Raw genomic sequence first — 62,750 nt, 5'->3', positions numbered from 1 at the left:
ATGGTTGATCCTTCCAAACTGAAACTTTGGACAGAACTGATTTTGGATACAGACGACAATTAAAAAAAAAAAAAAAAAAAAAAAAAAAATCAATAGCCAGACAGGCTATTTTTAGATTGACACTGATTGACAGATGCCAACACCTGGCAACTCGCATGAACATGATGAAGGTCACATTGCACAGCTCTGATACTGGATTTTTTGACATGCTGTTTTGAATTTGACAATACTCGCATAATTTGTGTCCGAACTTTTAGATATTTTGCAGACTTGTTGATGACACCCTAAGGTTACTATGTGAACATTGTCAATGAAATCGGTTTCTCTATCACTGAGAAAATACTTGTCAAAAAGCGGTTCACTTTTTGGGGGACACCCGATATATTCGTACAACATAATAGTGTGCAAAAACAAGTGCAGGTTACAACTGAACAACTCTTCCGTTATTTCAAAACTGATAACTTCGCAAAGACTAAAAAGGGAAATGTGAAATAGAAATCCTTTATTAAAAGACTGCAATTTCGGGCCACATAAATTTTCCCTGAAGAAGAGAGAGCCCATTGCATGCCTGATATGACTGCAGTATCGTCCCCTGTGCTCTTAAAAAATGTACTTCGTATAGAGCAATAGTGAATAAAATCCAAACGCAAACAATGTTATTCATTAGACATTAAGCTTTCTTGAATGCAGGCATAAATGATAAGTTCAGTGAGTTCCACTGTCTCCATAGACGCGGCGAAAGAGTCAGTGTTCTTCAACTGAACCAGCAATGTCTTTGTTCATTCTTTGATATCCATAGAGTGGCATCGCCTGTGGATGAAGAGTTGTCGATAAAATGGACAGACAACAGAGAAACAGGCTGGAGAAGAACCCGAAAAGAAATTGTGACGGAATGACTACATGGGAGCACGCTTCAACATGGACTGAGCCACAGTGTGCTTAATTAATGTTGGAAGCAGGGTTTCGGCACGGTCATGTTTCTTTTGTTTGATAATATATGCATCGCAGGCGTAAATTTGAGTTTGCCGAAATATTGGCTTTCACCTTTAAGGTCATGTCTTTCAGAACTGGTCAGACTGAGGCCCTGCTGGCGTTTTCTGCACATTTTATAACTTTCCCAAGCACCTCATAACACTTCAGCAAGAACACAGCCACGGCTAAGTCTACTGAGGCTGGACACAGGAATAATTCTTTATTTGTTTGCGTGTTTGTTATTGTTATTGCTTTTTGTTACTGTTGTTGTTATTGTTGTTGTGTTGTTGTTATTGTGTTGTTATTGTTGCTGTTGTTGTTCTGCAGATTAACTGCGAAACTGTTGCGACGAATTAGGCTTATCAGCTGATGAAGAGCGACAACAGCAGATCGGCAGGTGTGATCGCCGGAGTTTCGTGATTGTCAAGAAACATGTCATCAGAGATAATGAACCCAATATTGTGTGGAGAACTGAGGAGAGACAGAAATGTCAGAGGTTCCTACACGGGCAACAGATGGCATAGGGTCAGACAGAGGAGTGTCTGTTTGTGCTGATGAGCCCCAATTTTTAATAACCATTCAGTTTTAACTCGCGCCCAGATCAAGTGGAACAGACTTAGGCGGATGCGTGATCACTGGCACAGATGCAGTATCTCATTCCATAAAAATGGCGCTCACTCCTGATCATTGGAACAAGCACGCCCACAGTGGATCGAGTTGGTCCACTCCCGAAGAACGACCCTGAGACCCAATTTTATGGAAACGTTTTACATTGGACCTGAAACATTCTTCCTGCAGGCAAAAGTAGGTGCATGTAATATGCAAACCACACTATAGCAGGCTGTACAGAATGAATCATCGGAAAACAAAATTAATCAAATGACTAAAAAGGATTGCTGAACGGCTTACAGAAGCTGACAGACCGGCGACGAAACCTGCATTTTCATCCCCTTTGTACAAATGATTTAGGCTGTCTAAAGCTGTTACTTGCATGCAGGCTAGAAAATAAGTACTTAGTATTTTAACTATGCTACTGCTGCCATCATTGTGACCACTTCTCCATCAGTCTTTTATGTTATCTCAGGCTCTTAGTGGTTGATATGACCACAAAGTGAACACCGGCACGGCAATAAAACGTGTGTCAGTGTCTATATTCATTCAATACAGTATAGGCCTACAGGTTCTAACATCGATCCTTGCTGTTGCAGTGATTTACCGATCTCAACTCGACTGTGTCACATGTGTACCTACATGGATTTCTCAAGGAGTGTCCCCTTCTCTCTCCACTGAGCTCCCACTGCTAAAGTTATCCATATTTCAGCCGTTCACACACACACACACACACACACACACACACACACACACACACACACACACACACACACACACACACACACACACACACACACACACTTTGTTTCGATATTCATTACTTTTTTTTCTTGCGGCTGAAATATTTGGGATCTTTTCGGTTTATTCGTTTGAATTCATTTTATGGACAATGACAGAATTTTTTCAGGCGGGGAAAATGCTACTCTGCCTGCACTTTTTGAGTCTGTCCCGGCTGAGGCTGTTTACAAAACATTTTATTTTGATGTAAACGTAAAAGCAAAACTAATTTTAGGCGTCGCTGTTCCCAACAAACAGGCTTATAAGACGTCAATCAGTTGAACCGACACGCGATTCTCTTCCTCTTTCGTAAGATAAAGGTATGCAGACTGCTTCAGTGTGAATCATGTTGATGGAGGGGAGGGGTTGGGAGAGGGGAGAGATCCCAGGGCGGGGAGCAATTAACGTCTGATAAAACTCCTCGGCGACTTTCACTTACTGTGTGAAAAATGAAGACGGATTACCTCGCTTCGAAAAGAGCGACACTGATTATTTCCCTTCGGCGTAAGTCCTCACCGCGCATGCCCAACTCCCATGACAACCGTTGTCACTTGCAACATTCAGATGATCTGCAACACTCGCTGAGTTTGGTAAGTTTCTGTTTGCTTTCAATAAAAAGCAAGAAGATGTAAGCACATTGTGAATGATTATATGATCGGGTTATTTATGTTTGGCATTTTTACTTTTTACAAGTGCAGTGTGACGGAGGTATTGTTGCAAACTCGTGCAGTGTTGTACAGTTTGTCCTTTCTCTGCATTTGCTCTTCTCTGCACATCAATAGCCAGTTCTCTCAAAACCGACAGTTACTAACCAAATTGTTTTTGTTTATAAACGTGTGTGTCATTACACAGGTAATTTAATAGTTCTGATTGATTTTTTAAAATCACTTCTGCTGTGTTATAGGTTTAAAATCAAAGTCAGAATATTGTTGTAGGTATCTAGGACACAGTGATTTCTGGAATCTGGAATCTGGAACGATACGTTGCAGGAACCTTTGCAGATTATCGTTGCAACAGGTGATGGGAATGCATGGCTTGAATAGTCAATGAATCTATCTATTTTTGTTTTAAGCTCAAATTGCCCTCATCTATATTTACTTAACTATATATAAATTCACTTAACTATGAAAACTATACTGAAGAAAACTTTATATTCTACTCCAACTGACACAGTTGATCTCAAGTTGTTCTCAAAGATGTCCTGGTTCAGCACTGTGTCTCCCTGACAGGGTGGGCTGGGGGTGGGGTAGGGAGTCTACTGCTCCAACGGACACCCCAGGTGGGGGGAGGGGAGGCAGGATAGGAGGGGGGAGCCAGGAGGTTTGTGGGGGGTGGGGTGGGGGATTTACTCCTGGGAGGCAGCCAAGGGTGCTCTGCCCAATGCTGCAGAAAATGTGGCTACAGAGCGTGCCTGTACATCCTCATCCTCCAGTTTGTTCCAGTCTGCTACACTCCAGAGTCACATACTGACATAGCAAATTTAAACTGATGTAAATTGGCAAGTTATAAAAATTAAAAATAATTGTCCTACATACAGGGAATTATGTTTAATTTCCTTTCTTGTTTTATATTTTCAGTTAGAGTTTTTAGTCAGTGCCTGTTTAATAAATGTAGTTGTGTTCACTTCCTGCCTGTGTAAGTTTTTTTGCAGTTTCTCACTTTGTGGCTTATCAGTGTGGTGTGGTTGTGGTACAGTGGCCAAATGTTTAGAGTGCTGGATTTTTGCTTGAATATTCTGAGTTTGGTCCCCAGTTTTGATGCACCTGGTGGATGAAGAGTGGAGATTTTTCCAATCTCTCAGGTCAACATATATACAGATCAGCTAGTGCCTGAACCCTTTTCATGTGTTTATGCATGCAAAAGATCAAATATGTACATTAAAGATCCTGTAATCAATGTCAGTATTCAGGGGTTATGGAAATATGAAAATGCCCAGAATGAATCTACCATGACAGATTCATCAGCAAATTGATGTTGGTCATGTACTGGAAAGAAGATGACGAAGAAGAAAGGAGTATGCTCCAGAACAGATTGGTATGCTACTGAAAACCTTCATTTTTGACCTTGCCTCAAGTATATATGTCTGGTCATTTTTAATGCCTATAAGTATAACTATAATAGCTTTTGCCAGTGACAGATAATCCCATGCTACAAAACAACCATACTGACATGTGCATCAACTGCACACACACACACTCACACACACACACACACACACACACACACACACACACACACACACACATAGAAAAATGCAAACACACTTACACACATATGATATATGCTTGCTGAAATGTGGGCATATATGTTTTCAATGAATTCAGTCTTCATAATCACTTCTAACTATTCATATACAATATGTATGCTGTTAACAGTGATTTTTATTTTTTTAAACAGACGGTGACATTAGTGCAAAATGGGTCAAGCACTGATAAGTGCTGCTCAGTGGACCTCTGCCAAGGATGGGACAGGAGGCAAATTGGAACTGAGTCCCTTGAATGAAGAGCTGTTGAATGCCATCCTGAAGTTTGTGGAAGGATTTTCACAAAAGCACCCAGAAGAGGGAAAACTGGCATTTAAAAAACCACTGGAATGGCAGACAACATTAAGTGCAAATGCTTTTTCTGGCTTCAAAGAAGAGTAAGTGTGATTTTATACTTTTTTCTTATCAAAATAGCATTGTGAAGCCTTCAACAGTTTAAGATCAAGTTCACCCTTTTGTGGCTTAAAAAAAAGGAGAACCATTCTCCATTTATTGCTGTGGTTTGAATGCGAAAGAGAGAGAGAGAGAGAGAGAGAGAGAGAGAGAGAGAGAGAGAGAGAAGAAAATACAATACAGAGATGTTCATCACTATTAAAAGACCACAACAAAGAACCAGTTCACTACTCTTCTGATTCTTCCTGCTGTTAGTCACACTGCCAGACCCCACTGGGAATATTGTTTTTTCTGTCATTACAATATGTCTGTCACATAGCTTACAATATTTTTTTTTCTGTTTAAGGTTGTACCTTTTTGATAGCCAATAAAAAATACATTTTTTTAAACTGTGCTTTATATAAACAGTTGGCACATTTTCATGAGTACTTCCCAAAATTACATATTTTATGATGATGACATGTATAATGACAGTGATACTGATGATAACAGTATGGTGATGAAAAACAGAAAATTAATTATGATGATTATGATTGTGGTAAATCATAATGTAATGTAAGTAGAGCCTAGAGGCAGTGGTTGTAAAATAGTAGTAGATGTAATAGTGGTAGTCAGTTGTAGGTGAAGTGATTTTCAGTCCAACTTGTAGGAGTTATATTGATAGCAGCAGTATCAACAGCAGCAAGAGAAGGAATGCAAAATGAAGTTGAACATAATAGTGCAAATCATGATGCTGTTATGGTATGGCAGTTTTGTAAATGGATTTTTTTTTTTTTACATTGAGAAAAACTGCTGAGGACATTTTCTTTGAAATATGCTGTAATGACTACTTGTTATAGTAAGCTAATTGAAATGTGAATTGGTTTATTTGGAATTACATCAAATGGAATATAATGTTCTCCTGTCACAAATTTGTGTGTTTGTAAATGATATATTTGAACGTGTTTAACTCTCTCCATACGAACGGCGAAAGAGACGACGTTAACAGCGTTTCATCCCAATTATCATCATCAAAATATTGCAAGCAGAAGGCTCTTATACTGAAGAGGTGAATGTTGACAAAGAATACCACAGTTCTGACGACGGAAGCTAAAGGTTGGGTCATTCAGACACCCACTGGACATCCGAGGGGTCTGTGTAGAGGAGAAGAGAGGACTGGCCGTACTGAGTGAGTTAATTCTGTGCTTATATGTGTCTGTGAAGATTTGCGATTCAGCAAAGTACATGTGGCAGTATCGCAACTTGTGATATTTGATTGCTTAATGTTTTTATACATGCATCATGTGTTTCAGAAATGGATGTCTTGTGTCAGAAGAGAAGAAGGATGACATTCCCTTGTTCAAGTTAAGCAAACAGACAATCAGTATAATGACTGTCGACATGGGTGAGATGGTCCTCAGGACAGCTGGAGAAAAGAAGATGACAGAACTTCGTCTTTGTCTGGAAGGTAACTGTAGTTTATTCTTTTGTTGTATGGACATTATCTGCAGGATGACTTACATCTGAGGCAAGACAAATTTGAGCAACTCCAAAGGGTATCTGGCTTCTCTTTATGTCATAGGGAAGTACAGTGTCTGACTGCAAGAACCTTGTTGTCCTTGCAGGGGATTTATCAAGCATACAATGCATACAGTGACTGCCAGCTGGAACAACAGAAATAGATAAATAAATTGATAAATAAATGAATGAATGAATGAATCAATCAGTCAATCAATTAATTGATTGTTGGCTTTCAAAAACTGGGGAACAATCACCCGAAGTTTATTTTGTCATTTCCAGTTCCTTGGTTTGAGCTGTCTGAAGAGAGTCAAGTGTGGTGCTGATGGCTGATGGGCTTGATAGCTGGTGAGGGTTACTGCAGCAGGCTTTGTGTGGGAAATCACTTCATTCCTTCTCTTGTATTTTGCACATCAGCAAATGACAAAATCCTGTATTTTCAGCCAATCATGATCCTGTAGTCAACATGCTTGGCGAACGTTTTGGCACGGTCCAAGGCGACGACAACTCCATCATGCGCTACATTGAAGAGATCCACAAAGAAATGGAGCACCTTTCAAAAGCAGAGCAAGGAGAGTCAAACGAGAAGCAAAAGGAAGAACTGAAGGAAAAGAACTTGGTGTTGTCTCTGAGTCTGAAGCTGGTTACTCTAGATAAACAGCTTCTGAACCAGAGCATCACGAAAATTTCAACGTGAGTGAAGACACATTGTGTTTGTTTCTGTGTGCGTCAATAGTTTTCAATGGTGTTGCAATAATGCAGATGCCTTTAATTGACATAATGCATAAATTACCTCTGGTGCTTCCTCGTGTCTCAGTGAAAATCTGCTCATTTAAGAAATTGGCATATATGTCATTTTCCATTTTTACCTTGAAAAATTAATAGTCCAGAATATCCTTTTGGAACACTCATTTTGAAATTGGACCATAGTAATTTAATGGTTCATCAGGTTGTTTGGAACAGTTTTGTTTGTGTTATGTTTTGCTTTGAATTTAGTTCATGTTAAAACTTTGTCCCTCTGAACTTGATATTCAAAACAGTATACTTGTCATTCTGAACAGTTTCTTAAAGAAAGTTTAATTGTTCCGAAATTCCACTGACATATGTCTTTCTAATCACATTGTTTTTTTCCCCCCAATTGATACTAGGAATGATTTTTATCACTCTCATGCAAAATTTAAGAAGTCATAAGAATGATTACTTGTTTCAGACAAGTGAGGCTGACTCCTGAAATGGTAGAGAAAGAGATGGGTCTGCTGAAAGATATGTCTGGTGAAGATGATGAGAGATGTGGATTACAATATATCAAATATTATGGTGAGCAAAAGCAGACTTTGAAAAGTGTGTGTGTGTGTGTGCACGCGCGCGCGAGTATGCATTATTATTATCATTTAGTATGAATATTACTTTGTTTGATGTCTTTTATTGGTTTAACATAATATGTGATATTGCTGTGTGAAACTGTGCATGTGTCACTACCTGGATCACATGTAAAATGAGGTTCTTACATCTGAGAAGTCATCTGAAGGTAATTCCATTGTACAAGTTTGGGGAAAATTTACCGATTTTGCTTATGTTTAATTTGTTGAAGCAATTAATTGTTAGTACCAGTTCACAAAAGGTTTTGATTTCCAGTCATGCACACATCTGTGTGGTGTTGTAATCATCACTGATCCACTCCTCTCTGACAAGGCTGAGAACAAAGTATATATTTTAGATTTTACACTGATTATTATTGATCCTCACCCATCAAATCAGATTATGCACAATAACAATATTAATCCTAACCCCAGGATATTTTACACTCTTACTGGGCCAGGTTTTTGTTCACACACTCGCATCATAGGTCTTCTGCCCCAGGCCAGTCTTTCTTCTGCCCCAGTGAGTCTGTCAGCTGTAGCAAAATGATGTTGTCTTGGAATGTTGTCACACAGGTGTACAGTCTCTTGCCAAGTCAGTGACTTTCTGCAGCTCATTTCAGCACAGATCATACAAATCAGAAGACACTGCAATCTTCAGGATCTTTGGACTTACCAAGAATGGAGAGCGTTTTTCAGGGAAATGTTCTTGTTCCACAGTCTTGTTGATACTTTTATCCCTTAGCAACACAAGTATCACTGTATATCACATGATCACTCACAAAAAAACTGGAACTTTTTTCATTTTATCCAGTATAACAGTTACAGTCCTCTCACATATAATTTTTTCATAAACTTTACATGCATTTACATTTGCTTCAACCTGACAACACATCAAATCTCAATGATCTGTGGCACAAAGCAATGATCAACTACCAGCCCAATCAGCGCAACTATGAAAAAAAAAACTATGAAAACATGTGACATAGTTTTGCATTCTACTCTGATTACATTTTGCATGATAACAATGGTGATGATGATGTCATAAGATATGCAGTTTCATTCTGGGAGCACCAACTGTTTATGCAGGTGAAAGCTACGTGTACAAAAATGGCTGCCGATCACCACCGTGGCGACAACTGCATGGTGACATCTGCTACATTGAAACCAAAGCCCATGACAGTGGAAAGCTCTTCATCACTGCAAACACCAGTGGATACTACTTCAACAAGGTAAAATTTTCATATGTAGCTTACAGTCTTCTTTAAACTTTTGCATCTTCACCTGTGACTGACATAGTTTTCTTTAACATTTTGCCTTTATTTCTTTACTGTTATTTTTTCCAAAGCAAGTGTGAAAACATCACACTGGCAAAAAGTCAAGAACTTGACACAGATAGTAGATAATGCAAGAAACAAATGATAAAATTATATACATTATCACAAGCCCAGTTGCAATTCCATAAAGTAGATAACAATACATGAAGTAGATCCTAGAAAACAAGCACAATCAAAAAGAAAACTTTTAGACTGATCTGTTGAATAGTTTGTTTTCTTGTGTCTGATTCCTGACTAAATTATCATTTCATAACTAGAACGAAGAAAACATTAAAAAAAAAAAGATGTTTTTGCATCAAATCGGTATTTTCTGGTATTCAGTCCTTGGCTTTGCAGTGGGTACAGTCAGTCACCAATCTGTTATTGTTATGCATATGTCAGGGCCCAGATGCAGACAAGCCAGGACAGCTGGACTATGAGCGACTTGACCAGGATACATACCGCGATCTTGTAACCCTGCTCAAGGCCAAGTCAGCCAAATTCACTGAAGTCATCGGAAAAAAGGTATGCAGCAAGCTGGTTCTTCTTGCACAAGAGACTAAAATATATCTAGTAGTGCTAATTAATGATCATAGTGTGAAGTATAATTATGAATATACCTTAAGATATTACATAATTGTAACCGAGAAAATGCATAGGAACATAATAGACACATCTGTGTGTCTGTCAGTCTACCAACCTGCCTGTTTCCAACAGCTGAGATATTTCTTATACACACCACTGAGCCATTTTGTGTTGTGTAACTTTTTGTCAAAACAAATTTTTCTGTGTGAAATTCAGGCTGTTCTCTCAGGGGAGAGTGTGTCGCCACAGTGCAGCACCACCCCTTTTTGTTTCTATTTGTTCTCTGTGCAGGCGCATATGTTTTCTGTCACTGGTACATCAAAAGTGTTTTATGTTGTCAGGAGTTTGCTCTGCATGAAAAACAAAAGGACGAGCGTCACGTGGAGTTGGTTGGGACAGACGAAGAAGACGGAGACGTGACAGCTCGCTCTGAACACCAGACCATGGGTCAGAAGGACAGGGGCCAGGACGGCAAGGACAAGCAGAAGAAACACGAGAAACAGAAGAAGCTGGAGCCATCACTGAAGTGGAAGGCGCTGGGCATGGAGGAATACAAAGAGTAAGAGAAAGACCAACTGTCAGCCAGTTAGTAGATACAGGATTTCTAGAATGATTTTTTTTTAAAACTGGTTGGTTGTAGTAGATACAGGATTTCTAGAATGATTTTTTTTAAAAACTGGTTGGTTGTCTGGTTAATTATGAGAGTTACAGATATGCAAGTGAATGGTTGTTATCACTATTGTCTATGCTCAACAGTAAGCATGCTATTTTACATTTATCCAGATCTTTTTTTGTTTGTTTTTTGGTCAACTTCTCCCTCCCTGTCTGTCTGACCTGTAAATGCTCCATGTAAAGAATTGGTTTGGAATTTGAAATGTTTGTTTTAAATTTCAAAATATGTGACAGAATTCAAATTTCATCCCCGTATTTGTTGAGTAGAGTAACTCAAAATCTGTCAAGTGAGTACCAAAACCATTGTCATTCTGTTGAAAGCTGATGCATTCATTACAAGTATGCACACAAGAATATATCAGGGACTGTACAAATTAACATCAATATCTCTGATTAAACAAATGGTTGTGGTAGATTCAGCCTGCTACTTTGTGGAAAATCACTGCCTTCAAGCACGCAGAAAAATGTCATGGAGAATGTTTGAACGAATAACTATATTACAGTCTCTCATTCCATACACCTTATACATTCTTTCAAGTCACTCTGTAATGTATAAATTACATTTTCTTTAAAACAATTCTGCAATGTGATTTGCAGTGATGAAGTTCAAGAAAAACAGAAGGCGAAGCAGAAGCCAAAGCGAAAAGGATCAGTACAGTAAGTACATTTTAAAATAACTCCCTTTTAATCCTTTTAATTCTGTATACAGTGTGAGATGCAGTGTTCTTCACTTTTGGCTATAATCATGTAGCTGTATACAAGCAAAACAAGGTGAAAAAAATCAAGCCACAGAATTCTGTTCAAGTCTGTGTGTGTGTGTGTGTATATATATATAAATAACTTTTACTGCAACTGTTCTACAGACAGCATTTGTTGAACATCAAGATGTGTGAATATTGAGTTGTTGAAATATAAAACTGGGAATATAGAAACTAGGCCTATGTAAATTATAATGATAACAAGACTGAATTAGAGCTGTGGGAAATCAAAATGGTGAGAATGTAGATCTGATCAAATGTGAGTTGTGCCAGTACAGGGAAACTAGACCTGTGGGACTATGGAGATGTGGAAACAGCTGTAGGGATTTAGACGATTGGAATTCAGACCAGTTGGAGTGGAATTCAAACATAGCTGTAGAAACATATTGCTGAGGGATTTCTAGCCATAGGAACATGAGGCTGCAGGAATGCCAGTGATTGCCTATCATCAGTGCCCCAGGTTGATTTGTTCCAGTAAAGATATCAACAGACCATTGAGACTGGAGTCACATAAGGGCCATGCCTATAATCTTTATGAAATTTTACAGGGAGCAATTCTTCTCCATATTTTTATAACAAGAGAACTGACATTTGCTGAAAGAAATTCCACATTACTAAAGAGGACATTAAAACCACTATCCTTGACTGACAGTTTAAAGGACCAGAAAATGTTTTGTGCAGACGCAAACAGAAGACACCTGTGGAGCCCATGGACTCTTTCAGTGAAAGTTCAACAGAGAGTGAGGAAGAGGAGGAGACTGTAGAACGACGGGCTGAAACCAACGCTGACCTTCCTTCTGAGTACTGGCAGATTCAAAAGCTGGTCAAATATTTGAAGGTACACTGTGTTGATTTTTTTTCCCAGGTGTTGGCCACATAAGATCTAAATAATTCTACCTACATTTTTCACAAACTAATCATATAAATTAAGACTGGATTTTGTTGCCCTTCAGTTCCTGAACATGCCACACAGACCACATAGACAGAGTTAAACAAATACAGTGTTGTGCTGACATGAAACAAATCCAAGTGAGATCAGCATCATCAGATATCAAACAGCAAACATGAAGATATACAGGGTTTGATTCGGTAAAGGGACATAACTATGTCAGATCTGCTCATTGCTTCTCATCAGTTTGCACACGGTCGAAGAAAGGTACAGAGGAACAAACCCAGATTTTCCCCAAAAAAACACAAACAACAAATTTTACTCTCAGATCTGTTCATATACCTGATATGTATACACAATAACAACAAACAACAGCAGGAGGAATATGCCACGCAAATCTCTTCAATGTCTTTTGGTCCCCAACATGACACACACAACACACAAGTGAATAAACAAATACAATGTTTACCTCTGTATGTTTGGTGTGAATCAGAATCTGTAAATGAGGCCAGGATCATTACAGTCATATTAGACAGTTACTTAGGGCTACAGTCATTCAGAAATGTTTAGTTAGGTCACGCCACTTATGTTTTTAGTAATGGATAAATTATGGTGGGGTGATTTTCTATAACATAGGCTTTGCCTATAACCAAGGACAGATTTTTAGAAATACAGAAAACATGTAGAGTGCGGATTTAAAAACAAATTTATTAAGCTTTGTTTGGTTTAGCTAATAGGGCTTACTTTTTGACTCACTTGTGTAAATAAAGTGAGTCTGTGTTTTAACCTGGTGTTGGTTGTCTGTGTGTGTGTCTGTGTGTCCTTGGTAAACTTTAACATTGCCATTTTCTTTGGAAATACTTTGTTTACTGATACCAAAATTGGCTTAAACATAGTATGAAAAAAAATCTTCACAGTTATACCAATAACAGGTTGTAAGCCTCCTGAATTAAACTGTATTTCTGAATCATTAACGGTTTATTTCGTTGAGATGTGTTCCGAAATACGAAAATTCTAAAAACCGCTTTCCACTGAGTTTGGCCAACTAGAAGGTAGGTTTCTTGTTCACAATTAAAAGGAAAGAAACACAAATTCTGGACAGAACACTTACAGTGATACTGACTACTTCATTGACGTGTTTACTGCATATGAATATTTGTAAGTGGACACTGAATTTACTGGAATGAACATAAAAGAAAAATTGAATCGATCGTTTCTTTCAGCCTGTTGTAGACTGGTTTGTGCAGATCTAGAGATCTATGCCTACCATGTGTTGTGATGTGTTTGAAGGAGATGGCAATGTGTCCTTTACCGCCGAAATAAAAGAATAATCAAGATATAATAAAACACACAAAAAACAATGATTTAAATGGCGTTATTACGTTCACTACAATCACATATATTTATTGCACGAAGAAGAAGACGTCAACATTGCTTTAAGTTTTAAATTTAGTCATTTTTATGTCAGATGTGATGCAGCCTTGGGGATTAGTCTGCTTATATCGGAACTGAACATGTGTGGTTTGATCCCACTTGCATACCTTTATTTATTTATTTTCTCCCAAGCTTATCTTATATATCATATTTAATACAGAGCACTTTTCAACGATTTTTTAAGTCTCTTCTTTTTTTTTCTCCTCATGATTCCTTTACTGGATAAAGCGCGAAGCACAAGTTAGTCTTAAAGGCTTTGCCTCTTGTTCAATCTTGTGTCTGAGCTTCTTTTGCAGCTGTCAGTGTTTCTACTTTCTTGTTTAATGAATGCATGTGAATTTCAGATTTCACATACAAGTTTAGGTAGAGGATTTTTTTCCTGAAGATCATGAAGTAGTGTAGATGTTTGTCATTACTATTTATTGCTCCTTTTTTTTCTATTGTTCTTTCTTTGGGCAACACCAGAAAAAAAGGTCTTTGAAAATCAGCATTCAATTGATTGTGACATATTAGATCAATGTGGTGATCAGTGCAACCAAATGAAAAGCATACTTAATAAAGAAATGAATGAACACCTCGAAACAAAAAAAAACTACAACAAAAACAGGGGGCGACAAATTTTCAACAATAAATGTACACTCACATTTACTAGAATTTTCTCCCTTGGTTTCAAAACGTAAAAAAATTAATTTGAGCTGCAAATAACCATGTGTCTTCACTCCTGTGTATTGTCATTAAAACTTATGTGTGCATGTGTGTGTGTGTGTGTGTGTGTGTGTGTGTGTGTGTGTACATATATATTTGTGTGTGTGTGTGTACATGTGCATGCATGGATGCCTGAACGTACATACATACATGCAGTGTCCCAGCTAACAACCTCTCCCATCCTTCAGTCCTAAAGATCAAACAAAGAGAAACATACACCACCCACTGTGTGACAGGGAGGGAACCAGACGGCCACCATAATTGCCCTGTGCTCGCTGCGTGACTTCAACCTGGCCCAAGAGACCTGCCAGCTGGCCATCCGTGATGTGGGCGGTCTGGAGGTGCTCATCAACCTGCTGGACACTGAGGAGGTCAAGTGCAAGGTCAGTCCCCTCACTGCTTTGTGGAGTTCTCCCTGTGCCCCATTCAAAGTCCTGCTTTGTGTGGTATCACTGTGTTTTTCTGCTACCAATTGTTAGCAATCACAGAAACACTTGGTTTTTCTTGTTGTTTTTCCCTTCTTTTGCATCAGTGAAAACAAGCGAGGGAATATTTACAGAGCATTGGCAATATAGAGTCTGCTTGGACAACTGGTGACTTCCAGCTTGACACACAGTCACGTGACTTCATATTTTGTGCTATAGATATTTTTAGATCAGAGCAACAATAACAAATTATGATATGAAAATTAGTCCATTTTCCAAACAGTCACTCCATGAAATGATTTGCAATTTTATGAAGAAGCCTTTAAAATTATGTATGAAAACCGAGATGTGGATCAAGAAGATAAGACAGTTGCAAGAAAAATAAAACATAATTATTGGTCAAATGCATACTTGATGATGGCTGAGTATACGGTACTGTTGGCTGCTATGAACCAGATACCAAAGGACAGCCACCATACTAGAGCTGGTTGTAGATTTTTAGTCAACATTGTCTGTCAAAAATGGTTTTTGTGCAATATCTGGAATTCAGAACACAGGGGCATTAATTTGTACATCTCCATAAGCTCAGTTCATTGAGGACAGCTCAGGTAGTTATTGTGCTTTGTTCTAAAGGTTTTCTTTTCATCTGAATGCATTTGTTTGTGCAGTAAGTGACAGGTACACATGTACATACCCCATTTCAGTGACTGGTTTCACCATCAATTTGTCTAGAGATCATAATTTTACCCCTTATGCAGAAATAACCATCAGTTGGAACGCACCAGTGCCTTCCTACATTCCAGTTGGATGTTATTTTCTGTGGGTAGATCGGAGCACTGAAGATCTTGAAGGAGATCTCCCGCAACACTCAGATTCGCCGTGCCATCGCTGACCTGGGGGGACTGCAGACAATGGTCAAGATCCTGCGTGACTCTGACAAGGATCTGAAATGCCTGGCTGCTGAGACCATCGCCAATGTTGCCAAATTCCGACGTGCCCGGCGTACTGTGAGACAGCATGGTGGCATTAAGAGACTGGTGAGGAGTCTTCTCTTTATTTCCCCTTTAAATCTTTTATCTTAAAAAAGATATGCATTGCCTGTGTTTTCTTCCTGCTGGTCATTTTCCATGGAGGAGAATGGTGAAGATAATGTAAGAATGTAAATAATTTGATAACAATGAGTTAGATATTTGTGGGCTTTTGTCTGGTGAAGGAAATGTTACAAGCCTCAAAAAAAAAAAAAAAAAAAAAAAAAAAAATCATCAAAACCTAAGCATGTTGTAAGACATGCATAAAATACACCATTTTGTGTGTGTGTGAGTGTGTGTGTGTGTGTGTGTGTGTGTGTGTGTGTGTGTGTTGCAGTTGAGCTTGATTCATTTATTAGTGTATGTATGTTTATAATATTATCATGGGTGACCAATGAAAACTTTGTTTCTGGACATAAAGAATATGTATGATTTTTTGTGTGTGTGTTTGTGTGTGTGTGCATGTATGTGTGTACATGTACGTGCATGTGTGTGTGTGTGTGCATGTGTGTGTGATTCTCTGTGTGTGTGTGTGTGCATGTGTGTGTATATGAGTGTGTGTGTGTGTGTGCATGTGTGTGTGTGTGTGTGTGTGTTTGTGCTTGTGTGTGTGTGTGTGTGCGCGCGCACATGTGTGGTTTGCAGGTGACCCTGCTGGACTGCGTATCACTGAACAGCAGCCACATGACGGCGGACATGGAGCTGGACGTGGAGGTGGCGCGGTGTGGGGCCCTGGCGCTGTGGAGCTGCTCCAAGAGCAAGAAGAACAAGGAGGCCATGCAGCGAGCCGGGGCCATCCCCCTCCTGGCCAAGCTGCTCAAGTCCACCCACGAGAACATGCTCATCCCCGCCGTGGGCACTCTGCAGGAATGTGCTTCAGAGGTGAGCTGTAGCTCACTGTAGTGTTATACTTGTGCTCCGCTCGTGTGAAGGACTGTCGAGGTTTAGTGCTGCTTTCCACTCATGTTTGCCACGACTTGTTTTGGGGGGCTTTTTTTTGTCATACACAGCTAATAGACACACAAAAAATGTCTTTATGACTTTTATCTTTTGTTAGATGTATATAACTTAGTCACCTTATTGCCTTCATCATCATCATCATCATCGTCATCATCATCATCTTCTTCTTCTTCTTCACTCTTGGGGTGCTGTACATAAGAACTGTTCATCAGATTCCTCCAAGCCAGGGTCTCTGCAATTTTTTTATTTATTTTTTTTTTTTTATCATCCATTCTGCAATGTCAGTCCAGTTTGTTCCAGGGTTAAGTAACATTTGGACTGTCAGGGTGTAGTGCTTACACTCATGTTCACTCACTCATTTTTAGTCATATGCAGCACATAAACAAAAGCCTGGTCAACACTTATTTACATATACTCTCACATTTTATATAATATGCAGAACGTAAACACACAAACTTGGTCAACACTTACTTATTCACTCACTTTATGTAGTATGCAGCACATAAACACAAAAAACATAGTCAACGCTTAAGCATGGATGTTTGCAGCTTTGTCTTTTGCTAGGTTTGTATACGTTTGTCAGGATATTGCTTCCAGTTTTGATAAATAAAAAGCTTGATTGGTCAGAAACAGTATTCTGCAAATATTTATTGCTTGTTAAATGTGTACACAGTGTTGTTTGCAGACATGTTCTGTAGAGCTGCATCAATCTCCTTGATCAGCTAAGGATTGAATTGTCTGTGTTGGAAACAGCCCAGCTACCGCCTGGCAATCCGCACTGAGGGCATGGTTGAAGACCTGGTGAAGAACTTGAAGACTACTAATCCAGAGAAGGAACCCAACCCTGAACTTCAGATGCACTGTGCCTCAGCAATTTTCAAGGTGTGTGTGACATTTCTTATAAAACTGTTGTGATGAATGATTATTTGTCAATGTCATGTAACTAATGAATCATTGCAAGCTGTTACATAGATAGTATGCAACTGGAATGCTTCATTACAGAATCTGTTAGAGTTGGTTGTGCCATTATTGTTTGTTTGTCTTCAAATAACTCATCTCTAGCAATAATCTAAATATTTCGAGTCCTATCTTCGTCCTGCACATCAAGACTTATCAGATATGAATATTTTTTTCAGCTAATTCTGTTTCTGAAGTGTATGATTATTATTCTCAACCATGGACACACTCACGCAGAACATACTCATGCACAAAGTATGAGCTCATGTACATGGGTATGCATGTGCTCATATGCAAACAACACACACACACACACACACACACACACACACACACACACACACACACTTCCCCACAAACATGAATGTTAAAGCCAATTCATCTTTATGATGTGGATGACTGATCTTTCCTTGGCTGTGCCCAGTGTGCTGAGGAGAAGGAGACGAGGGACCTGGTGAGGCAGTACGGGGGCCTGGATCCTCTGGTGGGTCTGCTGAACAACGTGGACAACAAGGAGCTGCTGGCAGCCGCCACTGGCGCCATCTGGAAGTGTGCCATCAGCCCGGAGAATGTTGCACGCTTCCAGGAACTCAAGTGCATTGAGCTGCTGGTGGCTTTGCTCACTAATCAGCCGGAGGAGGTAACAGTGATGAAGGACTGTGTGAAGGTTTAGACTTTGTAAACTGTTGTGCATGTGGATGGAGAGCACAAGAAAAGATCTGACTGTGTGTGTATGTCTGTTGCTTTTTGAAATGATGGTGTGTGTTTGTGTGTGTTTTGTGTATGTGTGTGTGTGTGTGTGTGTGTATGTGTGTCACCGTTTGCGCTAGTGTACATGGTGCATTGGTGTGTATGTGTGTGTGTGAAAAAAAAAGTGAAGAGATAGCACAGGATCATGAAAGGATCAGAGGAGAGTGAACATTCATGGACCCTGTCTTCAGGTCCTGGTAAATGTGGTGGGAGCGCTCGGAGAGCTGGCCAAGGCAGCACCTAACCGTGCCCAGATCCGTAAGTCTGGCGGCATTCCTCACCTGGTCAACCTGCTGACCGGCACCAACCAGGCTCTGCTCGTCAATGTCACCAAGTCTGTGGGCGAGTGCGCTGAGGAACCAGACAACATGGTGTATGTATTTATGTTTCATTTCCCGTCCCTTCTTCTTATCTGCCTTGTCTCCAGCATCTTCTTATGGAGTATCAGTATCAGTAGCTCAAAGAGGCGTCACTGCATTCGATCAAATCCATATATGCTACACCACATCTGCCAAGCAGATGCCTGACCAGCAGCGTAACCCAACGCACTTAGTCAGGCCTGGAAAAAAAAAGCAAAAAAAAAAAAGCACGGAGCGCTTCTTATGTAGCGCTGTCAGGATTTGGAGCAACATCTTTTCTGTTAAAAATGATCAGTGAAGACTGATGATGGTGGAGATAGATCCTAGTTCCAGAATGCGTTACAGAGCTTTGCACTTTGCTTCTTTTCTTTTTGTATTCTGGCAGCAGGAGTTGATGAGGGCAAAAAAAAAAGTCACAGTCGCTATCTAGGTCACCAAGAGTGATAAAAGCTACAGCTTCCATGACTTCAGAAGAGAAATAACCCAACTGACTGATAAAAAAAAAAAAAAAAATTCCCGACAGGAAAATAGTATTGTGTGCAGTGGATTGCCGTTGCTTGACTTGTTTCATTGTTTGCTTTTCTATGATTCCATTCAGTGTCATGCAATTCAATTATGTGTAAATTTGGCTGAAAAACAAATTTATAAATCTCTGTGTGTCTCTTTGTTTCTCTCTCTTTCGCACTCCATCTCTCTCTTTGTTTCTGGTTTCTTCAGTGGCTGCCATCCCATGTTCTCCCCCAGGTCACAGTGCCTGATGTGATGGTGGTATTGTTTCAACAGGATCATTGATCGCCTGGACGGTGTGAGGTTGCTGTGGTCCCTCCTCAAAAACCAGAACCCAGATGTCCAGGCCAGTGCTGCTTGGGCCATCTGTCCCTGCATTCAAAATGCCAAGGTTGGTCAGGAGAGCTGGGGAAAGGGGAGAACAGCATGCTTTTGGTTCACTCTGTGCAAAGGGAGAGCAGAATGTTTCTCTCTCAGTTTAGCTTGAAATCATCATTGTTATTATTATTATTATTTATTATTATTCTTTGTTCTTCTTATTCTTTCGTCTCCATCTTCTTCTTATTGTTATTATCATTTTTTTTTATCAGTATTGTTGTTATCTTGTTTTGTTTTGTTGTTTGTTTTGCTGCCCATTTTTCTCACTTGTTTTCCCACACTGCTCATCCTTCACTCCCCAAGCTTGAGCTTACATGGACTTGTCATGTTCTGTGAAGTTCATTTTGCAATTTTGTAAAACTTTTATGTAAACATAGTATAGTTTATGTGCTTGGCATTTCCCTTTGATTTGTATATGGTATATGAGTATTCACTTGCACAAATGTGTATTTGTTTGACATTATCTTTGATGGAAACCTTATAGTAAGCTACAATTAATTTTTAGGTTTCAATCAGTCATCTATGTATAAGCGTTATGGAGAATGATCTTTTTTTTTTTTTTTTTTTTCTTTTTGGGGGGGGGGGGAGGGGGGGGGGGTTAGTTTTGTTTTGAATTTGAATAGCAAGAACAATAATAGTGGTCATGGTAATAATAACATCTCGTTTTTTTAGATCCAAAGTGTTCCAACTTTCGCACAGAGAGTGAAATTGAGAGCGTTTCTATTTTTAATTTTTGCAGTATTCTGCTTATCATGTCACGTGACATATTTTCAGTTCTGTTTCAGAAGCTCACACATTCAGTGCTTGTCTCTTTATTTTCTCTTGCAGGATGCTGGGGAAATGGTTCGATCCTTTGTGGGTGGCCTGGAGCTGATTGTTTCGCTGCTGAAGTCTGAAGACAAAGAGGTGCTGGCAGCAGTGTGTGCCGCCATTGCCAACATCGCTAAAGATGAGGAGAACCTGGCTGTCATCACCGACCATGGGGTGGTGCCCATGCTGGCCCGATTGACGCACAATGTAGGTACCAGCTGGAGAATGCCGTTCATGATAAGAATGCTTCTGATTCATTATATTCTCAGAAGAAAAAATGTCTGCACCATGTAGCCTAAGTATGTCTTGTGTCTTTGTTTTTTTTCAAACACTTTATTCTAATGCAATGTATTTTCTCTTCTTCATTTAGTGCTGTTAATTGGTAAATTGTAAAAAATTAGAAAAGAAATGAATGAAAATATTTGCATGGGGGAGGTTAGGGGTTGCGGGGTGTGGGGGAGAGGAGGAATGATGTTGATAAGACTACAAGAATACTGATTCAAAGAAGGGTCACAAAGTGAATGCCTGCCTGCCTGCCATGGTCTGTGCAGCAAAAGTAAATTCAGTGCAGTGCAGATAAGTATTAGTCACACCCAAGTCTTGATTTGAAATCGAAATGATGTTTGACTGTGATACAGGTGAGTACACTTTGGTTTTATTGTTTGGGGTGACATAGGAGAAGAATAAGAAAAAGAAGAAGGAGAAAGAGGCAGTGGTGGAGGAGGAGAAGAAGAAAAAGAAGAAAAAGAAGAATATCAAATCAAATCAAATTATGGTGCTTAGAGCCTCTCCGACCACTAAGGTGAAGAGGTTGATGCTAGCGTTTGAAATTCTGTTGATCTAAGGTCAAGTTCTTAGTGTTTTAGTTTTTTTTAAACTTAAGTTCACAAGTGAAGAGGAATGCTTTAGTATTAGTTTTGTATGGCGAACTTTTTTTTCCCCCATCTTCCTAACGTACAGGTTTCTCTATACAGACAAACTTTCATCTTTTGTGCTTCCCCAGCTGCCCCTCCATCCCAGTTTCTTTCCCTCTCAGTGTAATTCTCTCTGTCATATCTGTTTTCCTCTTTTCTACAACACAGAAAAGAATACTGAACATTTAGTCTTGACTGTTTTCAAAGCCACATGATAATGACACTACATTTTTTTAGTATATTTCAAAAGAAATTGCGCATGCATAATTTCTTCATAATTGTAATCACATGATAATTACTTTTTGATGGCAGAATGATGACAAGCTGAGGCAGCACTTAGCAGAAGCCATAGCTCGCTGTTGCAACTGGGGCAATAACCGTACAGCGTTTGGCAAAGAGGGCGCAGTGGCTCCCCTTGTTCACTACCTCAAGTCCAAGGATGAGAACGTACATCGGTCCACGGCACGCGCTCTGTTCCAGCTATCTAAAAATCCTGAGAACTGCATCACCATGCATGAAGCTGGTGTTGTTCAGGTGAGTGGGCATCACTGTGAAAAGGGAGGACAGAAACAGACGTGTGTGGAAAACTGATCTGATGATTGAGGTGTGTTTGTTCGATTTTTGTTTGTTTTTGTTTGTGTGTGTGTGTGTGTGTGTGTGTGTGTTGTTTTTTTCCTGAGTATCAGTCCTTATTTTGAAACTTCGGCCCTTGATACATACTTACCATCTTTGTATATGTTAATCCTTACAGAATGAAAATGGAGCTGAAGTACAGGTGGCTGTGCATAATCAGTTCATCATATTTTTATTTTTTAGAAACACACTTAAAGTTACTATTCAGTATCAAGTGACCAATCATATTATTTATTTTATTTCAGGTGGTATCTTTTTCCACATTTTGTACTTGCTGTTTATAATCCAGTCATCACCCGTTTCAATGTTTCATGTTCTGGCATGTGTATACAATCATGTGTGCATGTATTTGCGTGTTTGAATAGGAAAGTAGGGTATTTGTACAAATCTGAGAGCAAAAAAAAAATTTAGCAACTGATGGAAAATTATGAAAAAGACAATCTACAGCCAGATGCTGTGCCACATTTCATACATATCTGTCTTTGCCATGTTGCAGCCTTTACTGAAGATGGTTGGGGCTGCTGACGAAGACTTACAGGAATCATCTGCAGGCTGCATTGGCAATATCAGGAGACTGGCTCTGGCAAACGAACTTGCAAAATATGCATAACACAATGCACAGGATCACGTGCATGCATTCATGGTTCCATTTGAAAGACATTACACTTGTTGTTAAAAATGAAAGTTATATGAAAGAGACCTCACTGCAGAATGTTTAATTCTTGATCGACTGTGTGATGAAAACAGCCATACCAGCTTTGATCACAGATTTCATGCGACATTCACCAGAAACAGTTTTCCAGAGACAAATACACACAACAGCAGTTTTTGGCAAATCCAGGTAGCTAGCTTGATCGATCTGTCAAATGGGATAATGTGTCAAACTCCTTCAGATAGTTAAAACTTTGCTTGTATATTTATGATTGCTTGACAAATATCTTCTGGAAACCTCATTAATGGAACATTGTGTTTGTAATACCTGAAGGATGTGTTGAAAAACGAACAGCATATCCTCATCTGCTGTTTACATAGAAAAGAACAGGTAAAAATTGTAAGGCCTGCACACCACTCCTCTTCTGACCATTCTCAGCTGAAATGTGTTTTGTACAAGGATGATACCAGTAAAAGCCACAAAGATTTAGGATCAACAGAGTGCTCTAAATATTGTTTGAAATAATGGTTTCTTTTCTTTTATCATTATGATTATTAATTACAAATTTGGAAATTAGAAAAAAAAAAAAATTGTTGCACAGCACAAAGGAGAGAAGCTTGTATTCTGGCATAATTCAGATAGAATTTGCACGGATATTTTAAGCTTTCTGTTCAAGGATTCAAGTTTGTTATTCATTTTCTTGAATGGTACATGTAATCTGCCTTTGCAGCCAGTCAAATTTTCACTTGACAAAAAGTCAAGTTTCAGCTTATCTATTGTCTGTGATTTATGCATTATTAAACTTTAAAATCTTTTTTTGAATTGAACCATTTACAAACTGTGATATTTTATTGATGGGTGTGTGATAAGTCATTGCTTGCCTTTAAAAACCGGAACACAAGAAAGATTTTTTACCTTCATGTGGCTGCTTTTAACAGTGAACATTTGCTTCAGTTCCTTGTGACTGAACTCAGTGGTACCAAACTAGCTGTAAAAAATAATGGCATCCAACACCAAGATGGATTTGCTGATGACAAACTTGAAATCTCGATTGTCGCATGTTACCCACGTGAACTGTTCAATATTCATGCATATTTTGATACTATGAAATATGTTTGTATATATTGGTAGACATCAATACTGTTTATAAATGTATACCATCTACAGAAAAGCATGCTTCGTTTGACTTTATTTATACACGTGCATTTCTGTCAGCGCAATATCACTGCATTTAGCAGTTATTCACTTCTGAACAGAACTGACCAGAAAGAAAAATACGGTATATTTCTTTGCATTGTTTTGAATTATAACATCATTTTCAAATTGGAGTGCCTGCAAATACTTGAATGGTTTATCAAAACAGTGGACAATGGAAGACTATAGCTTTGGGCACTAGCTCCTGACTTTCTAGACAAAACTGTCTTTTGTAGAAAAGTTTCAGCCTTTACAAGCTCTTGGTGCATATATAAATGGTGTTGTTTTATTGTGTCAACTGTATCAGTAAAGTAAGGATGAGGATGCTATTCCACAAAAGGTACAGAAGGATGAAGATGGTCCCTGAAAAACTAACATGGATGTGCAAATACATTTGACAGTAGCATAAATGTGACTACATGATTAGAGAAAACAATTTTGATAGAGTTTGAATGAGTTTTAAATGTTCTTTCCAGCTTTAGCCTCATTTCAGTTTTAATTTTGAAAGTTTTAAAGTTTTGAAGGCCTTATTCAATAAACGCAAATCTGATCTGAAAAGATATTGCACTGTTTCTGTCATTGTATGTGCATGTGTGTTTGTGTGTGTGTATCATGGACAGGGAAAGTGGTTTAAGTGTAATAGATTTACAGCTTACCCAGTTGCTGTTTTAGAGTACCCATCAGTATTATGTGTGTGTACAAAGAATTGTTCTATCCACTTCAGTCATTTTCATGGAGTGATGGCCTAGAGGTAATGCGTCTCCCTAGAAAGCGAAAGAATCTGAGCATTCTGATTCAAATCCCAGCACAGTCATTAGTATTTTCTCCCCCTTCACTAGACCTTGAGTTGTGGTCTGGACGCTAGTCATTCAGATGAGATGATAAACCTAGGTCCCGTGAGCAACATGCACTAAGCGCATGTTAGAGAACCCAGGGCAACAAAAGGGTTGTCCCTGGCAAAATTCTGTAGAAAAATCCACTTAAAAAAAAACTGCTGACAGGAAAAAATACAAAAGAAAAAAAGGGTAGCGCTTTCAGTTTAGCAACGCGCTATCCCTGGGGAGAGCAGCCCAAATATCACACAGAGAAATCTGTTGTGACAAAAAAAGAGTAATATAGTACAGCAATCCAGATGAAAAATAGTGATAATTCAATAGTAATCCTTTGCTATTCCGATATCAAAGAATTCCATACTTAAAAGAGATGTAATTCAGCAATTAAGAAGAAAGTCTTTGTGAAGAATTTTATGTTTACTATTTGATTAACTGTAGACCCTTAAGTTTCTGAATCAGGTACCTGAGTGTATAATGAACCATTTCACAGAACTGACAAAATCAGCAGAGAAATCCTGGATTGTTCATGGGCAGCCCATTTTTGAAGACCCAAAACAGCATCTTAGGTCAACGGGCTGGAGTGGGATGGTTTGTTGTGGGTTGATACCATTAATTATCTGATGGTCATTTCTTCAGCCACATCATTCATTTTGGATCATGAGAATGTCAAGGACTCACTGAGGGCTTGCCTACCTCTTTGCACTGTTGTGATGTCAATCGCACAATCAGTTATAGCGTTTCGAATTAATTATGTACAGGAGCTTGAAAAAGCAACTGCACCACTCTTGAGCAGGACCTCAACCCAGGGATATTTTGTTCTGGGTCGATACCATTATTGATCTGATGGTCATTTCTTCAGACACTGCATGCATTCTGCTTCATGAGAACTTTATCTATACAAATCTGGAGTCTGAAATAAACTTTATTCAATGTTAATATTTTTAAGAAATGTAAACATCATAATTACACAACAGCAGAGGGAAATACTTCAATTGCTTACACAATTTGTCAATCATCCAAATACTGTAAGACCCACTTCAGGCTTTAATCATAAACAGGTTTTGATAATATATAAAATGATCCACAAAATCATGCACTCTTGCATGACTGACTATTTGAGTGGAAAATAGAAGACTGGCATGAGACAAAGGACATTTCAGAAAAAAAAACCACTTTAAATTGTGCTTACAGTAATTATTGAAAACAAATGCAGGAGCCTGTGCTCCCAAAAATGAGACAAAGGTACTGGGTACTCAGCTCCTGAAGACAGTGTCACTAAAAGATTTCCTGCCAGCTTACCCACACATATAAATACAAGGTACACTGCAGTAACAAGGTAAGAAACTTGCCCATTAACTATATGAGCCTACTGCTGACAGCACTCGGCAAGATTTCAAAGCACTTCCCAGGTTTACAATACACTATCACATAAAACAAACAGCAAGCAGAACTACATCAAAAAATGTTCTTATAATGAAAGTATAAGAAAGAAAAGAACAGAGAAAATTGATCACAAAGTATGAAATGCAGCAAGAGCTTGTAATTCTCTTTTAGTGGACAATTAATTGAATTGTTACAAAAAGTATACATCTCAGAAACAACACAACAATATCAATAATATTGCTATTATGGCCACCTTAATACCTTAATAAAGCAGAAATTATGAAAACAGTGATCATTGCTGGTTCACACACACACACACACACACACACACACACACACTTTCTCTGTCAAAGGGTGATAGGAGAGAGAGAGAGAGGAGGGATAGTCTGACACAAGTAACATACAAACCTGTCAAGAAACAATTGAGTTGGGGGCGGAAGTCCAGGGGAAGACTTCATGGGGTCTTCTGTATGTTACTCCTTTTGTACCCCATCAGGCTACATCTTTCATAAATGATTTGTCAGTGTAACTGGACTATCCACAAAAAACAATCATTTCCAAGAATACTTACAGTTCTTTTACCCCAACAGTTTGGGTGAAGACAAACATGCATTAGCTTGACTTAATTTTGGGAAAAAATGAAAACAAAAAATCACTAGCATACATACAAAGCTTGAAGCATTTTCTACAAAGGGAGAGAATCCGTCAAACAACCAGGCACACACGCCTCATTCGCCCTAAAAAAAAAAAAAAAAAAAAAAAAAAAAAAAAAAAAAAAATCGCAATTACAGCAACGACAACGATTTCAAATTTATTCATTTATTTTTCATTACTATTATTATTGTTGTTGTTTTTGTTGTTATCACTATTATTGTTATTAATTTCATTATCATAATAGTCATTTACTTACTTAATGATTTGTTTATTTATTTAAAAAAATACTGTTGCCTCCCTAACACATCGGGTGAAACTTCAAGCACAGGGTGTTCTGAATGAATTCTAAAGTTTGTTTTCTGAGGGTACTATCGTAAGTGGGGTCAGCCCGATACTCCCCCGTGTCGATACTCCCCGGCTCCGGTTGATGAGAACTGAATTGAATGGATTTTATTAGGGAGAGAAAGAATGGGGTGGGGGGTCGTGAGGGCAATACGAGACAAAAAATGTCAGCTATTATTTTCTGATGAGTATAGACGGTTGCTTTTGCCACGTCATGTCATGTAGAGGACACACGTGCCCGTCACAAGAGAACCAAAAGAACGAAGAAGCGGAACGAGATCAAGGGAAGCAACTTCAACAGTCTGTCCTCTGTGCCTAACATCTCTGACATCCCTTGCCTGGTAAAATTTCACTCTGAAAGCGACGAAGTCGAATAACTTCCCGCTCTTTCTCCTCAGTTAAACAGGAAAAGGGAGGATATCACCTGCGAAAATGCAGGTAAAAGGAACCTGATATCATAAGGGTGAGCAGGCAAGACACGAGACAAGACATGTTTATTTCAGGAAACCCAATGGAACGCAGAGAGGTAGTGACTGACACTAGGGGGGGGGGGGGGGGGGGGGGGGGGGGGGGGGAGAAGACCAAGAGAAAAGAAAGGAGTAATTCATAATGCAAACGTCCAGAAGACGGGAAGTCTGATTAGTCTGATTAAAAGGCACTGCAGGCAGCTCACTGTGCATCTGGAGAGTACAAACGGGAAAAAAAATCAGATGTTTCAAATCGAGCGAACAGTGAAGCGGCACTGAAGTTGTTGCACAGTCTGTCAGAAAAAGACTTGTCTGTCTACGTTTGATATGCTGGAACCCAGGGCGGAAGAGCCACTGACTCATGCTGATCAGCTGTTCATTGCAGCTGCCCTGAAAGTTTCCTCTCCCAGGAAACTGACATTGACTAACTGTGCATCGTTTTCCCGCAAAACACGCCGCGTGTTCGTTTTCTGCCTTCAGTTGGAGAACTTGACCAAGAACCGTTATATAACTTAATATGACAATTTCAGTTGAACATATTTTTCAGACTATTGTATTTGTAGGCATGATGGCTTAATTGCTAAGGCATTTAAACTGAAGACAATAAAACAAAGCAAAATCCCTCCATAACAATAAACTACATCATCCTGAGATGGCTAATTCGTGTGACAGTTCTGAGAGAAAGATGAAACATCAGTTGGGGGAGGGGGGGGGGGACTGGGTCGTTTTACTGAGCAGGGATACTGTCAATGTGGCACGACTTCAACAGGCTATTTACAAATTTCTAGATTCACCGGCAAGAAAATAATTACAGTTCTCGTGGATTTGTCCGCTCGTTTTCCTTCCTTCCTTCCAACCTTTCTTCCCTTCCCCCTACAAACACCCTTTCCAACAACAGCGCTCACCCATTCTCAGTGTCCACGCAGACCCTTCACTGTCAGTCCTCACTCCCCATAGAAACAGCTGGCGGCATCGAAGTACTGCAGCAGGAAGTCATGGTGAATGACCGTGCACTCCACCTGCATGCCTGACAGCGGGATGACCAGCTTACAGCCTGTCTTGATGACCTTGCCCGTGGGCAGGTGGATCTTCAGAATGTCGTCCAGAAAGTTGCCGTTGTCCGCCTGGCCCCCGACCACCATCACGTCCGTCTTGTGGACGAACAGGCCGAAGTCACGGCGTTTCCCCATGCTGGCGATCTTGGCGATGAGGAAGTCGAGCGGCTGGTCCGGCTCAGCTGGCGTCAGGGGGGTTGAGGCTGTTTGCTTTGGGGAGTTCCTTCCCATTTCTTCTTCTTCTTCGTCTTCTTCTTCTTCCTCACTGCCAGGTCCCTCAGCCTCGTCCGTGTCTTCGCCGTGTTTCATGCCGCGCGGTCTCTTGTTCTCCACCACCCGGTCATCAGCATGCTTCGTACTGCTCGTCTTTGGGGCGTGTTCTGCGGGGCCAGCGTCGGCCATATCTGTTTTCTCCAATTCTTCATCGTCCTGGTCGCTTTCCTGCTCAGCCCTGGCATCAGTTTTGGTGGCTCTTTTCACATCTCTCTCTTCTTCTTTTTCGTCGTTGTTTTTGTCAACTTCTTCTTCTTCTTCTGTCTTTGAGTCAGCCGCAGAGGTTTTCTTCGTGTCCTCTTCACCAGGTGTCTTTGGGGATTTCTTCTCATCCTGTCGAACAGGAAAGTTGTTTGAGGGTTAGATAACAAAGAAGTACGTCTTGATCATAATAGTATTCGGACACACGCGCTAAGACCAATGATTTGTTACAAACTGAAGATCTTCGTTAAATTATCTTATTTTCAATGGACACGGCAGAAATAAATGTAACAATGAATTGTCACTGGATGATGAACGATAGGAGAACATAATCAAAGAACCTCCCCCCCCCACACCTCTCTCTCTCGCTCTCTCTCTCTCTGTCTGTCCATCTATAGACTTGTATGTTTGTAAAGCAAATGATGCTTTTTCACTTACTGCTCCATCTCCCCCGCGCGGGCTTTGTGATGCAGGTTCACCACTGGTGGCCTTCTCCTCCTGGGGTACCCACTCCGCGCCCACAGGATCCAGCATAGACCAGTGCACCTTCTTGCCCTTGAAGGCCGCTTGTGCCGAAGTGCCCTGATCACACACACACACACACACACACACACACACACACACACACACAGAGAGGAACACACACGCAGGAACACACATATACACGCTACACACACACACACACACACACACACACACACACACACACACACACACACACACACGCACGCACATAAAAAGAGCCATGCAGAATCCCATCTGCAAGGAAATCGGGAACATGAAATAGTGCTGGATTGGCCACACCCTGTGCAAACCTCCAAACACCATCACCAAACAAGCACTGGAGCAGAACCCTCATGAGAACCCCCCCCAGCCCCCACCCCCGCCACCCCACACTCCCCCTACCCCCCACCAAAAAAAAACACACCAAAAAAAACAAACAAACAACAAATAAACAGTGGTTAGCGAAGACCAAAACAGACACGGGGAAGATGCAGGGAGAACGAGATGAAGGCAGCCGGAGGGACATGGGCCCAGACGAAGAGGACAGCCCAGAACCAAGTCCGCCGGACGAGTGCTATCGTGGCCCTATGCGTGCGTCTCGGGGAGTTCTAGGGAATGACCAAGTAAGTCATGGCGGCTTACCTTCACCCCCTCTTCCTCCTCAGCTCCCTTCAGCGGCAGGCTGTACAGAGAGTTCAAGGGGTCATCGTCAGATTCGTGAGACTCGGTGTGGGTCAGTCTCCTGCCTCTGGACATCTCATGGACCTGCAGGCAGTCAGAGACACTTGCATTATACTGGCTGTCCTTTTTATTTTTATTTTACTTTTTTTTATTAAAATTCCTGCATACTGGTCGGTTATTTTTTCCTTGCTGTTGTATTGCAGTTACTGAGTCTGAGAAGAAAGGGGCTGGAAGCGGATGGAGAGAGGGTGAAAGAGACAGAAGAGATGATGGAAAAGGGGGGGGGGGGGGGGGGAGTGAGAGAGGTGAAAAGGGGAGGGGAATTGGGAACGGGAGAGAGATCGAGAGATTGAGAGAGAGAGAGAAAGAGACAGGGAGACAGACAGACAGACAGAGACAGAGAGATAGAGAGAGAGAAAGAGAGAGAGAGCGAGAGAGAGAGAGAGAGAGAGAGAGAGAGAGAGAGAGAGAGAGAGAGAGAGAGAATGGGAAGAAAGTGGTACATACAGATGCCTACGAGAGAAGAAAACATCAAACATCACGGACAGTCCTTTGCATGTCTAGCCCCCAGCCATTAAAACTACCAGAGACTGTAGGAGGCAAAGAATACTACTACTACTACGACTACTACTACTACTAATAATAATGAAGAAGAAGAAGAAGAAGAAGAAGAAGAAGACCCGCAGTCTTGGTAACCTCACCGTGTAGATGGTGCCATCGGGACAGGCGAGGACCATGTCCTTGCCCAGCACGATAGCTTTGGCGCCCTCGGTGCTCTGAGGCAGCTCCCCTACCACCTGGCTCTGTCCTGTTGCCAGGTCCAGCCGCTGGACGAGGCCCACTTTGTCCCCTGAGGCCGTCCGGCCCCCGAAAACGTACACCTTTAAGGACACAACGTGCACTAAGGACACGATGGTCATGTACCACACCATGACATACGCTTGCTTGTTGTAGTCTGGGGACACGGAAACAATGACTGTGCATTAATGAGTACTCTTACGTACTACTACCTCTGTGTCTGGTTGAAAACAACTGCATTCGCGTACGTCAACAAACCATTAACAGGTAAATCGCACAACCAGTCTTTGACTGGGCTTCAAAAACTAATTAAAAGAAAGCACATGTTCTCGTGAGCTATGGTATTCAAACAGTTATTGGATATTCAGCTTTGAACACACTGACGACTCTTGTTTGTAATTTAACTTGAAGGACAGACAGCCGTCAGGTCGCCATTTTCACTCACAGGACTACTACTGTTCCATGATAGTCGCGCACGAAACACCCTGTCAGATGCACACAGTATAGTGATGATGATGACGATGATAATGATGATATCAAGTAGAAGAAGAAGACGAAGAACAGCAACAACAAAAACAACTACTGCTGCTGCCAAAACTACTACTACTACTACTACTACTACAAATCATCATCATCATCATCTTCTACAAATCATGATCATCATCATCTTCATCTTCATCATCATCAATACCACCACCACCACCATCATCATCATCATCATATGCAGCTCAGCGGTCACGCGCGGCGACCTATGCCGACCCCATACCTTGTCAGAAAACAGGACGGCAGGCGCCGCTTCCACCGCCACCGGAAGTTGCCCCGCCTGCTGCCAGACGTCCGCCTCGATGTTGTACTGGCTGATGTCGGCGGTGACCTCGAAGCTGCCACTGGTGATGATCCTGCCGCCCAGCACGTAGAGCTTGCCGTCGTTAGCCACCATGGAGTGATCCTCACGGCCCTGGGGCATGGCCCGCAGCTTGTGCCAGGCGTTCTCGGTGGGCTTGTAGACCAGGAGGGTGTCTGAGGACCTGAAAAATGGACAGAAACATGGAAAGAATGAATCAGGACCTCGCCCCTCTTCAGACACCAAGGACCCTCCCGCCCTCCGACCTCCACTCCTCTTGGAGAGGCAGAAGAACAGCCAGGACGTCACCCTTCTTCAGATAGGCATGACTCTTCCCTCAGAATGCCAGATGGATCTTCCACCCGGACTGACACTCAAGATATCACCCCTTTTAGCTACAATCAATTAATACCTTCACTTAACCAAGACCCAAGTACTGAGCAACATGACAGTATGGACGCAAGCCAATAGGTTGTTTAAACTCAACAACCAAATGAATAAATGAATCTGGATTGCCGGAGAATCGGTGGCTTTTCCTGCTCTCTTTTCATGGTGACCTCAGTTCATATTAAAAAAAAAAAAAAAATTCTCCCACAACTTCACCGCTGGTGGTGAGTTCGTATCAGTCTTCGGTGTCGGTAGATTCGTGGAGAATGCCGTTTGAGGGACGTGGTGACGGTCCCCGCTCACTCACTCTGGCTCCACGAATGAGCGAATGTCTCAGTAGGTGAGGAGTGGATGGGGAGGGGGATCAGACAGTGGTGTCCTGTGTGCTTTGAAGAATTCAGAACACCACAGAAGTGAATCAGCACAGAGCGTCTTCTGCTTGGTGGACATCGATCATGGCAGCATGACACTGACAGCTCTGTGTGTGGTTATGTGACACTGACAGCTCTGTGTGTGGTTACGTGACATTGACAGCTCTGTGTGGTTGTGACATTGACAGCTCTGTGTGTAGTTACGTGACATTGACAGCTCTGTGTGGTTACGTGACACTGACAGCTCTGTGTGTGGTTACGTGACATTGACAGCTCTGTGTGTAGTTACGTAATACTGACAGCTCTGTGTGTGGTTACGTGACATTGACAGCTCTGTGTGTAGTTACGTAATACTGACAGCTCTGTGTGTAGTTGTGACATTGACAGCTCTGTGTGTAGTTACGTGACATTGACAGCTCTGTGTTGTAGTTACGTAATAATGACAGCTCTGTGACAGCTCTGTGACATTGACTGCTCTGTGTGTTACGTGACATTGACAGCTCTGTGTGTAGTTACGTAATACTGACAGCTCTGTGTTTAGTTATGTTGATAGCTGTGTGGCCACATGAAGGTGACAGTTATGTGTGACCACATGAAATTGATAACTCTGTGTGTGGTTTTGTGATATTTGACAGTTCTGTGTGGCGTCATGACACCAACAGCTCTGTGTAGCCATGCGAAATTCACAGCTCTCTGTGTGGCCACTTTACACAGATAGTTCTCTGTATGTCAGTCTGATACTGATGATTTCCTCTCGGCCCTGGGACTTTCGACAGCCTTGGTTGTGACTGTATCACATGGGATTCGAGACAAGTGGCGTGCAAGCAATAATATATGGAGACAGAGCAACAGTAAAAACAAAAAAGAACAAACAAACAAACAAACAAAAAAACCTACTGTATTACAGGGGATGCGAGACAAGCGGAGTGTGAGAAAAAAAAAGAAGAAAAAAAAGAAAGAAAATAAATAAAGGAAAATTTTGAGAAAACAACAACAACAACAACAACAACACACACACACACACACACACACACACACACACACACACACACACACACACACACACACACACACACAACAACAACAACAACAACAACAACAACACAACAAAAACAACAATAACAAAACAACACTTTATCACCTGGAACCTCCGCTAACGTAAATGTCGTTCTTCCAGACGGCGGAAGCGAAGCGCAGGCCCATGGACTGAGGCAGGGAGGCGATGGAGAACTGCGCGACGTTCCTGTAGCGGCTGGGGTCCATCCAGCAGGCCACCACGTTGGTCAGAGGCTCGTCCAGCACCACCGAGCCCCCGAGCAGCACGGTCACGCGGCTCATGCCCGGCATCAGCCGCTTGAGGGAGTGCGCCTGCCGCTTCAGCATCTCGATCTGGACCTTCCTGCCGTCCGGCTGAAGGGACGCTAGGTGGTACGTCAAGGCCTCGTCCACATAGGCTGTGAGGTGAGCGGACACAGTAAGGAATGGACACAGGTACCAACACACGTCTATTTTCGCGGCTCCCCCCTCCCACCCCTACCCCACACTCCCCTCAGCACTGTTCAGGAGTCATTGGGGCGCCGCACAAAAGAACTGTTCACCAGATTCCTCCATCCAGGTCTGTCGGTTGTGTGTCAAAAACTTGGGTCTCTGCAAATGGTTTTCCTGTACCGTCCATTCTGCAATGTTGTCAGTCCATAACAACACACGTTCACACGCTCAGTCTGTGTGGAAATGATTACGTGCCGTGCCACGCTCTCCAACTTCTCATCGTCCGAATGGTGCCAACTGTAAGCTGAATGCGGACAGTACCATTACCATTTCTGATCCATGAAATTCAGCAAAAACAGGCAGCACGTATAATATCATTTTGAATATGCTGAGGGATTAAAAGACAGTGTCGGCTGCTGGAAGCTTGAATTTTTATCAGTGTGCTCCACAATTTAACCTTTTCTGAAGCGTACATACGTGTGTGTTTGCAGAGAGAGAGAGAGAGAGAGAGAGAGAGAGAGAGAGAGAGAGAGGTGGGGGCGGGGGTGGGGGTGGGGGGGTGGGGGGGTCACATCATTGTATAGGACTGGGGTAAGGGTAGTGGGAGAAGGGGTTCGGGCCAAATGAATAAACATAATTCCAATGAACTTTCTAGCTCGAGAAACACACACACACACACACACACACACACACACACACACACTCACTCACACACACACACACACACACACACACACACACACACACACACACACACACGCGCGCGCGCGCGCGCACACACAGCGACAGGGAGAGAGACAGGGACAGACAGAGACAGACAGAGAGGAGATAGACAGACACCCAGAGACACCCAGTACAGACACACAGAGACAGACAGAGAGCATTTATTTTGCGCACAAGAAGCACATGAGTGCTTACACGCGTGGTCGGTGCGGAGTCCAATCAAGGGGTGTTTTCTGAGCTCGTTGAGGTATCGGGAGGAGAGGTAGGGGAAGCACACATAGGGCAGCAGCTCAGACAGGTGCTGACGTCGGCCATCCACGTCGAACTCCACCCAGTCCAGGATGGCCTCCAGGATTTCGTCCTCGTAACGGTACTGACACACGGCGTTAGTGCAAGTGTTGGCGTGCAATGGAATATTTCATCTTTCCAAATAACACACACAGATATATATATATATATATATATATATATATATATATATATCTTTTAATATATATTATTTCAGGTTAGAAACATGAAGGTTAAGGGTACTATAGCCTTGAACTGGTATCGGGGCAGTGAGTTCAAATTCACTGCGTCCAGGGCTCGGCACTGGAAGGCGTGGGCCAATAATGTGCCTTTTCCTAGCACATAACACATAGAAAGAAGAATACGTTCATTCGGTTTCACACAGCAGATGATGTATCAGCTAAACAGTTTCACGAAGAAGCAGCTTCCGTATACTTACACCCATTGTTTTCTTTAAGAAAGAAACCAGTCTGTTTCACTTTAGGCTGACATTAGCAAGGAAGAAAATGGGGAAGATTTTACGGGGAGGGAGTTGGGCCCGGGGGGAGGAGAGGGGGTTGGGGGAGGCACAAAGAAAACAAAATTGCTCTCACACCCCCTGAACAACATCACCCAAACACAGTTCAAGCTCACGCGCAGAAGGTCGTGGCCGAGCATGAGGGTCAGTCGCTCCACGGGCATGCGCAGGAAGTCTTCGGTGTGGCGCAGCACCTGGAAGAAGGACAGGGCCACGCCTTTGGCCTTGGAGGCCAGGGTGGGCACGTTGTTGGCCTCCGCCCAGTCCCACATCGTCATACAGTTACTACACACACACACACGCACACACACACACATACCCATACACGCGTGCGTGTTGATATATATATATGACGTAATGATTATTTGTTGTATGATATTGTGTGTATTTCATGTATATATCTAAAGCACTCAGAGTATATATCTAAAGCATTCTGGTTAGAGCGCTGCGTAATTATCCACGATGATGATGATGATGATGATGATGATGATGATTAGTTACAACTCTCCTCACCTCTCGGTCAGCTCTTTGACCAGGGTATTCAGGCAGCGGAACACAAGGGCGTTGATCTGGAGGTAGGTGGCCGCCTTGATGAGATCCAGCGCATGCTCTTTCTGAAGAATGTCCGTGCCCTTGTAGATCATGTCCAGCAGGAGCTGGAACATCTTCGGGGAGATGCACGTGTCGTCCAGAACGAGGGTGACCGGCTCGCCGGACATTTGCCTCGATCGGACAGCCTCTGAAGTCAGCTCCGTCTTGAAGTAGTCCGACATACTCGCCATGATCAAGGCGTGACATCGGAACATCTGGGGCATAGGAATACAATACAAAACAATACAGTACAATACAATACAGTACAATACAATACGATACAAAACAACACAATACGATGTGACGCGACATGACGAGGCACAACACAACACAACACAACACAACACAACACGTGCTTTCCCTTCCGCTGACCTGGTTGCCCACGAAGACCTTGAGGTCGAGCAGCTGCTGGTCATCCCAGATCTTGGCCAGTCCGAAGTGGAGGAAGCGACCCACCCTTTCCTTGACCGTGTCTTCAATGCTGTAGTTGTACAGCCTGCACGTGCGTTCCCCGTCCCACACCGCCAGGTTCATTTCATTTCTGCACGCAGACAGACAGACAGACGCCGGCGGTTTTTAGCTAACTGGTTCGTTTTTTTTTTCTTTCTGTTTTTTCTTTCTGCTGGTCACCTGACGTGTCTGTTGTTGATACTTTTGAAGCGCCCCATTTATACAGACATGCACAAAGACCAAACACACGTTTACACAAGCATAATTATATGCACGATCAGTCGTACACACACACACACATACACACACACACACACACACACACACGCACGCACGTATGTATACACATCTATCTATCTATCTATCTATCTGTCTATCTATCTATCTATCTATCTATCTATCTATCTATCTATACAAATGTTCCATTGTTTGTGTCTGAAAAAGCAGGGAGACAATCAGAAACAATCACACCAGCATGCGTAAGTTTTTCCCCTTGTTCCATCGGTGAGGCAATGAGTTCAAGGCAACCTGTCCACTTCCACCACAGAGACGCAGACATTCACACAGTCAGAACACACACACACACACACACACACACACACACACACACACACACACACACACACACACGCATACACACTTAAACACAACACAGCACACACACACACACACACACACACACACACACACACACACACACACACACACACACATACACACAGTGATGGACTGAGAAGCCAAAAGAACACAAAGTTGCCTCCTCGAATATAAAAAGTTCATATGAAACGTACAAGTGACATGATCTCTCTATCTCTCTATCTGAGTGTGTGTGTGTGTGTGTGTGTGTGTGTGTGTGTGTGTGTAGATATATATATATATATATATATATATATATATATATATGGAGAGAGAGAGGTAGAGAGAGAGAGAGAGAGAGAGAGAGAGAGAGAGAGAGAGGAGTTTTGAACGCTTATTTTCCCATCCTGTGCTTTGTTACGAAGCTTCAGGAAGAGTGGGGTGTGGGGGTTAGGGGTTGGGGCTGGGGTGGTGGTGGGGGGCGGGGGGGGGGGGGAGGAGGTGGAGGGGGGCTCTGGAACGAACACAAAACAAGTCTGAATGGGCGTCACACGCACGTGTTAACATAACCTCTGTGATTATATGACCAATTGTCAGGAGGTTATGACTGCTACCACTGTTTGAGCTGTTTGTTCAGTCCACTTTTGCCGTCAGTTTGTTCATGTAGACACGACTGAGGACAGAGAGAGAAGAAGGGCGGGTACAAAAACTTATTTAAACCCGGGAAATATGGAAAGAGAAGAAAACAGCTGGTGGTGCCCTTTGGCGATGCACTCTTGGTAGGGAATAATGGAGTACAGCACAGCACAGCAGCACAGCAGCAAAGCACAACACAACACAGCACAGCACAGTACACCACAGCACAGCACAACACAGCACAGCACAGGACACCACAGCACAGCACAATACACCACAGCACAATACACCACAGCACAGCACAGTACACCACAGCACAATACACCACAGCACAGCACAGTACACCACAGCACAGTTTACCACAGCACAGCACAGCACAGTACACCACAGCACAACACAGGACACCACAGCACAGCACAGTACACCACAGCACAGCACAGTACACCACAGCACAGTTCACCACAGCACAGCACAGCACAGTACACCACAGCACAGTACACCATAGCACAGCACAGTTCACCACAGCACAGCACAGTACACCATAGCACAGCACAGTACACCACAGCACAGCACAGTTCACCACAGCACAGCACAGTACACCATAGCACAGCACAGTACACCACAGCACAGCACAGTACACCACAGCACAGCACAGTTCACCACAGCACAGCACAGTTCACCACAGCACAGCACAGTGCACCAGCACAGAACAGTGCACCACAACACAGCACAGCACAACACAGTACACCACAGCACAGCACAGTACACCATAGCACAGCACAGTTCACCACAGCACAGCACAGTACACCACAGCACAGCAGAGTTCACCACAGCACAGCACAGTACACCACAGCACAGTTCACCACAGCACAGTACACCACAGCACAGCACAGCACAGCACAGCTCAGTTTAACGCAACACGGCAACGCAACGCAACGCAACACAACGCAGCAGAACACAAAATGGTACACACACACACACACACACACACACACACACACTTTCTCTCTCTCTCTCTCACTCACCACCCTCCACCCACCCACCCACCCACCCACACACACACGCACACATACACACACACACAACTCACACACACACACGCACGCACGCACACACTCACGCACGCACACACATACTTACTCGCTCACTTCGTTCATCAATTGACAAGAGGACGGTCAATCTTACACAAAGTTCTTGTATTCTACTGTTTTGCCTTATCTTGTTGTATCTTGTCTTTGGCTTTCTTGAGTCGAATGTGAACTGGTTCGTGTTTTTTAAAAATTATTATTATTATTATTTTTTTTATAATCTTTTTATTTTATTGACTCACTTGTGTAAACAAAATGAGTCTGTGTTTTAACCTGGTGTTCGGTTGTCTGTGTGTGTTTGTGTGTGTGTGTGTGTGTGTGTGTGTGTGTCCGTGGTAAACTTTAACATTGACATTTTCTCTGCAAATACTTTGTCAGTTGACACCAAATTATGCATAAAAATAGGAAAAATTCAGTTCTTTCCAGTCATCTTGTTTAAAACAATAATATTGCACCTCTGGGATGGGCACAAAAAAATATTTAAAAAAAAGAAGCCAAATTATATGCAAACTGTATTTACTGTTATTTTTATATTTTTTGTATTCTTTAAACTTGGCACTTTGATCTGGTATTCTGACACAACAACACGAGCAGTCATTATTATCATTTTTTGTTCAAACAGGAACTTCTTTTGCTAAGCATGGAAGTTTTGTTTATTTTGCAAACGTTTTGGTGCAGATAGTAAAAAAGGGAAATTACTCTGTAATTAATGCTAGGGGACTTAATTTGCTTTAAACTGATCTTTCTCATCTTAAACATTACATTTTGAAATTATACTCAATACATAAAAAGCTTGTGTGTTTTACTCTCAGTGTACAGGGCTTTCACTATGTTCATTCGTCCAAGTGGTCTTTTTCGGAAAATACTAAAATCAATACGACGAGTGGACTTAACAGATCTATTGGCTGAGCCCTGAAGGTCATGGGCAAAACTCAGTTGCGTACACATATTTATACACATACAAAGCGCGTGCTCATGTTCTTCACGAACGCGAACGACGCCATTTTGTTTCAAGTTGTTGACCTGCGCGTTCAATCCTATATTCAATGGACAATACACGATAACATGTGATGGAAAGATGGAGAAGGAGACCGTTAAATATTTATTCAGGGAAAGATTTGTGAACCGGCCTCATCACTTACTGGATTATGCCCCAAACTGCCATAAAAATATCCACAGAATCAGTCGGAATTCACAGTTAAAAATTGTAAACCATGCGAGTTAATACCCTTGAATTGATCACGATGAAACGAAAAAATTTCCAGTCTTGATTTTTCTCAAAATGAAGTCCTTTTCACTTCATACGACGTTTAGAAGTACTTGTACTTGGCTCTACATATTATTAGTTTAACAAAATACTAAATTTTCATATCAACTTTAAAACTATAAAACTAGAATGAACATAAAAGAGAAATTGAATCGACCGTGTCGTACTACATTCCCGGCGGGTGTAATTAAACTTGTACATCTATCTAGATCTAGAGAAAACGGCTAAATGTTGCAGTGTGATTGCGGCGTCTCCTTTACCGCGGACTTAAAAAGAATTTTTTTTATTATTGCCCTTAAAGATTTTTTGAATGCTCAAGATACACCAGAATAATATGATTTAAACAGCGTTCTCACTGCGAATACCGCAATTGATTTATCGCCCTTTAAAAAAGTGTGTTCAAATATTAAATTTTAGAACGTTAGTTAAGTAGCCACGATAGTGTAATGGGTAAGACAGCTTCTTCTCACCCGAACCCGCGGGGCTCGAATCTGGTGAGACTTTTTTTTTTATTTTTTTTTTTTATAACCCGAAGCTTTATAATAAGAAATACAGAACACATTTTAACGATTAGATTTTTTTAAAAGTATATCACAAGTGAGTCTTGAAGGCCTTGCTTCTCTTGTTTTTATTTAAAAAAAAAAAAAATCTTTTAAAATTTGAAAACTGACTGCGCCGATGACGATGTCCGGATTTTCCCGATTCTTCTCTGGGGGGGGAAAAATTCACGCAAGTTATTTTGCTGCATTCGTATTAACCTATGTCTGTCTCTGTCTATCTGTTTCTTCCCCTGTCCATCTATCTCTGTCTTTCTCTCTGTCTGTGTCTGTCTCTCTGTCTGTCCCTCTCTCTCTCCCCCTGTCTCTTAGCTGTTTCTGTCCGGTCTGTCAATCTGTCTGTCTGTCTGTCATTCTTTCTGTGTGTGTGTGTGTGTGTGTGTGTGTGTGTGTGTGTGTGTGTGTGTGTACGCGCGCGCGCGCGTGTGTGCGTACGTGCGACAATTAATAGTAGTAGTAGTAGTAGTAGTAGTAGCAGCAGCAGCAGCAGTGGTATACTGATGTATGAAATATATGTTAAATAAATAAGAAAAACACCAAAAAACCCTGTGCGCCGGCGTGCGCACGCGCGTATGCCGGTGTGTGTGTGTGTGTGTGTGTGTGTGTGTGTGTGTGTGTGTGTGTGTGTGTGTGTGTGTGTGTGTGTGTGTGTGTGTGTGTGTGTGTGTGAGACGGTGTGTGTGTGTCAGTGTGTGTGTGTGTCAGTGTGTGTGTGTGCGTGCGTGCGTGTCTGTATGTGTGCCGTGTGTGTGTGTGTGTGTGTGTGTGTGTGTGTGTGTATGTGTGCGGTGTGTATGTGTGTGTGTGCCGGTGTGTGTGTGTGTGTGTGTGTGTGTGTGTGTGTGTGTGTGTGTGTGTGTGTGACACTGTTTTCATGATAGGCATTAACTGAATAACACTTGGATGCGGGTCTCACGTATCGAACGTTTTGGGGATTACGAATTACCTTTTGAATTAGGCGACATTACATATCACTTTTTAAGTTACATTCTTAACAATGTCAGAGGTTATTTGTTTTGTTGTCAATGTCGGAGAGGAAAGACAGGCCCAGAATGGATGTCAGACGACCTGATGCAGACACAGATGAAACAGACAGACAGACAAGCAAAGACTGAATTGAAGACACAGACAAACACACAGACACACAGACAGACAGACAAGCAAAGACTCGGAATCGAAGACACAGACAGACACATAGACATGACACAGACAAGCAACTGAAGACTGAATCGAAGACACAATCTGACTTAGACAAATGAGCTACCCAGTCTGCCAGTCACCACAGTGGTGATAACTGAGTTGATGCCGCGCGGCAACAGTCATTCAGTTTCCAGGGTTTCTGCCTCTGGGTCAGTTAAGGAAGTCTACTGAATCATTATTTTCACTTCCCGTTTCGAGACGGAGGCACCATGAACATCATGATCCGTCCATGAATCATTATATGTTAGGGAAGCAAAACAAACAGGAAGATCTACAACGTTTACATTTCTGAGTGGTAAAATATATAACGGCTGACCCTGTGACATCCTACCCTATAGTATCGGGCCTATCAGTCACAGTAGTACTGAAGGTGTATCGGTCCGGACCAGTCCACTGCGGGTTTGGCCAGACAAGTTTAATAAAACTGAAGACTTGTGATACTGAGTATGGATCACTTCAACCAAACCCATTTATTCGGTATCTGAAAGGCTGCACAACTAAAGACTGGTCAGTTGAGCCTAGTTGACTCAATCACAAAATCAGTATCAGTTGATTTTTCGACGAACTATCAGTGTCAGTAGCATAACTGAGAATCTGACACACAGATTCGGAATTTGCGAAAGGGAAATGTTATTCCAACACTGATACAAAACTCCATAAGTAGTGGTCTGCGTACAAGGAAATAAATGATCTCAGTTTCGGTCACTCAGTCGATAACAGGAGCATCGACATCAAAGACACTGAAAACGGAAAATGAATCGAACACTGCATTGATATCTGATAAGTCGATAATTCACGACGTTTACTTACCTGCTAGTGAATGCAATCTCCTCGTAGTCTCCATAAGTGTACTTAGTAATAAGTTGTTTTCCTGCCGCCATCGTTGCACAACTCAGTCTTTGGGATATGAAACTAGCGGAGGAAATTTGTTTTCTCCGGAGGAGGAAGCATTACGAGAAACTAAAAATAGATTCGGGAAAAACATTTTCAAGAAACAAGGGAAACAATCCGTAATTCTATTCTCTTTCGTGACATTTGAGAGGAGTTGCCTCCCATTACAATCAAAATCGTGAAACATGCCGCCCCTCTCTCTCTCTCTCTCTGTCTCTCTCTCTCTCTGTCTCTCTCTCTCTCTCTCTCTCTCTCTCTCTCTCTCTCTCTCTAAGAAAACATTATCAGAAAGCATGTCTGTTTCGTCAAAATATGAAAACAGTGTGAAAATGTACTGCACTAACAATAATAATAATAATAATAATAATAATATTTATATAGCGCTGACACTTTTGCAGAGACTACACGAAAAATAGAACAGAAAAATGGTTTCTAAAACTTTGTTGAATCAAATTCTCAACAGCAAAAGTGCCGCAAAAGTCTTGTGTTGTGGTTAATCACTGATGTACGTTTTCAAGTGAAATCTGAACGGGACCGTGTATACTGCTACAAAGAATAGGCAATCATCCACACGTCTTCGTAAAGGGAAAGTACTAATTAGTGAGAATTCACACCGCGTCAGTGAATCAGTTAATAAGTCAGTCACTGAGTCAGTAAGTCAGTCAGTCAGCCGAAAGTCTGTCTGCATGTCTGTTTCTTTTCCACACACAGAGATTTACCCTTTAGACTTCAGCCGGTTCTGCTTCCGTATACCGTATAGTATTTGTTAAAAAGAAGGAAAACAAAGTCATTGGTTGGTAAAACATTCAGAACGCATTAAGCGGTTTCGCATGATGCATAGACAAGAATGCATTGGTTGCGCATGATACTTAGCAAAGAACGCATCGGTTGCGCATGAAACATTGCCAAGAACGCATCGGTTGCGCATGATGCATAGCCAAGAATGCATTGATTGCGCATGAAACATAGCCAAGAACGCATTGGTTGCGCATGATACGTGGGCAAGTACGCATTGGTTGCGCATTATACATAGCCAAAAACGCATTGGTTGCGCATTATATACATAGCCAAAAGAAATCATTTCTGGCGTTGACGGCGGGCAAATCCATTTCCCGCTTCTGTTGAGTTTGCAGTTTGAAAATAATACATATGAATATAACACGTATCAGTTTTTGAATGCTAGTCCTCTTACGCACGGCGTTTAGTAAATTATTACCATTCGCAGTTTCTAAAAGTTATTATCACAGTCCTAGTCCTTTGTACTCTGATGAAGAAAGAGGAGGAGAAGGAGCAGAAAAATAAGAAGACGAAGATGCGATTGACTAAACAAAGTATGATTATGTTCTTACCGCGGTTACACATTACCACCACCATCTCTGCTTTACTGAATGCTCGTGTAAAGATTCATATGCTTTGAAAAAAAAAGTGATAAAAAACAAACAAAGAACAAAAAAACAACAACAAAAAAAACAAAACAAAAAAACAACAACCCACAAAACCAATACGAAAACACCATCGTTAAAAAACAACAACACAAAGTCAAGTGCCTTTATTTATACCTGATTCTATCAATGGCTCTCTTGGAAGAGACGAAAACGAACTTGACTGCAATAACTGCATAAACCTTAGATAAAGGAATCGAAAATAATAGAACATGAGGCACAATAAAGAATCCTCTGAAATCAGTCTCTCTTTACCACAACTACCCCTCTCTGTATGTAAATAAGATTCTCTGTTTACCGTTGTTTTCATTTTTATTCAGAACGTTAAAAGCAACAACAAGAACAATGAAGTTGTAAGACAGAAAGGAACAATCACCCCACAGACTCTTCTTGGTGACACCAGCCACGTGCTAAGTGTCATGTGCCACATCGCACCAAATGTACAAATTATCCAGTCACCCGCACAGAACCCTGTCACAACTAACCCCCCCCCCAACCCCCCTCCCCCCTAAAAAAACAACAACAACAACAAAAAAAACCACATTCCGACACACACACACACACACACACACACACACACACACACACACACACACACGCACACCAGAAAAAAAATAAAACAAAACAAAACAACAAACAAACAAAAAACTTCTAACCGCAAATTTGTTTATACACACAGACACACACACGCGCACGCTCGCGCGCATGCACGCACGCACGCACACACATACACACACTGCAAAAGAAAATGAGGTAGGTATACCGTAACAATTACATAGCGCAGCACACCATTCTGTCCAGCTGATCGCCAGAGGACTGATAAAAAAAAAATTAACACAAGAATAAAAAAAATAAAAAAAAATTTGAAAAAAAGGAGAAGAAAGAAAGAAAGGAAAAAAAAAAAAGGAGAAAAGATTCAGTCTACTGTCGGTAGCCTCTCTACAGCTTCTGGCCCGTCTGGTGACGATAATCGGTTCCGTCATAAACTGAAAAATCATAGGCCTGGCTTTACAAGTTCATCAGACACTAACATAAATGTGTGAACATTCTGTCGTACTTCATCTGCCTGGGTCACGATGTATATAGCCTGTAAAACGCAAGTTGGAGCATGTGATCCTCAAAGCCGTCACCTTGGGCGGGGCTTGAGAGTTGGATTAAATCAAACGCCACTGATTTCTTCGGTACGGAAGAACTGATTTTGTGTTCGCATTCTGAGACTGATCTTCCATAAATTTCTGTTTATTCCGTCGCATTCACATCGATTTGGATTTAGAAGAAGAAAAGAAAAAGACTTACCAATCAGTCCTAATTCCTTTAAAAAAAAAAAAAAGTTGTTGTTTTTACGCGTTAGTGTCAGTGATCCCGTTAACGACACCACACTCCCCCTTTCATTTCACGCAAAGCCCACATTCAGCTTCTTCAAGTCAGCCCCAACACCTCACCTGTTCCCAAAATAACGCCTTTTTTTTCACATGTAATTTTGCACGTATGTGCAATTTTGTTTCTTCTGTTTTAGTCTCATCCTCTACGTTATGATTCATCCTTTTAAGCTAGCTGTTCTTGAGCATGGGTACCGCGCGAATGTCCTAAAGGTTGGTGTACATACATACCAACAGACCGGTGAAGCAGAAAATGACAAACAAAACAAAACAAAACCAAACAAAAAAACAACAAACAACAACAACAACAACCAGATACAACGGGCAGAAAGGAAGGAGATAGAAACAACAACATCAACAACAATAAAACAACAAAAAACACCCTCCCCCCCCCCCGTCCCCCCATCCCCCAACACCGCTTTGAGAGCGCTCAGTAACTGTGCAGCATCGTTCGCAAAAAGACTCACATCGACTCAAGTCAAAATATCCTGTGGTCTAACTGCAAACGACACTATTTTGGAGATTCCTGTCAAAACACGTTCTGATCTGTCACCAACATGCTTTCTTAAATTCTCCCTGCGCTGTTAATGCACAATTCATTCAACATACCCAATCAAACCCGCTATCTTAAACTGTGTCAAAGTTCAAATCTTACGACTTGCGTCCCTTGATTTTAGGATTTTGAGAGCACGATTGTGAACTTGGTCGGCAGTGGTGCAATTTGACTATAGAAATAAAATTTATCAATATTTTTTTTTCTGTTTCAATGGTTGAAAATATGATACATTCAGTAAGAGGCATATGACTAATGCAAAGATCCGTGAAGAGTTTACTTTGCTGTTCGTTAAGCCTTCTGCAGACGGTGCGTCGAAGAGTGGGTTTGTAGGTGAAGCTTCAGGTTCCTGCACCGATTGTAACGTGTGACGGCGAGGGACGGCACCACAATGGCAACAAGGAGTTCTCTGGAACCAACAGTTAATAGAACTAATTACCTCCTCCCCCCACCCAAATAAAAGACAAAATATTGGAAAATTCACGGTGAATATATTAAAACAAAAACAACAACAACAAACCCCCCAAAACACACACACACACACACACACACCAAAAACCAAAAAAACAAACAAACAAACAAAAAACACCCCAAAAACTAAATAAATAATACTGATGATGATGATAATAATGATGATAATATTAATTGTTAATTTTCCAATATTTTCAATATTTTATCAGATTAGTTAATAAATTCCTTGCATGAAAAGGATCACTGATAAATCATACATAAAGTAGGAACCTTTATTACATAGTTCTCCATTGTATCTATTACATTTTTCAACAGAGACTGATACCGCATTCTCGTATTTGCAGTTTCACGTCTCATTACACCTGTTTCAAAATGCGCTGTACAGCTAATGGCATAAATTAATACATCAGTGTTTCAGTGAAATGAGTTTCAGTTTCAGTTTCAAGTGTCAATACGTGCGGACTGATTCATATATGCTACACCACGTCTTTTAGAAAAAAGAAAAAAAAAAAAGAGTGCTGATAACTGACAATTACAAAACCCGAACGCACTGGCCAGGCCATAAGAACCCACCCTAGGACTGTATAAAGTGCACAGAAAGTGGGGGTATGTGTGTGATTCTCAAAGTTCTCCACTGCTCACAGCTTCCTTGCGGGAACTCTAGACCCATGATGACGATGCCCGCGGTGAAGATATCATATACATCTGGGTCACATCAACACTGACCGCCCAGCCTGTAGCGGCACATTCATCCACAGACCTCAGAGGTGATGATGGCAGAATGGCAAGGGGAGAGGACCTCGCAAGTTCACCACAAGAGGAGCCACTAGCGCACAAACTAAAGGTGTGTACACACATGTCCCCACAATACACTACAGCATGTGCCAGGACATTCCGTGTCGGAATCGGTACTCGATCAGCCATCTCCGGTCACATCGTGTCCAGTCAACCAGCGTGGTTGGTAGAGATGTAATGGCGCGGGTCCTCATCGACTTGGACGGGCAAACAGAACAACGACAGCGGCACACACAATATAGCACTGTGACCCCATGACTCGGCACAGATGCGCCCAGCTCAGCTGGTCGTGAAGATGCAGCGATATGGTAATCGCTGTGCCGGGGCAGTGAGCGTCATATCGGCCTCAGTGTGTCCACACGGTCAGCCAGATGACTATCAACGGCACGGTCCAGTATCTGGGCTGCTGAGGGTCAGTTTAAATCGGCTCTCTGTCTCTCTGTCTCTCTCTGTCTGTATGTGCGTGTGCACGCGCGAGCTCTCTCTCTGTGTGTGTGTGTGTGTGTGTGTGTGTGTGTGTGTGTCCGCGCGCGTGCATGTGCATGCTTACGCGCGCATCAGCGACATTGATTTGGGCCATCTGCTACATTTTTCAGTCATGATGAGAGTAGAAGACTGACTGACGGAGATTTTTAGCACCTCCCAGTTTGCTTCACTGAGATTGTAGGGGGACAAAATATTGGATTTGTTCTGCTCGTGAATTCCTATTGACAATGCCACACTGTCGAAGAAAGGATAATGCTGGAGCTTATCTTTCTGAGCACAATGGACTGGACATTTGGTGTTTAAACACGTTTAACCTGACCATCAGATTTGAGACCTGCCTGTCCTTTGGTCCGGGAACAATCATGATTATTATGTGATTCTGCTTTGTTGATCATTTTGTGAAAGTTAACTGTAACGCGATTTTTTTTTTAAAATAAATATTTTATTCGAGTTTAACATTTGATACATACAGACGGACATACTTAATCATTTTGTGAAAGTTAACTGTAACGCGATTTTTTTTTTTAAATAAATATTTTATTCGAGTTTAACATTGATACATACAGACAGACATACTTAATCATTTTGTGAAAGTTAACTGTAACGCGATTTTTTTTTTTTTAAATAAATATTTTATTCGAGTTTAACATTTGATACATACAGACGGACATACAAAACCAATATCTGAAATCAACAATATTTGCCACTGTATACACCACCTAAACTGCAAATCAGGAAAACAACAACAAAAAAGTCACATGCACTGTATAAAACAAGTAAATAAATGAAAGGAAAAAGAAAATAAATTAAAGAACAAACGCTACATTCGTGGTTGTCTTTCCCTCCTCGTTGCCTTCAATCATTTTTATGTATGGGTACCATTTTCTAGAAAATGCTATGGACATTTCCATCGAGTGTATATATTTTTCGGTTTTATATATGTTTCTTAGGTCTGTTAGGAAGTACTTTATACATGGTTTGATTTTTATTTATTCTGCATTTATAAATGAAATGTTTCGCCACTAGAATGATATAGTCAAATATTTCACCTGTTGTAACGCGAAAGTTTGACTTGATCAGTCCGAAACAAGGCTGGTAAGGAGGGGTTGTCCTTTTCGTTTCTGTAAGCACTTTCAAGTTATAATTAACGAAGCATAATTAGACAATGTGATGTTCAATTTTCATTTATAGCCTCGCGGGAAAGCAAGGATTAACTTTTAACACTGGGCTGTCTGATGCCAGCATTGTTTTTTTCCTCCATCAGGTTACAGTTTTACGTAATGAATGAACTACACACACACACACACACACACACACACACACACACACACACACACACACACACACACACACACACACACACAGAGTGTATATATATACACTGTGTGTGTGTGTGTGTGTGATTTTTATATAATTTTTATTATATGTATATATATATATATATATATACACACACACACACACACACACTCTCTCTCTCTCTCACTGTGTGTGTGTGTGTGTGTGTGTGTGTGTGTGTGTGTGTGTGTGTGTGTGTGTGTGTGTGTGTGTGTGTGTGTGTGTGTGTGTTTCTCTGTCTCTGGACCTTGCAATTGGAATGAACTTCCTCTTTCGCTTCTTCGGGTCTCAGCACTCCGCTCTTTCAAGTCTGGCCTTAAAACCCACCTCTTCCCAAGACAGTCTCCCTACCCTGCTCTTCCTTGTCCTCAGTTTCTCCAGTTTTTAGAATCATGCATGCGTGTGAATGACTGGTGCAAAAGCACTTTGATTTGTCTCTGCTCAAGATTCAGCGCCATATAGATATCAGTATAAATATACTCTCTCTCTCTCTCTCTCTCTCTCTCTCTCTCTCTCTCTGTGTGTGTGTGTGTGTGTGTGTGTGTGTGTGTGTGTGTGTGTGTGTGTGTGTGTGTGTGTTTCTCTTTATCCCTCCCTTCCTCTTCTCTCTCTCTATTTTCCGTCCTCCTCTCCATCCTCCGCTCTGTGTTTTCTTCCTCCTCTGGCCAAATCTCTTCCCTTCTCACAATCTTCAGGCTCTCTCTCTCTCTCTCTCTCTCTCTCTCTCTCGCTCTCTCTCCCTCCCCCTCTCTCTCTCTATCCCTCCCCCCTCTCTCTCTCTCCCTCCACCCTCCCCCTCTCTCTCCCTCTCTCTCTCTCCTTCCCTCCTTCCCCCCTCTCTCCCCTTCCCTCTCTCTCTCCCTCTCTCTCTTCCTCCCCCTCTCCCTCCCTCTCTCTCTCCCTCCCTCTCTTCCTCCCTTTCTCCCTCTCTCTCCCTCCCTCTCTCTCTCTCCCTCCCCCCCTCTCTCTCTCCCTCCCCTCCTCTCTCTCTATCCCTTCCTCCCCCCCTCTCTCTCTCCCTCCCCCCCTCTCTCTCTCTCACCACAGTCCTCCCGTATCTCTCCCTATGTCAACCCTATGGCTCTTTTGGCCCATTCCTAGAAAATCGCCAACCTGTTTTCTAAATCTCCACATTTCTGTTTGCATGACTGGACATTAGTAGTTTTGAAATCCACCCCTTTCTTCCTTCTCGGCACTCATTCGAAGAAACTCCAAACGAAAATTTGAGAGCTTGAGAAAAGAGAACACATCGCGTTGTGAATTTGATAGCTGTTTTAAGGCAGACTTGAGATTTAAATCCAGCAGGTAAACATTAGACACGCAAGCACATCATTCAGCCAGTCAGTCAATAAATCCTTTGTCGCGTTTCAGGAATTATGCAGGAGCAGAAAACCGACATACAGAGACAGACAGGAGAGGGAAGGAAAGAGAGACAGACACGGGCTGATAGGGAGACAGACAGTCAGTCAGACGAAAAGACGAACACCGAGACAGAATGTAAGTGAGGGCTAATGGAAGAGCGAGAGTGAGCGGGGGAGAATTGAACATCACACGGAGAAACTGACGTGGACACAAAGTTAGAGATAGAGAGTATAGTGAGATTAGAGAGAGAGGGAGGTTAGGGGGTGCGGGGTGGAAATAAGAAAGACAAGACAAGGAGACAGACAAGTATTGACAAATCAAAACAGACAGAGGCAGACATCCACAGGAGTTTTCTGTCAGTTTTTTTTGGGGGGAAGGGCACTTGACTTCATTTCAAAACCAAACTCTAAGAAGCTTGCGGCGGGTGAACACAACATCATCAGGAAACCTTAGGAGGAGAAGGGGGGGGGGGTGATGATGATGATGGTAGTGACTGAATGGAATGGGTGGTAGGGAGTGCGGGGGGTGGGGGGTGGGGGGGGGGGGGGGGTAAGGTAAACACAAACATGCAAGTTTTTCTGGCTCCTCACTGCGAATCACCGAGACGTGTTGTAACAGCGTTGTCATTTGTTTAATTGTGAGGGGCTGCACACTAAAGCCCTCGGCAGGCAAATCGGATGAGCAAGTGTGGAGAGGGCCGGCAGTGAGGGGTCCGGGGAAGGAAGGACAACAAAGGCCGGGGCTGTCCTGTCCCTCTCACCCTGCCCCGCCACTGTTTGGCACCGGCACTCCTTGATGAAGTTGTCCGCTGCAAAGGGAGGGAGAGAGGGAGGGAGGGAGGGAGGACAAGAAATGGACCAGGGGGGGAGGGGCGCTGAAAGCGAATTAGGATTGTTTCATTAACCAAGACCTTGTAACGGGGCCCAGGCCATTACCCCGCCAAGCTGCCACGGTCCGGCATTGATTGCGCCGTATGCCCCCCCCCCACCCTCACCCCACTCCCCTCACCCCCCCCATCCTCCATCCCACCCACCCCCCGCCCCATGTGCTCAGAGTCCTCTCCTCCACCACCCACCGCCCCCCTCCACTTCCTTGTGACAGACAACTGACGACTTTCTTCTCCGCTTCCAGGGGTAAAGGGCACAGTAAACCTGATGCTGTGTCCCGTTCCCTTTTAAAATGATACATAGATAAACAAACAAATGAATAAATCAACGAATGAACGAATTCCAGAAAGAAAGACAGAAAGAAAAGAAAGAAAGACAGACAGACGAGAGGATCTCTTCCATACAGTTCTCTTGATTCAGATCATCCCTCCTCCTCCTCCTCCTCCTCCAGCTCTCTAGCTCTGACCTGGGAAGCATGAGAATCGATTGGGTCTAAGTACGAAAGGTTGCAGGCTGGAAACTGGGTCGCTCCGCGTGGAACAGATCTTCTTCCTCACTGCCCATATTCATGAGTCGTTATCCTGGCACCATTGCACGAAATGCGGAGTGTTCCACGGGTCTTTTGTTCCGATTTCCGAGATTTATCATCATTATTATTATTATTATTATCATTATTATTATTATCATGACCATCATCATCATTATCATCATCATCATTGTTATTATTATTATTATTATTATTATTATCATTATTATTATTTTGCTCTGGCGTATTTGTGTGGGATCTCGATCTGTTGCACATCCTGATATGAGACTGCTCATGAAATGCCATTCAAACAACAACAACAACAATAACATTCGTCTTGGTCTCCGTCGTTCACTTTTTCTGCATTCAGTTTGATGAGTTCTTCCCTCATTTCTACATGTGTATGATAGTCTTCACCCCTGCCATTTGGGCAGCTATACTCCGTTTTCGGGGGGCCGGCGGGGGGGGGGGGGATGTGGGGGTTCTCGTTGAATCCATCTTTATAAATTGACTGCTTCATGGGCCACCTGTACCTGACACTCGAGCCTTTTAATTAATGTCACGAGGAAGTGGCCTGTCGTTGTGTGACTCCCACAGACACTATGCCCATTGGCGCTTGAAACGTCCCTGGCAAAGAACACATTCACCGCCACTGTGCATGTTGCCGTCCGCACTGTATACCAGTTAGTTTGCGTTGAAACCACAAGCATCAGTAACTGCTCCAGTGTTGTTCTGACACTTTTATGTGTTTGAGTCTTCGACATCTTGCGTATGATACGACAGGCATGCTGACCATGACAAAACCTGTCGGTTTTTAAGCTATGCAAGCTTTTAAAGGTAAACACAACTACTGATAATGTGAAGGAAAAAAACTGCTCACACACACACACACACACACACACACACACACACACCATTGTTTGTTTCACTGTCAGCAGTTACGTACCTTCTTGCCCAAGTATTTCAAAGAGAATAACTATTTTGCAGATGATTTTTAGAAAGTTATTTCTGACGAGGTTCTTATGGTCGAACTTTCACAGGCATTAGTTCGTAGCCTTATTTCTACATTCCTTTAATGTACTTCAGAACTGTGTTAATCAGTGGCTTCTGATTATTATTATCATTATTGAATTGTTACTGTTAAATGTAATTGCATGTTAGTGATGCATTATTTGATAGTTTTCTACCTTTGCTGTTTTCCTCCCCCCAACACCCCCCCCCCCCCCACACACACTTTTTTTTCTTTTAATCGTCTATAGTAATATCACTGATAGTGAAAAGACGCTAAACGAAAGAACGAACACACACACACACACACACACACACACACACACACAGAGTTGATGTCCAGTTTGAGTAGGTACAAGGGAAAAGGGGGGAAAATGACATCGCTGGAAAAAAAAATCAAAGACTTGATTTTGGCCATGAAACAGTCAAATTATACAGGTAAAGAGAAAGACCTACTAGTTTCGTTTGTTTGTGGTTTTAGGTGCAGACTAAAACTTATTTTTCCGTGTGATTATGACATACTGACTTCTTGTATCAAATCATTTATCAAGCGTCGGCGTCATATGAATGATTCCAAGCTGTACATAACACAAGTCTATAAACTATATGTGTGGTATACGAATACAAAAGCTTGATAATACAGAAAGTTTCAAATAGAACTCAGTACATTTTGCATCGTGTTATTATGAAAATCCATATTAGGCACATCGATATGGCTATCACGTTTTCCAAAATGTCACACACACACACACAACAACAACAACAACATCAAACAAACAAACACCAAAAAATGGAAACAAAAAAGAAAAAAAAAAGCTGCACAAAGTTGATTAAGAGCGTCTCTTCTCGTTAAAATGTTTGCGTGGGTATGTTGACTGTTTGAGATTTTGTTCTTTGTTATTGTTGTTGTTGTTGTATTTTTCGATTTTACTATATCATTCGTCAAGTTTAGAACATAATAGCTCCCTTTGTTTCCCAACCATTAAAAACTACAACAGCTTCGTTTTATTTGCCTTTTAATTAAAAGCATGGTAAATTGATTCTCTCAGTTAAGGAACAGGTATTAGGGTTCCTGTTGTTTCACTGTTAAATGCGAAGTGGAGTGGGTGGGCTTGTTTATTTGATGGCAGAATATAAATGGTTTTGTTCATTCGAAATATAATGGTTTTCAGGGTGGATTATAACAGATATCAACGTTACCTTTACACTCCCTCCGTCCCCGCCATCGTTAAAAAAGACAAAAAAAGCAAAAAAAAACAAACTAGGATTATGCAGCGGGAGGGGGGGGGGCCGAGAGGAGGGGGAGGGGGGGGGGGGGGGGGGCTGGAAAAGAAGGGAGTTAATTTATCCCCTTCCCTTTATCACTCACAACATAATCCTACCCGGGCTGATCGTATTTCAAATGAGGTCAGAGTTGATGTTGAGAGGGGTAAGGGAGAGGGGGTGGGGGGGGGGAGGGTGGAACGGGTTGAGTGTGGGTGTGGTTGTGGGAAAGTTTAGAGGGAGACAATGGTGGGTGTGTCAGTGCAGTGATGTATTAAGGGGAGAGTACAACAGTCATTGCAAACGTGTCATGGGGAAAGACGTTATCTCAGTTCAAGACGTAGACGCATTATATGTATATACGAATATACTATTCTGAAATCGGACCCTGAACTTAATAACTGTAGAAAAACAAAAACAAACAACAACAACAAAACAAAACAAACAAACAACAACAACAACAAAAACACACACAAAACACACACACACACAAAAACAACAACAACCGAAGATGTCATACCGTCTACATTTCCTTCTTTCATGTGTGAATGACAGGACAGCATAACAGTTGCAAAATTGTCAAATAAGTAAAGCAGCGAATCAGTTCAGGAATAATTCTTTTATTTTTACTTGCCGATAAATTTAGACATTAAAAAAAAAGAAGAAAAGAATGACGAAGCAAAATAACAGACATAGGTAGGGGGAAAAGAAAAGAAAAAAAACACACAACAAAAACCAAAAAAAACCCAAACTCTTGGAATAAACTGGTGCAAATAAATGAATCAAGGCGGGGGAAAAAACAAAACAAACGAAACCAAACCAAATTCGTTTATTTTACTTATTTATTCCCATGATAAGCAAAAACGTTGGTTTTGTTGTTGTTGTTGTTTTTTGTTTTTTTGTTTTTTTGTTTTTGTTTTTTGTTTTCTGCTCTCTCATTCGCCACACCGACGACCAAGCTCTTGGGGGCCCGGGCGCGCATACGCAGGGCGCGCGTACAGGGAGGAGCACATAAACATAGCTGGCGAGTTGTTGGTGGCATCTCTTTGGCTTTCTAGCGGCACAATGTGACTTCAGTGTGTTCCCCCCCGGCAGCCCCAACAGCAGGGAAGCACCGTCATTTTCATTTAAATAGCCTCTCGATGGCCATTTAATGGGAGTCAAGACGGCAGCGGAGACAAATGGAAGGGCTGATTTATGTGCCGCTTAAGCCCTGTGCCAGCGATATCAAATTTACATCCTTCTCGCTGCACGCCGTGCCGTCCCCCTCAACTTGCGCTGCGCAGCACACCACGGCTTACTGGAATTACCAAAATCGAGTTGCAAAGAGATTGGCGTAGCTGCTAAATTTGGTCAGATCGCCGTAAACCTGGGGACAATTGATGAAGGAATACATCACTCACTGGCTTAATCTGGTCCTTGTCGGCGGCCTCCGTGTCTCATCAACCTGCGGCAATACAGCAAGCGCCTTCCCGGCCCACCGCACCCCGGCCACCACCCCACAACCCCCACCACCACGCGGACCCTGGTCCCTGGCCCTCGGCTGCCACACATCTACTGGTGGGGTGTTAAGGTGCACCCCTCCCTCCCCCACCCCCACCCTCTCAACCTCCCTCGTTCAACTGGCAGCACTGAACGAAATTTTCAGGGGAAAAAAAAAAGAAAAAAAACAAAAACAAAAACAAAAACAAAAAAAACAAACCCCTGAGCAGTTTGCTGTTGGAGGTTCTGGTCCAAAAATGACCCCTCGGCATTGTTTTTGTTTTGCGTATCTATCTTCTGTTCCAAAATGACCCCTCGACATTGTCATTTTCGTTTTTCATATCTATCTTCTGGTCCAAAATGACCCCTCGACATTGTCATTTTCGTTTTTCATATCTATCTTCTGTTCCAAAATGACCCCTCGACATTGTCATTTTCGTTTTTCATATCTATCTTCTGTTCCAAAACGACCCCTCGACATTGTCATTTTCGTTTTTCATATCTATCTTCTGTTCCAAAATGACCCCTCGACATTGTCATTTTCGTTTTTCATATCTATCTTCTGTTCCAAAATGACTCTCGACATTGTCATTTTCGTTTTTCATATCTATCTTCTGTTCCAAAACGACCCCTCGACATTGTCATTTTCGTTTTTCATATCTATCTTCTGTTCCAAAATGACCCCTCGACATTGTCATTTTCGTTTTTCATATCTATCTTCTGTTCCAAAATGACCCCTCGACATTGCTATTTTTGTTTTTCATATCTATCTTCTGTTCCAAAATGACCCCTCGACATTGTCATTTTCGTTTTTTATATCTATCTTCTGGTCCTAAATGACCCCTCGACATTGTCATTTTCGTTTTTTATATCTATCTTTCTGGTCCAATATGACCCCATGACATTGTTGTTTTCGTTAATCATATCTATCGATTTTCTGGTCCAAAATGACCCCTCAACATTGTTATTTCCGTTTTTCATATCTATCTTTCTGGTCCAAAATGATCCCTCGACATTGTTTTCGTTAATCATATCTATCGATTTTCTGGTCCAAAATGACCCCTCAACAGTGTTATTTTCGTTTTTCATATCTATCTTTCTGGTCCAAAATGACCCCTCGACATTGTTATTTTCGTTTTTCATATCTATCTTTCTGGTCCAAAATGACCGCTCGACATTGTTATTTTCGTTTTTCATATCTATCTTTCTGGTCCAAAATGACCCTCGACAAATTTTGCTTTTCATATCTATCTTTCTGGTCCAAAATGACTCTCGACATTAATTTTGTTTTTCATATCTATCTTTCTGGTCCAAAATGACCCTCGACAAATTTTGCTTTTCATATCTATCTTTCTGGTCCAAAATGACTCTCGACATTAATTTTGTTTTTCATATCTATCTTTCTGGTCCAAAATGACCCTCGACAAATTTTGCTTTTCATATCTATCTTTCTGGTCCAAAATGACCCTCGACAAATTTTGTTTTTCATATCTATCTTTCTGGTCCAAAATGACCCTCGACATTGTTATTTTCGTTTTTCATATCTATCTTTCTGGTGCAAAATTACCCCTCGATGTCAATTTTGTTTTTCATGGCTATCTTTCTGGTCGAAAATGACCCTTGACATTATTATCATTATAACTTTTTTTTTAATCAGTCGTTTTTCCCCGCACTGACCACTCAGGTCTATTGCATCCTTAGTTAGCGGTATTAAAAAAATTCTTGATGTTCATCCAGGTTTGTCCTGCCTATCATTATCAGCATCATCACCATCATCAACTTGTTCTTTTTGTTCTTATTGCTAAGCCTTTGTGGTAATTTACTGATCTAAAAACAATGAAAGGGAGGAAATCTTTGAATTCCAATTCCGATTTTTTTGTTGTTGAGTACCCTGAGGGAAGCATGATAATTTAGGTGACTGTCTTAGTCTTTTGTAAGCAGCAGGTGAATGTCTGAATTCTGGGGTGCTAGCTGGACTGTATAGTGCGGACTTAAAAAAGCTCAACCTACTCTGTACACCGTATTATATTTTACAGACAATCTGCGGGGTAAAAAAAAAGAAAAGAAAAGCTGCATTTTTTTCATTACTATTTTTTTGGGAGGATTAATAATGCTATATTAAAAACTTAATAATATTTCTTAATCTTCGGTGGAAGTGCTCTTTTCACCGCTTGATAATTTGTTGTTGTTGTTGTTTGTTTGATTTTTTTTTTTCCCGTGGCCCTGTGTCGATAGTTAGAACAGTTGCTTTTAGAAAACTAACAAATATTGCCTTAAAATGAATTTAACCCGATCAGTTTAATATTCACTCTCTCATCTTCTTCTTTCCTTGTTTCTCAAATGTTCTTTTTCTTCTCACTTATTATATCTAGTGATCTCATTTTTCTCACTCCATCTACATTAATAATATGTGAAATGTTTTGCAAGGAAACAAATGCCATTGTGATTATGAACATCCGTTGCAAGGATGTTGATTCCAGATAGAAAGGAAAAGTAAAAAAGAAAAGAAAGGGGGAAGACGGGCGCAATAGCCGAGTGGTTAAAGCGTTGGACTGTCAATCTGAGGGTCCCGGGTTCGAATCACGGTGACGGCGCCTGGTGGGTAAAGGGTGGAGATTTTCACGATCTCCCAGGTCAACATATGTGCAGACCTGCCAGTGCCTGAACCCCCTTCGTGTGTATATGCAAGCAGAAGATCAAATACGCACGTTAAAGATCCTGTAATCCATGTCAGCGTTCGGTGGGTTATGGAAACAAAAACATACCCAGCATGCACACCCCCGAAAACGGAGTATGGCTGCCTACATGGCGGGGTAAAAACGGTCATACACGTAAAAGCCCACTCGTGTGCATACGAGTGAACGCAGAAGAAGAAGAAGAAGAAAGGGGGGAAAAAAGCAAAAAAGCGGTGGCTTTCTGTAAAAAAGGGTGTGTAATGAAGTACCGTATAGTATTGTGAAGCGTGTGCGTGTACACTATGAGTATGTGCGTATGTGTGCGCGTGCGTGTATGCGTACGTGCGTGCGTGTGTCTGCGTGCGTCCACTTAAGGATAGTGTAGTGTACTACCGTGCAGTATAGTGTGTGTGTGTGTGTGTGTGTGTGTGTGTGTGTGTGTGTGTGTTTGTGCTCTCGCTTCTTTTGAAAATCAGCCGCACTGAGTAGCGGAAAGTTCCGGAATATTTCGTACTTCAAAGCACAGTTTACAATATCCACTATTTCAACGATGTATCATGAGACGGTTACGGATACTGGGAAAATGTAAGAATACAAGGATGATTTGTAGGCAAGGCACCCGTCAATCAAAATGCAGAAGGTGGAAATTGACAGGGAATTTTTCAGGTTTTTTTTTTCTTTTTCTCACTGTTAACAATATTAACAGGTATAAAGGAAATGGATCAAACTGATGAATTTAGAAACAAACAGTAGCATAGAAGAGAGTGTCTTATTTTCTTTTTTTCAAAGCACGATTCTGTTACGTACAGTTTAACAGCGTTTCACCCCAATTACCATCATCAAAATATTGCAAGCGGAAGGCTCTTATACTGAAGAGGTGAATGTTGACAAAGAATACCACAATAATTATTCTGACGACGGAAGCTAAAGGTTGGGTCATTCAGACACCCACTGGACATCCGAAGGGTCCGTGTAGAGGAGAAGAGAGGACTGGCCGTACTGAGTGAGTTAAATCCATTAATGAAGAAACTAACTTGTAGTACTCGACCTTTAGATGCACAAGCCCGTCATTACATACAGCAATGGAAGTGAAACAAGAGGAGGATTCAAGACCTAACGGAGTACTGGGAAGTGAGGAGGGGAGAAGAGGGGGGAGGGGGAGCGGGGGCGAGGGAGGGGGGCTGGAGAGACGTCCATACAAAGTTCAAAAGGATTCATGAGAGTTACAGACCTCTCGTTCTGCCAGTATGGTGCCGTGCATAACTTGCACAACAAGGCTTCGAGTCCTCTGCAGGAACACAAACACTGGTTTTATTCACTTGTGTGTGTGTGTGTGTGTGTGTGTGTGTGTGTGTGTGTGTGTGTGTGTGTGTGTGTGTGTGTGTGTGTGTGTGTGTGTGTGTGTGTGTGTGTGTGTGTGCGCGCGTCTGAGTGTCTCTGTATGTCTGTTTGCCTAGCCTTGGTCGCAACAGTCGGCCATTGATTCAGCTCGCGCGGTCACTACGTCTACAGTACAGTCACCGCTGCGCAGCTAAATCTTACACCAGACAAGACTGAACGTCATCATGTCTTCTTCGTTCGCAAGATCCCAAGTCTGACTATTCACGAAGGAATGGCGGAAGCGCTGGTCCATCAAAATCAATTGACAGACGAACGCAAAGAAGCCAAAGCAATGGAACAATACAATACAAAACAGTGGTGGTGGTGACTGCAAAACAGTACAATGTGATGCAATGGTATACAATACAATATGATACTAGACAATGCAGTGCAAAACAATGCAACAAAACACAATACAATACAATGCAATGCAATGCAAAGCAATACAAAGCAATACAACGCAATACAATACAATACAATACAATACAGTGACAGAAGTTATCACAGCAGCCTAACAGTACCGCCTTGCCGAACACCCCACCCCCGTACTTCATGCGGAGAGGACGATCGATACAGACCAACACCGGGGTGGAGGCAGTCCTGGTCCACGGTGACTTGAGATTGAGGGGGTATTATAACAGGACATGCACTGAAGAAAAACAATTTATCTGCCGGGGAAAGAGAAGTAGGAAAAGGACACAGCCGAAAGCGGAAAACAGATTGGGGGTGGATGTTCCCCTGTGCTGTTGACAGGCAAGATGAGCTGTGACCATGAGCAGAACACCACCCAAAGCTACCTGGCTCCATCAGTTTATCAATCGCTTGTTTAGAGCTTCCTGGCCCAATCCTTTCAGGACTGACGATTAGTGTAGATCTGTTTCTAATGCTGTGATGTTTTCAACTTGTGCTATAATTACATTACAGAAGCACAGAAAATCTTCCTCTGGACACCGGCTTCAGATCGTCCACGACAGATAAGGGGGGCTGGCCGAAAACCAGACACACCGAATCCATCAGGCCTGGCTCGCTGAGCCTCTAATGCCACTCAAGTCGAGTCTTAATTTCACGATGACACTGATTTGCGAAGGTTAATCAAAATAGCGGCCAGTCGGAAAATTTTGCAAATAGAGCGGAGATTTATCCCGGCACGCGCAGTTGGGCAAAGTTTTCACTGGCATTATTATGAAGTGGAGGAATGGGGCCACGTTTTGCCCTTTCTTTTCCCTGGGCGTTTTGATGAGGAAAGTGCATATGACATATCGCTGAATGAATCATATTGGGGATTGAAACCTTTTGCCCCATGTCAACGCTGAAGCGGTCCGCAGGGGGAAGGCATTATCATAGAAATAAGGTTGCTGCTTAGATCTCCCGCCCGGCGGTGGAGGGTAATATTGCCTCGTCCATTTTTAAGTGGCGGTTCGCTGACGGATAACGGTAATTTGTGTCCGCTTTATCTTTATTGCATCTTCGTTTTTTCCCCTCTCCTCTAATTACTGGATGTCGATGAGCATAGATAGGGTCCCGGGGAGAAGAAACGGGAGACGACTGGCCCAGCGTTTCAACTGGAGGGGGCCAGCTAGTCTCTGGAGTGGAGAGAAGGAACTCTGGGGGACGTTTAAGTATTTCTTCCAGACTATGCAGTCTCTCCCTCCTTCACCCGTCTCTCCTGTGTCAGTCAGTCTGTTGGTCTGCCTGCCTCTTTTGCCACGTTCCTGGTTTTGGCCTGAATTTCCTGCCCGCGGAACGACTGGAGTTTTGGGGATGACAGGAAACGCGTACGCGATTCTGTATGTTATTTATTTATTTGTTTGTTTGTTCATTTATTTATGTCTGTAATTGTTTATTTTAAATGCTTTATTTGTTTGTTCAGTTAGTTGCTTTTTTATGTTTATATGTTTGCTTGAATGTTTGCTTGTTTGTCTATCTTTTTATCTTATGTTGTTTTTTTTCCGGTCAGTTAATTACTACGTTTCCGTTTCTTGTCTTGTAGATTATGTTTCGTTAGATACGGGGAAAAGAATACGAGAATCGTCATTTATGACAAGTTTCGGCTCAGTGGAAATTCGTCATCATCATCATCATCACCATCATCATCATCATCATTGTATTGTATTGTATTGTATTGAATTGTATTGTATTGCTCTTCGTGACTACAGGTCTTTCAGTGTGAAATTCGGGTTGCTCTCCACGGGGAGAGCGAGTCGCTACAATACAGCGCCACCCCCTGTTTTCCACCTTTTTTTCTGCCTGTATTTGCTTTTTCATCATTATCATCATCATCATCCAAATCTATAAGATCCACTGATATATTCTCCAAAACTTATAAAGCTCTGAGGAGAAATAAATAGTTTGAAAACCATTATTTTGGTCAAGGTCAGCAGGCAACATCAGTGTGTGGGAACTCGCACTTTTCTGCTGGGTTAAAACGTATACATACATACACAAACACTGGGCGCTCGCAATAATAAAGTAAACTAATCAGATAAAAAAGATATAGATATAATAAAAGAAGTATACGGTAACTTACAGGTAAAGTAAATTACGCTCCCCATTGCAGAATGACTGATCGTAAGCCTACACACTGCTATAAACCAAACAACTTGACAAGCTGTGTATCTTCCATTTAAACCTATTTCATTGTTCTATGATAAAACTGCGAGCAATTGATGATGAACAGTACTGGAATAGTGATTTTAAAGAATCTTAATGTTATTTTACATCTTAAATACTTTTGATAATTTCTAACGGTAATTTATTTTATGTGCGTGTTAACAAGTGATTGTTTCCATAACTTGAAGTGTGGGATAATCGAATTTATTCCATGCGAATATGAGTTTAAA

At 41.8% G+C, this 62,750-nt stretch overlaps 2 protein-coding genes across 2 annotated transcripts; one reads left to right on the top strand and one right to left on the bottom strand.

The window, feature by feature from the left end:
- Window positions 1–2,803: 2,803 nt before the first annotated feature.
- On the top strand, window positions 2,804–24,360 carry LOC143283030 (outer dynein arm-docking complex subunit 2-like). Its single transcript, XM_076589030.1, has 20 exons — window positions 2,804–2,951; window positions 4,759–5,001; window positions 6,310–6,464; window positions 6,958–7,207; window positions 7,725–7,831; window positions 8,962–9,104; window positions 9,591–9,713; window positions 10,115–10,332; window positions 11,043–11,102; window positions 11,885–12,041; window positions 14,468–14,614; window positions 15,484–15,693; window positions 16,330–16,566; window positions 17,398–17,526; window positions 18,026–18,241; window positions 18,543–18,724; window positions 19,494–19,608; window positions 20,424–20,612; window positions 21,632–21,853; window positions 22,449–24,360. Exons 2-20 carry the CDS (start codon window positions 4,778–4,780, stop codon window positions 22,560–22,562), a joined length of 3,198 nt encoding a protein of 1,065 aa, XP_076445145.1. The 5' UTR covers window positions 2,804–2,951; window positions 4,759–4,777; the 3' UTR covers window positions 22,563–24,360.
- Window positions 24,361–25,533: 1,173 nt separating this feature from the next.
- On the bottom strand, window positions 25,534–42,902 carry LOC143283023 (ectoderm-neural cortex protein 1-like). Its single transcript, XM_076589017.1, has 11 exons — window positions 42,783–42,902; window positions 36,571–36,739; window positions 36,121–36,413; window positions 35,724–35,892; window positions 34,998–35,175; window positions 33,733–34,045; window positions 31,756–32,017; window positions 30,893–31,072; window positions 30,153–30,275; window positions 29,445–29,588; window positions 25,534–29,138 (listed from the first exon to the last, which is right to left on the bottom strand). The coding sequence occupies exons 1-11, from the start codon at window positions 42,851–42,853 to the stop codon at window positions 28,422–28,424; spliced, it is 2,619 nt and encodes an 872-aa protein (XP_076445132.1). The 5' UTR covers window positions 42,854–42,902; the 3' UTR covers window positions 25,534–28,421.
- Between the last annotated feature and the right edge of the window lie 19,848 nt (window positions 42,903–62,750).

This window comes from Babylonia areolata, chromosome 1 (assembly GCF_041734735.1).
Source record: "Babylonia areolata isolate BAREFJ2019XMU chromosome 1, ASM4173473v1, whole genome shotgun sequence".
Taxonomy (NCBI): domain Eukaryota; kingdom Metazoa; phylum Mollusca; class Gastropoda; order Neogastropoda; family Buccinidae; genus Babylonia; species Babylonia areolata.
This window is presented reverse-complemented; position numbering and strand designations above follow the sequence as displayed.

What these genes read in the sequence shown, in the direction of transcription:
- LOC143283023 (XM_076589017.1), bottom strand. Translation starts at nt 42,853, where the DNA reads ATGGCGGCAGGAAAACAACTTATTACTAAGTACACTTATGGAGACTAC. An exon ending in ACTCCGCACCGACCACGCGT is followed by an intron (nt 34,046 to 34,997) that starts GTAAGCACTCAT and finishes CTCACCTCACAG; the next exon opens with CCTATGTGGACGAGGCCTTG. An exon ending in CCGATGGCACCATCTACACG is followed by an intron (nt 30,276 to 30,892) that starts GTGAGGTTACCA and finishes GACTGCCTGCAG; the next exon opens with GTCCATGAGATGTCCAGAGG.
- LOC143283030 (XM_076589030.1), top strand. Translation starts at nt 4,778, where the DNA reads ATGGGTCAAGCACTGATAAGTGCTGCTCAGTGGACCTCTGCCAAGGAT. An exon ending in CTGAAGTCATCGGAAAAAAG is followed by an intron (nt 9,714 to 10,114) that starts GTATGCAGCAAG and finishes TTATGTTGTCAG; the next exon opens with GAGTTTGCTCTGCATGAAAA. An exon ending in AAGCGAAAAGGATCAGTACA is followed by an intron (nt 11,103 to 11,884) that starts GTAAGTACATTT and finishes TGTTTTGTGCAG; the next exon opens with ACGCAAACAGAAGACACCTG.